The sequence below is a fragment of the Salvelinus sp. IW2-2015 genome, linkage group LG12 (genome assembly GCF_002910315.2).
Source record: "Salvelinus sp. IW2-2015 linkage group LG12, ASM291031v2, whole genome shotgun sequence".
Classification (NCBI taxonomy): Eukaryota; Metazoa; Chordata; class Actinopteri; order Salmoniformes; family Salmonidae; genus Salvelinus; species Salvelinus sp. IW2-2015.
This window is the reverse complement of record NC_036852.1, coordinates 7,770,455-7,833,227: the sequence shown is the minus strand read 5'-3', so window position 1 is coordinate 7,833,227 and position 62,773 is coordinate 7,770,455. Positions and strand designations below refer to the sequence as shown.

Below are 62,773 nucleotides of genomic sequence, written 5' to 3'. Positions count from 1 at the left end.
TAAAGATGTACTTCTTCTTCACTCCTCACATACATACACACCACCTCACCAGATACAGTACACTTGTGTCCCTCTCACATCTCTCTGTATCGCACAACACACGCACGCACGCACACACACATACATACACACTCGCACACAGACAAACACACATACACACACACAGACAAACACACATACACACACATACACAGACACATACACACACACAGACAAACACACATACACACACATACACAGACACTATAGACAAACACACATACACACACTACACAGACACATAAAACACACATACAAACACACATACACACACATACACAGACACATACACACACACAGACAAACACACATACACAGACACAGACACATACACACACACATACAAACACACATACACACACTACACAGACACATACACACACCAGACAAACACACATACACACACACAGACACATACACACACACACACAGACAAACACACATACACAGACACATACACAGACACATACACACCACACAGACAACAACATACACAGACACAGACACATACACAACACATACAAACCACACATACACACACATACACAGACAACATACACCACACACAGACAAACACACATACAACACACAACACATACACACACACACAGACAAACACACATACACAGACACATACACAGACACATACACACACACAAACAAACACACATACACAGACACAGACACATACACACACACATACAAACACACATACACAGACACACACACACACACAGACAAACACACATACACAGACACATACACAGACACATACACATGCCTCTATGTTTCCTCTACACAATGTAAAGCTCTATAGAAAGCCAATCAATTATAATAAGGTAAAGTGAGGGAAAAATGTATTTGATCCCCTGCTGATTTTGTACGTTTGCCCACTGACAAAGAAATGATCAGTCTATAATTTTAATGGTAGGTTTATTTGAACAGTGAGAGACAGAATAACAACAAAAAAATCCAGAAAAAAGCATGTAAAAAAATGTATAAATTGATTTGCATTTTAATAAGAGAAATAAGTATTTGACCCCTCTGCAAAACATGACTTAGTACTTGGAGGCAAACCCTTGTTGGCAATCAAAGAGGTCAGACGTTTCTTATCGTTGGCCACCAAGTTTGCACACATCTCAGGAGGGATTTTGTCCCACTCCTCTTTGCAGATCTTCTCCAAGTCATTAAGGTTTCGAGGCTGACGTTTGGCAACTCGAACCTTCAGCTCCTCCACAGATTTTCTATGGGATTAAGGTCTGGAGACTGGCTAGGCCACTCCAGGACCTTAATGTGCTTCTTCTTGAGCCACTCCTTTGTTGCCTTGGCCGTGTGTTTTGGGTTATTGTCATGCTGGAATACCCATCCACGACCCATTTTCAATGCCCTGGCTGAAGGCAGGAGGTTCTCACCCAAGATTTGACGGTACATGGCCCCGTCCATCGTCCCTTTGATGCGGTGAAGTTGTCCTGTCCCCTTAGCAGAAAAACACCCCCAAAGGATAATGTTTCCACCTCCATGTTTGACGATGGGGATGATGTTCTTGGGGTCATAGACAACATTCCTCCTCCTCCAAACACGGTGAGTTGAGTTGATGCCAAATTAGCTCCATTTTGGTCTCATCTGACCACAACACTTTCACCCAGTTGTCCTCTGAATCATTCAGATGTTCATTGGCAAACTTCAGACGGGCATGTATATGTGCTTTCTTGAGCAGGGGGACCTTGCGGGCGCTGCAGGATTTCAGTCCTTCACGGCGTAGTGTGTTACCAATTGTTTTCTTGGTGACTATGGTCCCAGCTGCCTTGAGATCATTGACAAGATCCTCCCGTGTAGTATTGGGCTGATTACTCACCGTTCTCATCATCATTGGAACTCCACGAGGTGAGATCTTACATGGAGCCCCAGGCCGAGGGAGATTGACAGTTCTTTTGTGTTTCTTCCATTTGCGAATAATCGCACCAACTGTTGTCACCTTCTCACCAAGCTGTTTGGTGATGGTCTTGTAGCCCATTCCAGCCTTGTGTAGGTCTACAATCTTGTCCCTGACATCCTTGGAGAGCTCTTTGGTCTTGGCCATGGTGGACTGTTTGGAATCTGATTGATTGATTGCTTCTGTGGACAGGTGTCTTTTATACAGGTAACAAACTGAGATTAGGAGCACTRCCTTTAATTAAGAGTGTGCTCCTAATCTCAGCTCATTACCTGTATAAAAGACACCTGGGAGCCAGAAATCTTTCTGATTGAGAGGGGGTCAAATACTTATTTCCCTCATTAAAATGCATTTTGTGGTTATTCTGTCTCTCACTGTTCAAATAAACCTACCATTAAAATTATAGACTGATCATTTCTTTGTCAGTGGGCAAATGTACAAAATAGGCAGGGGATCAAATACTTTCCCCCCTCACTGTAGGTAGCACACAGGAGGACATTTTCCCCCCTCACTGTAGGTAGCACACAGGAGGACATTTTACTCTGTTGAGATCATTTCCTTTTGAATGTCTAGCCAAATGTAAAATGTTCCTGTTTATTAATTTAATAGAGTGAGTTAGGTCTGCTCTATACTAAATTAGCATACCCCCTGAGTGCCTTCCGTGTTTCACACCTGGTAGTTTGGTTGATGGGACTACCAGCTCTCTGTAACCTAGAGGGCAACCAGTGGGTCCATCTCCTCCATACCATGTTTCTTGTAGGATGACAATGTCTGTATTTCTGATATCTTTTATGAAATACAGATTCCTGCTCTGAGCATCTGGTACATGCCATTGGCTTGGGCTAGTGTAAGATTGGGGGTTGGGCCTGTTTGCCTGCTCATGGCCTGGGCGTATGTGTGACTTCCATGTTGAGGCCCTCTTTGCGGGAGGCGGGTCATGGGGTGGGCAGTAGGGGCCTAGGTCTGATCTGAGGGTGCCTAAATGGGGTGTGGGCATGGTTGACTTGGGTGTGTGTTGATTGGTTGGGGTGTGGGTGTGATTGTGGCTGGTGGTGCTGTGGTCTGGATGTGGGTCCTCTATGTGTGGGTTCGGGGGGGGGGTGGGATTGAACTGGGGATTTTGTGATGTCATAAAGATATAAGGTGTGTGTGGAATTCACTCACTCTCTCTATCTATCTCTCTGTTTCTCTCACTCTCTCTCTATCTCTCTGTTTCTCACTCTCTCTCTCTCTCTCTCTCTATCTATTTATCTGTTTCTCTCTCTCTCTATCTATCTCTCCGTTTCTCTCTCTATCTATCTCTCTGTTTCTCACTCTCTCTATCTATATCTCTGTCTCTCACTCTCACTCTATCTATCTATCTATCTATCTATCTACTATCTATCTATCTATCTATCTATCTCTATCTATCTATTCATCTATCTAATCTATCTATCTATCTATCTACTATCTATCTATCTATCTATCTAATCTACTATCTATCTATCATAATCTATCTCTCTATCTCTCTATTCTCTATCTCTCTACTGCTATCTATCTATCTCTATTCTATCTATTCTATCTATCTATCTATCTATCTATCTATCTATCTATCATCTATCTAATCTATCTATCTATCTATTCTATCTATCTATCTTCTATCTATCTATCTATCTATTATCTATCTATCTATCTATCTATCATCATCTATCTATCATCTCTCTCTCTCTCTCTCTCTGTCTTCTATCTATCTCTCTCTCTGTCTGTCTGTCGTCTGTCTTTGTCTGTCTGTCTGTCTGTTGTCTGTCTGTGTCTGGTGTCTGTCTGTCTGTTCTGTCTGTTCTGTCTGTCTGTCTGTCTGTCTGTCTGTCTGTCTGTCTGTCTGGTCTGTCTGTCTGTCTGTCTGTTCTGTCTGTCTGTCTGTCTGTCTGTCTGTCTGTCTGTCTGTCTGTCTGTCTGTCTGTCTGTCTGTCTGTCTGTGTCTGTCTGTCTCTCTCTCGCTCTATCTATCTCTCTGTCTCTCTGTCTCTCTCTATTTATCTCTTTGTCTCCCTCTCTCTATCTATTCTCTGTCTATCTATCTCTCTGTCGCTATGTCTGTCTCTCTCACTCTCTCTCTATCTATCAATTCAATTCAATCAATTCAAGGGGCTATTGGCATGGGAACGTTTAACATTGCCAAAGCAAGTGAGGTAGATAATTACACAAAAGTGAAATACAATCAAATTAAACCAGTAAACATTACACATACAGAAGTTCAAAACAAGAAAGACATTACAAATGTATATTTATATAATACAGTGTTGTAACAATGTACAAATGGTTAAGCACACAAGTCAAAATAATAAGCATAAATAATGGGTTGTATTTACAGATGTGTTTGTTCTTCACTGGTGCCCTTTTCTTTTGGCAACAGGTCACAAATCTTGCTGCTGTGATGGCACACTGTGGAATTTCACCCAGTAGATATGGGAGTTATCAAAATTGGATTTGGTTTCAATTCTTTGTGGATCTGTGTAATCTGAGGGAATATGTCTCTCTAATATGGTCATACATTGGGCAGGAGTTTAGGAAGTGCAGCTCAGTTTCCACCTCATTTTGTGGGCAGTGAGCACATAGCCTGTCTTCCTTGAGAGCCCATGTTGCCTACGGCGGCCTTTCTCAATAGCAAGGCTATGCTCACTGGTCTGTACATAGTCAAAGCTTTCCTTAAGTTTGGGTCAGTCACAGTGGTCAGGTATTCTGCCACTGTGTACTCTCTGTTTAGGGCAAATAGCATTCTAGTTTGCTCTGTTTTTTTGTTAATTCTTTCCAATGTGTCAAGTAATTATCTTTTGTTTCTCAATGATTTGTTGGGTCTAATTGTGCTGTGTCCTTGGGCTCTGTGGGGTGTGTTTGTGTTTGTGAACAGAAGCCCTAGGACCAGCTTGCTTAGGGAACTCTTCTCCAGGTTCATCTCTCTGTAGGGATGCTTTGTTATGGAAGGTTTGGGAATCGCTTCCTTTAGGTGGTTGTAGAATTTAACGGCTCTTTCTGGATTTTGATATAGTGGGTATCGGCCTAATTCTGCTCTGCATGCATTATTTGGTGTCTACGTTGTACACGGAGGATATTTTTGCAGAATTCTGCATGCAGAGTCTCATTTGGTGTTTGTCCCATTTTGTGATCTTGGTGGTGAGCGACCCCAGACCTCACAACCATAAAAGGGCAATGGGCTCTATGACTGAGTCAAGTATTTTTAGCCAGATCCTATTGGTATGTTGAAATTTATGTTCCTTTTGATGGCATAGAATGCCCTTCTTGCCTTGTCTCTCAGATCGTTCACAGCTCTGTGGAAGCTACCTTGGTGCTGATGTTTAGGCCGAGGTATGTATAGTTTTTTGTTGTCTCTAGGGCAACGGTGTCTAGATGGATTTGTGGTTCCTGGCGACTGGACCTTTTTTGGAACACCATTATTTTGGTCTTACTGAGATTTACTGTCAGGGCCCAGGTCTGACAGAATCTGTTGAGAAGATCTAGGTGCTGTGTAGGCCTCCTTGGTTGGTGACAGAAGCACCAGATCATCAGCAAAAGTAGACATTTGACTTCGATTCTAGTAGGTGAGACCGGGCTGCAGACTGTTCTAGTGCCCGCGCCAATCGTTGATATATATTGAAGAGGGGGGCTTAAGCTGCATCCCTGGCTCACCCCACGACCTGTAGAAGAATGGCTGTGTGTTTTTGCCATTTTAACCGCACATTGTTGTTTGTACATGGATTTGTATAAGTCGTATGTTTTACCCCCAACACCCTTTCCATCCAATTGTTAGCAGGACCCTCATCAAATATGAGTCGAAGGCTTTTTTGAATCAACCAAAGCATGAGAAGACTTTGCCTTTGGTTGGTTTTGTATTGGTTGTCAATTAGGGGTGTAGTGAATACATGGCTTTTGTACGGGTAATTTGGTAAAAGCCAATTTGGACAATTGCTTCAAGTACATTGTTTTTCATTGAGGGAAGATGTACGATCTGCTGTTAATGATAATGGCAGAGTTTTTCCCAAGGTTACTGTTGGACGCATATTCCACTATTTATTGGGTCAAATTTGTTCTCCACTTTTTGTGGATTGGGGTGATCAGTCCTTGGTTCCAAATATTGTGGAAGATGCCAGAGCTAAGGACGATTGTTAAAGAGTTTAATTAGGCAATGGGAATTTGTTGTCTGTATATTTGATCATTTCATTAAGATACCTTCAACACACAGGCCTTTTTGGGTTTGGAGGGTTTTTATTTTGTCCGTACTCATTCAAGGTAATTGGAGAGTCCAGTGGGTTCTGGTAGTCTTTAATAGTTATTCTAGGATTTTATTATCATGTATATGTTTTTCTTTTATTCTTCTGTATATAGGAGCACAAAAGATTGGAAAGTGGCTTTACCAACATCTCCATTTTGGATAGATAATTCTATCGTGTTGTTGTTTGTTTAGGTTTTCAATTTTCCCAGAAATTGGTTAGAGTCTATGGATTTTTCAATTAATTGAGCTGATTTCTGACGTGCTTTCTTCTTTTCCGTTAGTGTATTTCTGTATTGTTTTAGTGATGTCACCATTACGTGAAGGCGTAGGACTCCAGGTTTTCCGGTTCTATGTTTTTGTTGGAACAGTTTCTCAAATTTCTTTCTTAGATTTTGCATTCTTATCCAACCATTTTGTCATTTGTTCATTTTCTTCGGTTTTCTATTTGAGATATTTTTAGATTTGATAGGAAGCTGAGGGTCAAATATACTGTTTTAAGATTTTCTACTGCCAAGTTTAACACCTTCACTATTTGCAGTGAACGTTTTACCCAGAATTGTCTAAAAGGGATTGAATTTACTGTTGCCTAATTTTTTTTTTTGGTAGTTTCCAAACTGCATTCCTTCCATCTATAGATTTCTAATGTTACTCAGTTTTGGCTTTTGAGTTGCCGCGATGATTGAGGTTTGCTTTTTCAAGTAGACTGTGATTTTGCTGTGGTCTGATAGGGTGTCAGTGGCTACTGTGAACGCTCTGAGAGACTCTGGGTTGAGTGTTCATGAATAAAGTAGCTTACAGTGCTATGCCAAGAGATGAGCTATAGTGTACCTACCAATAGGAGTCCCCTCGAAGCTACCAGTTGACTAGTACATACCCAGCTGCGACAGAGCCTGCAGGGTTGTGACCGTTTTGTTGTTATGTTGTCATAGCTTGTGCTAGGTGGGCAAATGGGGGAGGGAATGCTGTCACCTCAGGTACGTGTTGTCCCCCGTCGTGACTGAGGTTCAGGTTTCCTTGTCCAGTTCTGCATTAGGTCGCACAGATAATACCATGTCCCTGGCCTGGAAGATGATTGATTTCCCCCTCCAGGTGGAGAACTGTCGTCATTAAAGTATGGGATTCTAGTGGGGGATATAATCTCTCTNCTTTGAACAGCTTTCCCTTTGAAGGTTATATTGTTTGATTATAACACACCCATGCACAGGCACACACACACACACAGACACACACACACAAATGAGAAAATAGTCTCTTAGTAGACCTTGAACAGGCCCTGTCTTTCTCTTCTCAGGAGCTGTGTTTCTGAAGCAGCCTGTCCCTGCGTTACTGTCTATGTCATTCGGTCTCAGCTCTGAGGAAGATGCCTGGTCCCATTAGCTATGTCATCAGTCTCTATCCCAGTGTTAGATCAAAGGAGAGCAGGCCATCTGCAGGGGCTCTGTTTCTGTACCTGTCAGGACCTGTCTAACAGCACTCTGCAACAGAGGAGCCTGTCTTCACATGTCTCTGTGTCCCTGCAGAGAGACTGTAACCCTCCTTCTTCCTCCCACCCTTCATCCCCTCCATCTTCCTCTCCCTCCCGCCATCCCAACCCTCACTCTCCCTCTATCTCTCTCCCTTTCTCCTTCCCTCCCTGCATCCCACCCCTGACACTAACGTGTTGTGACAGCCTTTTGGGGCTTCACAGTGTCAGTGATGCTGTCTGCAGTAGACTACAGTACAGCAGCTCCCCCTCAATCCCCCGTGTGCCTGGAACTACCCTCTCAAACAGCTGGAGTACAATAATGAATACCGTCTGTCAACCACAGTGGATAAAAAGGGAACACTTTATACTGTTTTATCTTTTGTCTCTACCTCTATCTCTTTCTCTCCGTCTTTCTCTCTGTCTCTCTGTCTCTCTCTCACTCTCTTTCCCTCTCCCCCCTACCCCCAGTCAACCAGCCCCCCAACCTGCACCAGCCTCAGGGGGGCCTCAGCACATTCGCGGGGGAGAACTTTGTGTTCCAGTTCACGGCGGCGGACCCCGAGGGCTCGGCGCTCCTCTTCCTCCTGGAGCAGGGCCCTCCCGACTCCACGCTCTCCCCCGCCGGCCTCCTCATCTGGAAAGTCCATCCGGTGGAGATGCAGGGGAATACTCGGCAGAGCTTCGAGTTCACGCTGTCTGACGAGTGCAATGCCCAGAGCAGCTACACCGTCGAGGTGAGAGAGGGGGGGGGGTGACAGTTTATTCCTACCTCCCTCATTCCCTCCCTCCCTCACTTGGTGGGTGGCGCACCACAGTTTAGCCCCCAACGCCTGAAAACAGACCTCAAACAGACCTCAAACAGACCTCAGTCAACATATGCATTCATTACGGATGTGTTTCTCTCCACACCGTAGCTCCATCGGTGTGGAGAGAAACACATCCGTATCCTCTGTTGACGAGATGTCTGTCTGCTTAGAGCTGGAGAGGACACTGGCTACCATGGGATGTGTGTGACAAGTTGACAACCCAAGGTTTTCACATTCCCAGGCCCATGCCCATAGTTGGTTATGTGGTAATAAAACAGTTTACCCCAAAGCTGTGAGACAACTAAAGTATCTGCACCTTACCCTGTGAGCCCAAGTCTGGCTTGGTACGGACAGCAATAAAGAAGACGTTGATATGATGCTGATAATCACCCTCAACTCTCATGGTATAAAACAGTAATTCAAAGATCTCTGGAAGCAGATGGTGGTTTTCTGTCTGAGGGCATTGTTGAGTCAGAGTGGGTATTTATCTCTTTATTAGCGTTGAGAGGAGTTGAGGATCTAGGGAAAGTGAAAACAGCCATACGCTGTGATTAAGCAGACCATATGAAGCTATTCTGTTCCTGTAACAGGCTGAGTGTGATGACATTCAATTGGCTATGTGGAAAGCGATGTGTGTAACAGCTGTTTGTCTGTCCTTCCGTCTATCCGTCCGTCTGTCTCTTCTCTTCAGGTGGCTGTGAAGCCTTGTGGGTGCTTGAACGGCGGGACGTGTGTGACCAACGTGGCCTTCCCGGCGGGCAGCGGAGAGTACCTGTGTGTGTGTCCCCAGGGGATAGGAGGGGGCCTGTGTCAGGAGGACATTGACGCGTGTCTGTCGGCTCCGTGCGGTGCCCGGGGTGTGTGCTGATACCGTKGATGGCTTCCTCTGTGAATGCCCTGCAGGCCTGAGAGGTAAGGCCACAGGAACACACGCGCGCATGAACACACACAAAGACAGAGAAACCCAGAAGTGTGTATTGACACTGTCAGAGATCTGATACGTTTCCCCCTCCCCGTTCACCACTAGCAGAAACAAAGAGCCCAGAGTCTTAGTGGTGTTTGCACTGTATTCATAACCCCTGCTGAAAACACAGATCTGTGCTCCCGTGGGTTAACAAACAGGGGCGGGCTAGATCCAAACATCCTGATCACTCCCTCTAGGCTGTGTGTGTAGCGAGTAAGTGTTGAAAGGTCAGGGGTGAGGCGAGGTGAGGTGGGGGTCGGGAGTAGCTAAGGGCTGAAAACAGGGACGTGCGTTGAGGTCTGACGGCGTGCAGGCACTTTCTATTGAGCCCCCCTGGTCCCCGTCACTCACTCACACATGCACGCGCACTCATAAAGCGGATTTCTGCTACAGTGTTTATCGGGGTGGCACGATCACAAAGATAACCATTAAACAGCCACCATCAAACAGCGTCAGGTAGGCGGCTTAACCATTAGACACACATTCACAGGCCCGAATAGGTTGTGCCCCTCTCAGCTACTTCACTGCACGAACAGGCGACTTTCAGCACCACGGACAGCAACCCAAATGCCAGCGATAAGGCCTACTTGTGACAACGCTACAAACACAACAGGCCTAGTAGTCAGTGCTACTGATTGAGAGATATACTGTACTTACACAGTAGACATGTAATGTAATCATAGTAGACGACGCTGCTGTAAATAAACACTTGCACTTGTATTCAAAGTCCATCCGTCTATCCTTCCGGGTAAAGACGTCAGTGACTGAGCTGTAACACTCGTCCCTGTTGGACGTCAGTTTTAAAAGTCGTTCTCTGTAAAATGGAGATGATGGCAAGGGATGAGAGTCGTCCTGGATCGGTTCGGTTTCGACTGTATGTCTTTATCCGTTTCGGCGTAGAAAATGGCCTCCAACGGCTGCTGTTGTGGCTGGTATAGTGAGGAACAGCTGCAGTAACTTTGTCGCCTCGGGGACGGTCTGTTTCAGGTCATGCTGGACGAAAAAGCTGAGGAGCTGTCCAGGGGATTTGTCTCGTGGCATTGTTTCCAATTTTTTGCTGACCACTAAGCCAAGGAAATGAAGTTCAGCAAAGTGGTCAAACCTGGTGTAGCAGACATGAGTCGATCACTGTGATGTGATGAGGGAACCCTGCCTGCGAACTTCAAAACCAGTGTCTACCCTCAGGCCAGTAGGGACTATCCTATTGGTCTAATGGTCTCCGTGGGAGACCTGGGTTTGTATCCCGCGTGTTACACTAGCTCTCATCTGAACATTGATATTGTCCATTATGTTATAGTAGATTAGCCCCCTCTCTGCTCTGATCGATTGTTTACTATGAGTTTCGCTTTCGGCCAGGCCCAGTTCATTGCATCTCTGCTTGAGTCGCTCCTAGAAACTATCATAGGTTTGTCGCTGCCTTTCCAGTGTTTTCATTGTGATTCTGATACTGGTGAAGCAGAAACCCATATCCGTCACTTTGTTCTGCAGAACGCGGGAGAATTTTACATCGAAAATTCCATCATAGGCTATGAGTAAAAAGCGAACAGTTTGGCGGTCTCTAAATGGGTTGCTAACTGTTTAATCGTTCCACATAGTTGTCCCGGGGCCTGTTTGATGAGCTGGCTCTCTCATCGTTGCCACGGAATGCCAACTCCTACCTAGGTAGCATGACGTGGCATTATTTAGCTAGGTCTTTCAAAATCTCTCGGTTCTCTTTTTGGGCGTCCTGATGTTCAATCTCCATTGTTCATTCATTGCCAAATGGTTTAAGAACTAACTGGCTTTGGATATGAGACGCTCGCGATTTATCATGCTTGTTGAGTGCTATATGCAAGTTTTTTGCAGTAACCGGCTCTTGTCTAGTAGACAAGAAGTAGTAGAGTCGGCTGTTAGGAGCGCAGACACAGAGACAGTCTGTTTCTGTTTCTGTTGATTCCACTCATATTGAAATGATTGTGTTCTTTTCTGTCCCTTCCTTTGATGTAAGTCCCTAAGCTTAGGTATTGGTCTTCCATCCCGTATCACCTGCTGTTTCGCTAGAAAGTCCAACTTTGAATACTAGCCATCCTGATCAGCTTACTTTATCTAGCTGTAAAACGAACGGAACTGGCAGATGACGTGTGACGTCCATAGGCGGGAGCTGGCTGTCCTCCTGCCTATCCCATAAAAAAATTTCACACCAMTATGCATGGGCATGTATTATTTGAGTGCATGGAAAATGAATGGGACATATTGACACTTGAAAGGCAGTGAAGCTCTCTGCCTGCCTTTTGGCATCCATTAGCTGGCAGTATAAGTATAAACATGCATGCACAAGTCATGTCAATGACTGTTTGGAGTTTGAGAGGCAGGAGAAAGGCGCAGGGCGAGGCTGCCTTTCCCCTGGCCTCCTTGTGCATTTTCTACCAGATCACTGCAAATTTGGAAAGTGCGAGTTCAGAAATAGATTTTTATCGTGCAGAAAAAACATGAGGATGACAAAATGATTATTGATCAAGTGTATATTTATTCTTCATTGCAGTTCTTTTTTCATTCATTGTGCCTACCCAGACTGGCTGAAAATACATGAACTCTCTGTTTGTTGTTGTAATGGGCTTCCTTGGCTCTATGTCTCTTTGTCTGTGAGCTTGGCTCAGACCTTGTCTTTCTGTCTGTGTGTCTGTGAGCTTGGCTCAGACCTTGTCTTTCTGTCTGTGTGTCTGTGAGCTTGGNACCTTGTCTTTCTGTCTGTGTGTCTGTGAGCTTGGCTCAGACCTTGTCTTTCTGTCTGTGTGTCTGTGAGCTTGGCTCAGACCTTGTCTTTCTGTATGTGTGTCTGTGAGCTTGGCTCAGACCTTGTCTTTCTGTCTGTGTGTCTGTGAGCTTGGCTCATACCTTGGCGTTCTGTCTTTTTGGGGTGTAAGGGCTACCTGTTGTAGTAATGGACTTTGGCTGTCTGTCTTTGTGTTGTCTGTTATAATAATGTCTGTCTGTCTCTGGGACTCTGTGTAGGCGCTACCTGTCAGGAAGATGTGAATGAGTGTGAGAGGACGCCTTGCATGCCTGGAGTCCAGTGTTTCAACATCTTCGGCTCCTACAGGTGTGGAGGCTGCCCCCACGGCATGCTGAGAGATGGGACCACCTGCACAGGTAGGCATGGTCAATCAATCAAATGTATTTATCAACACTTTTTACATCAAAAGGTAGGCATGGTCAGTCAATCAAATGTATTTCAAATGTACAATTCTTCCTTTGGCCGCCTCTCCTTCCAGTTCTCTGCTGCCAATGACTGGAACAAACTGCAAAAATCACTAAAGCTAGAGACTCTCACCTCCCTCACTAGCTTTAAGCAAAAGCTGTCAGAGCAACTCACAGATCACTGCACCTGTACATAGCCCATCTGTAAATAACCCATCCAATCTACCTCATCCCCATACTGTTTTTATTTATTTATCTTGCTCCTTTGCACCCCAGTATCTCTACTTGCACATTCATCTTCTGCACATTCTACCATTCCAGTGTTTAATTGCTATATTGTAATTACTTCGCCACCATGGCCTATTTATTACCTTACCTCCCTTATCCTACCTCATTTGCACATGCTGTATATAGACATTTCTACTGTATTATTGATTGTATGTTTGTTTATTCCATGTGTAACCCTGTGTTGTTGTATGTGTGGAACTGCTTTATCTTGGCCAGGTCGCAGTTGCAAATGAGAACTTGTTCTCAACTAGCCTACCTGGTTAAATAAAGGTGAAATTTAAAAAAATGGCTTGACCCTCCTCTCCGCTCTCCCCATAAATTATTTCTTTGCGTGTTTTCTTTTCTTCATTTTTTGAGGTTTTACAGGGGGGTGTTGAGCTGAGTTAATTGGTGAAGCACTTCCCCTCTGAGGGAGAGCAGAGCAGAGTGTATCCTGCCACCTGGCCCCAGACTCAGAGTGCTGCCGCAGCACCTCAGGTGTGCCTCTCTCTGTTGACAGCTAACTGACAAAGGCCATTAGAGGTGAAGTGTGGGAACCTGGAAGGGTGCAGAGGAGGGAGCAGAGAGTAGGGCTGGGAGGAAGGAGCATGGCTGAATACAGTGATGAGGTAAGGGGCCTGGCTAGCAGCAGGGAGATGGAAGAGGAGCATGACCTGGTGGAATACAGAGTGATCTATCGCCTGGGCCACAGAGCTGAGGTGAGGCAAGGTGATGTAAGGTGAGGTGAGGTCTTGGGCCTGGGTGAGAAGGGAGCACAGAGCATGGCCTGGTTGAATACAGAGCGATCAACAGTATTGCCCGCGCCTAAAGCTGAGGTGAGGAGAAGTGAGGAGCGGTGAGGGGGGAGACCATGGAAGGAGAACGGTCTAGTTGAATACAGAGTGACCTACCGCCTGGGCCACAGGGCGAGAGGAACAGAGCTAGGGTAAGCAGGGGCTAAGCTGGAGCACCATCCATAAAACACACATATAACTGCACCTAGAGGGAAATGCAATTTTCATTCAGCAGACGTTTGTTTCTGTAGTCCAGGGTAAACCACTTGAATTCTGCAGGAGTGCAGGCAAACTTGCACATATACAGCGTTTCTTCCTTTAAAAGTGTTGAGCTTTATGCCGCAATCGTTTGAGGTAGATTGTGGCAGATTGTGGTAAATTGCGTCATTCTGGAAACTATGGCTGACACTTAAATGACCCCGCAAGCTGTGCTGCAGTACGCTACAACTTTTAAAGGAAGAACCACTGTACACACACACACACACACACACACTTAGTCACCATTTTGCTCCTAAAAAGCCATGCCATGTTTCCACCAACCTCCCCGCTTTTCTATTCCAAGCATCTTAGCCTTTCTCTCTCTCTAATCTTTTTCTCCCTCTGAGCAATGAGTTTCGGCTGAGTGGTCCTCTGCTTTGTTTATTATAGTGCCATGCTGCCTCGGCAGGAGTTACACTGCCAGGTTTATTTCACTTGCCATCGCTCCGCTCCGCCATCATCAATCACACCGTCTCTTTCTCTCTCTCCTCCTGCTCTGCTTGCCTTTCTACTTTATTTTTTATTTTTTACGATTCTGCTGCTCACAGATCTACTGAGGAGCTGTGATTTCTAGCTGTGTAGGTGTGGGATGAAAAGTGTTGTAAAAAAAAAAAGAAAAAAAGAGCTGATATACTGTGGACCAACATTCTTGAATAGAGTTTGAGAACTCAAGATTCTATGAAATGTATCATAAAAACAGTATTGGTTGTGTGACACCATAAGACAAACTTCCGGCTCTGAACCTGAGGTGTCTATCTATCTCTCTCCCAGCATCATACAAGCACTGAGGTGTCATGAAGCCCACCTCTTACTCTCACCTTGTGTCCTCTGTCTCTACACAACAGCACCTGTACGATCGATCCTCAATGTCCCCAGCATTGGACCCACCACTGTCCCTACCACCACTACCACCACCACTACCACCTCTAAGACCTCACCCAAKAACAGACCAGACCAACACAATCAACCCAGGATGGACTCTGGCAGACCTGGAATCCCACCGACCAATAAGCCTGGACTCACAAAACCAACATGCCTGGACTTCCAGAGACCAACAGGGCAGCTGCCAAGGCCCCAGCAAAAACTGGCAAGTACTCTGAGTATACCAAACATTAGGAACACCTTCCTAATATTGAGTTGCACCTTTCCCCCCCCTTTTTCCGCAGAACAGTGTCAATTCGTCAGGACATGGACTCTACAAGATGTCGAAAGCGTTCCACAGGGATGCTGGCCCATGTTGACTCCAATGCCTTCCCACGTTTGTCAAGTTGGATGGAAGTTTTTGGGGTGGTGGATCATCCTTGATGCACACGGGAAACAGTTGAGCGTGAAAAAGCCAGCAGCATTGCAGTTCTTGACACAAACCGGTGCGCCTGGCACGTACTACCATACCCCGTATTTCCCAAAGCCTCTGTCTAATCCTCTTCAGATCGCCTACAAAAGGCTGTTTAACACCAGGGCTCCTATAATAGTCCATCAGGGGTGTCACATTACTCCGCGACTGAGTACCTCATTGGCATTGGCAGCTATAGCCAGCCCAGTTAGCGGCCTTGCAAAATTGCCTGTCATCATCATCACACTAAAGGGCTGGAGATGGGATTGAAAGGCACACAGCAAAATATGTCATCTCCCGTCGGCCCCGCAGTTCCGATAAAACCACCCATTGTCTGAGTGGATTCTGCTGCCCTAGTCGAAAATGAGACAAAATTCACAGGCGATAAGCCTTAATATGTGGAGTCATAACGCTGATGAATCACTTCTTAATAAAAGACAGATGGTCCATTCTTTCTCCTCTTTTGTCACCGCGAAGACGAAACGCTTTATTAGCGAGAGAGAGGAGAAGAATCGCTGTGTGGCACGCAAAAAAGGAAAAAGAGAAGGGTTGCCAGTGTCACGTTTCAAAGCTTCTAACTGCACTACAATGACAGTCATTCGGTCTCAGGCTGCTCTCTTCCATAGATCCATCATAGAATAGAGATATGCTGATAAATGTACAATACCAATATAATACAGCATAGTCTAGCCATAATACACTTTTGATGATGTGGTGGTTTGATGTGGCGCCTGTGCAAGGTGAGAAACAAAGGACAAACTTATGGGACAAACTTAAAAGAATCCATCTAAAAAGTGCCAATGATACCAGCAGTTTTAGTTCTAAAGGACATATCTTTGTTTAAGACTAATAGGGCAATTGGTATTTTCATCACTCTTCTTTGTGGGTGGGGGTTAGAGGGGAGCCCAGGAGGGGAGTGAAGGCCTATGGGTAAAGAGAAGCTGATGCAGCTGGATTGGGGGTGAGGGCGGGTCTGGAGGTGAAGACGGGACACAGTCGGGGTCTCACACACACATCTCTCTCTCTCTCGCTCCAAGGGGTTTCTGACCTTGGTAGCGTATCAATCAATTGCTCAGAGACTTTCATCCTGAAGCACCGTAATGAGCCGCCTGCCATCAAAACACAAAATGCCAACTAAGAGTTTCTCCACAGCCCTAATTTAGTTATAAAGTGCCTTTATATAATTGGTCTTCCAAGACTTTGCATTTTAATCAAAGACATTTGAGCAATTAGCAACTGTAGCAGCTTTGGATTTAACTGCGGGTCCTGCCACATAAAATTTGTCAGGCAGTGTTGAATATATCACCCCGGTAYGCAGTGGTATTTGTGAGCTGTTTGCATCTACGGGGCTGTGTTTATTTGAATTATGACTAATCATGAAATATGCAGATGAAGACGGCATGGTGTTGTCGATGCAGAGGCATTGACAACTGATTACAGCATCCCYCTGAGCATAAACAAAGGGTGATCATCGCTGTTCATGTGAAGGCTTCGGGGAAAGGAATTAATTGATAAATATGTACATGTCCTGGGGCTGATAACAGTGATTATGTGTTCCAGGCCTAGAGCTATCATCCCATGCAGGGAACAACAACAATGTGACAGATGCGTGTGCCAGCCGACCGTGCTTCCTGGGGGTCCAGTGCATCGACCGACGTCCACGCTACGCGGGCTACGTCTGCGGGCGCTGCCCACCGCCCCTCAATGGCAACGGACGCACCTGCATCAAAACCGCTCGAGGTAAGACTTCGGCTTGAAGTGTTATACCACCTCCCTGGCCGTAGTTACTAGCCTGGTCCCAGATCTGTTTGTGCTGTACAGCCAACACCTGTTGCTACCTATGCCAAGGACCATAGGAATCGGCAAGACAAAAAACTGATCCGGCACCAGGCTATCTAAATACGTTAGTACATGCACCACACATTGGCTTTTTAGTAGTTATTCTACTGTCACTGTTGGAAAACTATTTGAAAACAATCTGACGTGGTGTGAATGGTCCTGAAGTGCCTCTGTGCTGTTACCTCCCTATTCWACCTGGTCTCKGGGCAATTCGTAAGATTTGGTATGCAAACATGATCCCTGCATTTAGTGTGGTATATTTAATTATATTAGGTTACATTGTGAATGGAATAGCGGTTATACAAGAGCGGACGAATTAGGGGACGTATAGCATCAAACGTCTTACCCAGTCGTACAATAGCATACGAATTGGATGAGTTATCATACTTCTTGATGGACGTATAGTATTACACGTATTTTTCTGAGACCAGGTTGCTCGTTGCATCCTAGCAACCAAGGAGAATTAGGAAATTTGTATTAACCCCCCCCAATTCAGAGGACACAAATATATATTTTAGTTTTTACAGCTTTTTTGCTACATGTACATACATTTTACAGATCACACTTTACATATACATATTTACATTGTGGGTTAGGAGAACAAACGAAAAAGGTTAGGGTAATTTAAGTAAAATGTGAACTAAAACAGGTTAGGAGAACTTAGGTTAGGGGAAGGGTTAGCTAAAATGCTACAGTTGTCCCTGACACGACTCAAACACGCAACCTTTGGATTGCTAGACGGTCGCGGTATATACCCACCCGTCTTCCCCGACCAAGCTCCCTACTTTAGTTTCTGTCTAAAGTAACTAGAACAGGGATCATCAACTAGATTAGGCCGCAGGACGATTTTTCCTTGAGCGGATGGTTGGGGGGCCGGAACGTAGACTGCAAATTGACCACAAGAATTCCAAACAAATATTTAACTTCAAGCCTTGCTTATATTTGTATACGATTACGTCTCTCGTCTSTCTCTATTATCAGAAAAATCTGATGAAGATCATCAAAGGTTAGTGATTAATTTTATCTCTATTTGTGCTTTTTGTGACTCCTATATTTGACTGGAAAAATGACTGTGCTTATTGTGGTTTGGTGTGACCTAACATAATCGTTTGTAGTGCTTTCGGTGAAAAGCATATTTGAAATCGGACACTTTGGTGGGATWAACAACAAGATTACCTTTAAAATGGTATAAGACACAATGTATGTCTGAGGAATTTTAATTATGAGATTTCTGTTTTTTGAATTTGGCGCCCTGCACTTTCACTGGCTGTTGTCATATCGATCCCGTTACCGGGATCTCAGCCCTAAGTTAAGCCATTTTTCCATGACTTTGGAAGTATGCTTGGGGTCATTGTCCACTTGGAAGACKCATTTGCGACCAAGCTTTAACTTCCTGACTGATGTCTTGAGATGTTGCTTCAATATATACACAACATTTTACATTCCTCATGATGCCATCTATTTTGTGAAGTGCACCAGTCCCTCCTGCAGCAAAGCACCCCCACAACATGATTCTGCCACCCCCATGCTTCACGGTTGGGATGGTGTTCTTCGGCTTGCAAGCCRCCCCCTTTTTCCTCCAAATATAACGATGGTCATTATGTCCAAACAGTTATATTTTTCTTTCATCAGACCAGAGGACATTTCTCCAAAAAGTACGATCTTTGTCCCCATGTGCAGTGGCAAACCATTGTCTGGCTTTTTTATGGCGGTTTTGGAGCAGTGGCTTCTTCCTTGCTGAGGGCCTTTCAGGTTATGTCGATATAGGACTTGTTTTACTGTGAATATAGATACTTCTGTACCTATTTCCTCCAGCAGCTTCACGAGGTCCTTTGCTGTTGATTTGCACTTTTTGCACCAAAGTCCGTTCATCTCTAGGAGACGGAACGCGTCTCCTTCCTGAGCGGTATGACAGCTACGTGGACCCATGTTGTTTATACTTGCATACTGTTGTTTGTCCAGATGAACGTGGTACCTTCAGGCATTTGGAAAATACTCCCAAGGATGAACCAGACTTGTGGAGGTCTACAATTTTTTTTCTGAGGTCTTGGCTCATTTCTTTTGATTTTCCCATGATGTCAAGCAAAGAGGCACTGAGTTTGAAGGTAGGCCTTGAAATACATCCACAGGTACACCTCCAATTGACTCAAATGATGTCAATTAGCCTATCAGAAGCTTCTAAAACCATGACATAATCTTCTGAAATTTTCCAAGCTGTTTAAAGGCACAGTCAACTTAGTATATGTAAACTTCTGACCCACTGMAATTGTGGTACAGTGAATTATAAGTGAAATAATCTGTCTGTAAACAATTGTTGGAAAAATTACTTGTGTCATGCACAAAGTAGATGTCCTAACCGACTTGCCTAAACTATAGTTTGTTAACAAGAAATTTGTGGAGTGGTTGAAAAACAAGTTTTAATGACTCCAACCTAAGTGTATGTCAACTTCTGACTTCAACTGTATGTCCAGCAATAAAAATGTAAATAAAGTGTAACTTTATAATTTTTTTCTCAGAAAACTTGGGGGGCCAAATAAAACCACCCGCTGGCCAAATTCGGCTGGATTCGGCCCGCGGGCCGCCAGTTGGGGAACCCTGAACTTGACCATTAGATCATATCATACGTCTTGGAGGTCCATAAAAATACAAATAGTATGCTTCGTATGGCTCTGAGGCCTGGCTGCCCTATTAATAAGCTTAATATGCTAATCATCCCGTTTTTTTTGTAGATCAGTGAAATGTGGAATGCTTTGCACTCCATCTTCTCCTCTCAGTTTAGTTCTGATTTATATCCCCCGTATTTGTCCCTTCTTCTTTGGACTCTCTGTCCCTGTGTGTCTACTGTCCAAGTCAACAGCAGGCACTTCCAGATGATCAATTCATGACAGTGGAATATGCTTTTCTCATGCATTCATCTTTCATGAGGATGTGAAAAAAGAAAACCTATTTATTCTGAGTGAGAGTTAAAGTATTTCCCATCGTTAGTCAGTCCTACTATTGAGTGGACGGGACCCATGCCGGGTTGTTTTGAAGAGCACAGACTAGTTTACAGTGTTTCGAATATTTTTGGGCAATGTTTATGTATTTTGTTTCTTTACCCTGCCAGTGTGATGGCATTTTTCTTAATTGTACTAGATAAATCATTTTAGTGCATCTCCTAATTTGTGCAGCCCCCGTTCTAAATCACATACTGTAAGTGTTTAATACCCAACCCTGTTGTTTTCTACACAGTCAGTTCCCTTTCAGTCCAGCTGCTTCAGTGTGTGTGTGTGTGTGTGTGTGCGTGTGCATGCGTTCGTGTGTGGTTTATAATTCCCTCACTGTGTATCAGATTCCTCTATGAAGTGATTTGGGCATCTTTTGTGAGGTTTCAATACAGGTGATGTTTCCAGTCAGTCTCAGTAGGGGACAATAAATCAATGATGTGTTGGGTGGCGTCTCTCAATATGTGTAACGGGTGTCGTCGGAAGGAAGAGACCAAGGCGCAGCGTTCTTAGAGTTCCACATAATTTAATCACGAAGTGAAACTAAAACAGGACAAAACAATAACGAATACAACGACCGAACAGCTTCGATGTGCAAACTCTCTGCACACAAACAAAGAACAAGATCCCACACAGAAAGAGGGAAAAGGGCAGCCTAAGTATGATCCCCAATCAGAGACAACGATAGACAGCTGCCTCTYATTGGGAACCACACTCGGCCAGAAACAAAGAAATACAAAACCTAGAAATACAGAACATAGAATGCCCACCCAAATCACACCCTGACCAAACCAAAATAGAGACATAAAAAGGATCGTAACACTTTTATTTAATTTCAATTCGAATTTGAATAACTTTATTGTTCCCATGAGCCGCCCAATGGTGGTCTTGATTCTGTTCCAACCACGTTCTGTGTCAGCATCAGTGTTTATAGCAGCTGTTCATTAGAACAGATCGTCATCTTTGTTTTGTTTCGCACTCTGTAATACTTTTATTTGGAGAGTCCAGCTTGTCTACATTCCACTTCAATCCTAACCCTCAACCACAACCCTAACCCTACACTCTTAAAAAAAGGGCTATCTAGAACCTAATAGGGTTCTTCAGCTTTCCCCAAAGGAGAACCCATTGAAGGACCAGGTAGAACCCATTTGGTTCCATGTAGAACCCTTTCTGCAGAGGGTTCTACATGGAACCCAAAAGAGTTCTACCTGGAACCAAAYGGGGTTATCCTATGGGGACAGGCAAAGAACCCTTTGGAATCCTTTTTTCTAAGAGTGTAACCTTATACAGTAGGTATAGAGTTTTTTTGTGTCACATCATTATCTCTCCTCAGGTAACCCTCACCTGACCCAGCAGCAGCTGACACTAGCCAAGAGCAGKAAACCCTACCACCACAGCAACAGTAAAGTGTCCCAACTCCACCTTCCCACCTTGCCCCCCAGGCACACAATGAAACGTCTCTCCTCCCTCTCCTCGCCAGTCTCCAGGGGAGCCTATCAGAGCCCCCCGCACCCTCCCCTCTCACCCGCCCGAGGGCCAATCACTGGGTGGAGAGAGGCGGCCACGCCCCAATTTCCTAGACACACCCCTATGTCACCTGAAGGTTCCCACAGCCTTACCACAGGCAGTCATCATTCCATCAGTGCCTTCACTAGGACTCGTGCCAAAACAGGTACCAATGCCAGCGCTACCACACTCAAGGTGACAACCAGAGAGTCTGCAGCTGTCGTGCGGAGTGCCACCACTTCCAAGGTGACTCCTCCATACTCCAAGGTTACACCAACCCAATCCAAGGMGACTCCACCCCATTCTTCAGCCAACACAGAGTCCAGGCAGACAAGCCAGGGGAAGCTCATAGATGTGGTAGTGGTGCCCACCTGGACCAAGCCCTGGACCCTCCCTAAAGCTGTGGCCCRGCTGACCGCAGCCCTATCCTCCCTTACCTACTCCCTTTCCGAGTCCGAGTTCTCCGCCGACGGAGCACTGACGGGGCCTGGCTRGAACCCCTCTGACCTACCTGACCACCACCAGGAACCCCTGCTCTCCCTCACCCTCACCACCTCTGTCCGAAAGTACCACCACACCCCCCTTACTCCCCCCTCCACAGGGCCACGTCTCCCCACTTCCACCGTGGGACCAGGATCAGTGATAGTGTGGCAGTGGAGCGGGAGTGGCCTCTGACCTGAGCTGACATGCCCTGTTTCCCAGGGGTCCCCTGTGAACCCACCAGGGACGGGGGTTTCCACTGTGGAAGGTGTCCCCTGGGATACACCGGAGACAGACAAACATGCAGAGGTATTTTTATTGTATTTATTTATTTAAAAACTAAAGATTACGGAACAATGTGATTATAAGACAAAAAGGTACATGAGAGGTGCAAAAAATTAAGAGGCTTGTTAAGTAGGCTCAAGGTTGATCCTTCTTCTTGAGAAAGAGCTACTGTGTTGAGAAACACTATCTGGTACCACTGTATCACTGTTGAGAAAGAGCTACTGCTTTGAGAAACACTAWTATCTATTATCTATTAACACTGGTCCATTACAGAGGCCCCTTACTATTGCCATTTACCGGCTGTATTGAATACCACCTGTGCATCAATCCTTTTCTATGAATGAAAGTGATGCCTTTCTCTAGCCTCTCCAAAAGGCCTCCTAATGATGGTCGTTTTTCCAAGCTGACTAGCTGAGTGCTCTCTGTACCAGAGCAGCGTGGGTTGGGTTGAGTTGACAGATGTGTCTGGTACAAGAAATGCGTAAGGGAGGTTGGAGTTGGATATGATGGAAGCAGCTTGTATTGGCCTATGGTGCTGCCTCTGTGTGTGTTTGTGTGTGTTGTCGCCTGCCTGCCTGTTATCTATAGCTGTGTGCAGGCATGCGTGTGGCAGGAACATGGAGTGTGCCGCTCCCAACACATGCCGCTGTAAACCAGGCTTCGCCGGACACTGTCAAACAGGTAAACTATCTTTCTCTCTCTCTCTCTATCCTCTCTCTCTCTCTCGTCTCCTTTCTCCCTCCTTCTTCTCCCTCTCACTCTTTCTCTCTCTCTCCTCTCTCTATTGCTCTCTTCTCTCTCTCTCCCTCTCTCTCTCTCTCTCTCTCTCTCTCTCTCCTCTCTCTCTCTCTCTCTCTCGCTCTTCCTTCTCTTAGTCTCTCAAAATACCACATCATCATTCTGATATTGTTGTTTTTGATTCCCATGCATTGCTTAACCTGACAGGCCTTCCATATCGTTTGACGTCTTTACAATCTTCTCCTCAGCGATCTGTAAACCTGAGTGTAGGAACGGAGGCCTGTGCGTCGCCCCGGGGGCGTGTGAGTGCCTTAAAGGCTACCACGGGGTGACGTGTGAGACAGGTAATTATACGTCTGCGTCCCAAATGGCACATTTGCCCACAGGGATCTGGTCAAAATTAGTGCGTAACGTAGGGAATAGGGTGACATATGGGCCGCGGCTTATCTGTTCTTGTTAGGGGCCAATCAGAACTGTCTCTGTGTCAGACTATAGACAGGAGCTTGTCGTCACACAGAGAAAGCAAGCTCATCACTCAAAGACGGGACGGCACTGCTGAGGGAAGTCCGGTCCATGTCCGGTACTGTACATTTGGGTGTGTGCGTGCGAGCGAGTGCAGATCTAATGAAGCAGTTGTGGGCATTTGATAAGCCCTCCCTATTTGAGCTGGTTTGAGACATTACTGACAGAGGCTTGAAACACTACTGCCACCTACAGCTCAGAATCAGAGTCCACCCCACCAATGCAATGGAGATGAGGTTAAACCAAGCTGTAGTGAGACACTGGTTCCTAGTCCTAGCTGACAGATGTAGAAATGTGAGGGCAAAGCCTGACTGATTATTTTCCTGATTATTTTCCCATGAACACTTTATTTGAAGGGTACCTACATAAGAACTGCATAACACATTCATAACATCCCCACCCACAGCTCTGTGCAGTCTGCCCTGTGAGCACGGAGGAATGTGCGTGGGACCCAGCACCTGCTCCTGTCCCTACGGCTTTGTGGGTCCCAGATGTGAGACTAGTGAGTTCAACACACATCATCACAAATCATTCATCATGCAAATTGAATATGCCATCACTCACAAATGAAGTATGACACACACACCTGACTGCTCCACCACATACAGAGGGTAGTGCGTACAGCCCAGTACATCACTGGGGCCAAGCTTCCTGCCATCCAYGACCTATATACTAGGCAGTGTCAGAGGAAGGCCCCAAAAATGTGTAAAAGACTCCAGTCACCCAAGTCATAGATTGTTCCCTCTGCTACTGCACGGCAGGCGGTACTYTCTAGATCCAAAAGGCTCCTTAACAGCTTCTACCCCCAAGCCATAAGACTGCTGAACAATTAATCAAATGGCCACCCGGACTATTTTATTTACAGCCCCCCCTTTGTTTTTTACACTGCTGCTACTCGCTGTTTATCTCACGCTAGCAGTGGATTCATTTATTTCGTCTCCTAAGTGTACAATACGCTGTCGACTTAACCTGTAGCCCCCGCCACATTGACCTCCGTCGAGGCCGAGTACCCCCCGTGCTATGTGTGATGCTCTCCATGAGCTAACTCCGTAACCAGCCCGCACGCAGGTGAGCTGGCCGTGACCGTGTCTTACGCGCCTGTAGTTAATAGCCCCTGACTAACCTGTACCCGTGCACATTTAGAACTCATTGCAGGGGACCCCCTTATATATTGCCTGACTACGCCGTTTACCGCCTGCACATTGGACTCTGTTACCGCGCGGTACCCCCTGTGTTATGTAGCCGCTTGACTAACGCTGCTACCCCGGACCATTGACTCTGGCGTACCGGTACCGCCCTGGTATATAGCCGTGACGTAACCTTCCCACTAGGAGTCTTGACTCCTGTACCGGTTTACCCCACCTGGCTATATAGCCTTGACTAACGCGTTATACCCCGTGCACATTGACTCACTTGTGACGCGTACCCCGTTACTCATAGCGTCGAGCTCACCTGGTACCCCTGCACATGAGCTTTGGTACCGGTCGCCCCTTTGAATATACCTGACTACACGGTACCCGCTGCACATGATCTGTACCGGTCCGCCCTGTTATTTTAGCGAGCTGACTACCTGTAACCCTGCACATATGACGCGGATACCGGTCCCCCTGTATATAGCCTGACTAACGCCTGTACCCCGCACATTGACTCGTAGCCGGTACCCCGTGATAATAGCCTGGATAACCTGTACCCCGCCACCTTGTTACGGTACCGGTTACCCCCTGTATATAGCCTGGATAAGCCTTCCCCGCCGCACCACTTGACTGCGATATCTCCGCCCCGGTTATATGCCTGAACTAACTGTCCGCGGCGCATTGACTCGTACCGGTGATACCCCTGTTAGTAGTCCGCGCTCGATACCGTGTTCCCTCGGCACATTGACTCTGTGAGGTACCGGGTATCTGCCTTTCATAATAGCCGACTAATATACCCCTGGCAGCATTGACTCGGAGAGCAGGGTACCCCCTTGTAGTAAATGCTTGAACTACATGTACACCTGCACAGTGGCTCTCCTAGGTACCCGATGTATATAAGCGCTGACTAACCGTGCCTACCCCGGACACTTGACGCGCATAGCGGTACCCCCTGTAGTATAGCCTGACTTAACCTGTGCCTGCACAATTGATGGTGTTACCGTACCCCTGTGGATTGAGCACTGACGAACCGCTGTACCGCCGCCACATTGACTCGATACCGGTACCCCCGTATATTAGCTGACCTAACTGTACCTGGCAACATTGACTCACTACCGTTACCCCCATGTATATATGCCGACTAACCATCTGTACCCTGCACATGTGACTCGGTACCGGTACCCCCGATGTTCATATCAGCCTGACTTAACCGTTAACCCCTGCAATTGACTCTGGTCAGTACCCTGTATATAGGCATGACTAACCTTGTACCCACACTTGTCGGTACGTCCCCTGTATATAGCCTGTAACCTTACCGTCACACTTGTCGTACCGGTCACCCCTGTATAAGTATAGCTGACTAACCTGTTACCCCCGCACATTGACTCAGGCGTACCAGGTACCCCTGTATATATAAGCCTGACTCACCCGTGTACCCCGCACATTAGACTCTGTTTACCGGTTACCCCCTGTATTAGCCTGACTTACGCTGCACCCCTGCACATTGACTCTGTACCGGTACCCCCTGTATAAAGCCTGACTAACCTGTTCCCCCGACATTGACTCGGTACCGGTACCCCGTGTTATATAGCCTGACTAGCCCGACCCCCACACAGTGACTAATCGGCAGAGTGGGTCGGTTGGTCGGTGTCGAGGGGGGTTGGTTGTTTTTGGGAGGCGCAATAGTGGGGATATTCCGGGTTGTTGGGTTAGGCCCACCGGTGGAGGGGAGGTGTCGCTGGTACCGGGTACCGCGCCTGTATATTAGCGGACTGACCTTATCGCCCGGTCATCAGTGACGGCCTGCTTGGGGTTCCGGGTCACCCCGTACAGAACCTCATTATTCTTATTTTATTGTGTTACTTTTCTATTAAWTTTTMTACTTTKATTTATTTTGTAAATATTTTCTTAACTCTTTCTTGAACTACATTGTTGGTTAAGGGCTTGTAAGTAAGCATTTCACGGTAAGGTCTACACCTGTTGTATTCGGKGCACGTGACAAATAACATTTGATTTGATTTGCAACCCTTAATTAGTCTTTTATTCCAAGATGGATCTTTGTCAGGTTACTCACATTGAAATTGGATTGGACTTGGCAAACCAATGGTGTTAACYTCAAGGCTGTGTCCCTCCTCCTTGAGGTATACTATATAGGTGGAGAACATTGTCCAGAACAATGCTACGTCAAAAAATCCAGGTACAACCTTACAATTATATGGTATCTCTGTGTTGCTCACTCTATCCCATCTCTCTGTTCTGCAGTGGTGTGTAACCGCCTCTGTCACAGCGGAGGAGAGTGTGTGTCTCCTGATGAGTGTGCCTGTCTGTCTGCCTGTCTGGACCGGACCCCCCTTTTATGACAGGTACAGCTCTGGTCCTTTGCACTTTCTTTCAGTTTATTAGGAACCCCATTAGCTGTTGCGCATGCAGCAAGCTACCCTTCCTGGTGTGTTCTTCTGTCCTTCTGCTTGCTCTTTGGGGTCTAGGTCAGGCTACTGTAAAGCACTGTGTGACAACTGTCGATGTATGAAGGGCTTTATAAACACATTTGATTGATTGAATGGTCAGTTGATTTAATGGTTGATTGGTTGATTGTTCTGAGTGTCTGTCCTCCAGCTGTGTGCTCCCGTGTGTCTGAACGGAGGGACTTGTCTTCGTCTGAACACCTGTGGCTGTCCCCGGGGCTTCTACGGCGCCCAGTGTCAAAACGGTAAATTACACTCTTCATTTAATTGTCGCACTTAGGAGACACTTTTATCCAACGTGACTTACAGTAAAGTGGCTGCATACATTTTTTGTGTGTGGTCTCCACGACCTTGGCATTGCAAGCATCACACTCTTACCAGCTGAGCCACACACACACCATTCCGTCTGCCCATGTCCTTGTCCACATACTGTCCTGACAACACACATGGGCCTGCTGTGGGAGTTTTGACTTGTGTATTTACTTGTTGAATGAAAGGAAAACTAATACAATAGATTGACAGAGGTTTAGGTGCATCTCTTTCTCTCCCACCGGCTCTCTCTCTCTCTCTCTCTCTCTCTCTCTCACCTCCATCGCTCCCCGCCTCTCTTTCTCCATCTCTCCCCTGTCTTTCTATCTCTTGCTGTTTCCCAGCTGTCTGCAGCCCTGCCTGTAAGAACGGGGGCGTATGCATGAGAAACAGCGTCTGCTCCTGCGCCGAGGGATACACCGGATGGCGCTGTGAAAYAAGGGAGTAAAGCCACTCTACCTCCTCCTCCATGGCCCGCGCCTCCACCTGCTCCTCATCCACCTCCTCTTCCTCCACCTCCTCCTCTTCCATGGCCCGCCCCTCCACCTGCTCCTCRTCCARSSCCCSCCCCRCCACCTCCACCTCTTCCTCCACCTCCTCCTCTTCCATGGCCCGCCCCTCCACCTCCTCTTCCTCCACCCTCTCCTCTCTTCGTCCTCTATCCCTCCTCCTCCTCCTCATCATCTCTTACCCACCACCATATGTGTGTCAGTGTGACAAAGTGCCCTCAACACAGTGGAGCCAGTTAATTCCAGAGCCTTGTTAATGTACAGCATATTGGCGGGTAAATTGAGCCATATGGATGAGGGAAGCATTTGATGGATGCACCCAGTAAGAGGCACCCGCCCAAGGGAGCAGGAACCAACATTTCAGAGCTTCATGTGGAGACTGGGTATAGTCAAATTGATYCTATGGAGTGCTATTGACTAAGAGTAGTGATGCATGCAGGGGGTTTTACGTGAAGGTTTTAATTTAGCTATACATTACCAACCTGCTACTAATGGGTAATTAGTGCCGTGATAGCTTCAGCAATGTGCTCATGGTAGAACTGYCTGTCCTCTCCACTGCGTTGATCGGGGCGGCAGCGTAGCCTAGTGGTTAGAGTGTTGGATTAGTAACCGAAAGGTTGCAAGTTCGAATCCCCGAGTTGACAAGGTAAAAATCTGTCGTTCTGCCCCTGACCAAGGCAGTTAACCCACTGTTCCTAGGCTGTCATTGAAAATTAGAATTTGTTCTTAACTGACTTGCCTAGTAAAATAAATAAAAATATTACGGCTATCAGGTACAGTACATAGGTCAGTTGAAGTACATGGGTCAGTTGAAAATCTCTCTCTGCTGTGTGAGATACTGTGGATAGTTATTCTGGTTAATATGTATGAGCTGAGATGGTAAGTTCTAGTCTCTCCATCCCTCCCTCCCTTATGCAGGTGTATGTGAGCCCATGTGTATGAACGGCGGGCGGTGCGTGGTATGTGTGTGACTGTCCATCTGGATGGAGAGGAAAGCGGTGCGATAAACGTCAGTGGGCTCACGTAGGACTTCCACAGTTGCACCGCTACCTGTAAACAGACGCCTCCACGCTAGCTGCGTACGGGAACAATTAATCATGGCGTTTGGGATGTGTAGTGGTTCACCGACTGCAGGCTGTGTCATGKCCTCACAAACAAGCATTTAATAGCAGCAGGTAGTCACATAGAATGTTAACAGCTTGTAAAGCGCTATAGGCAAGCCTGTTTAGAGCACAATATGGACACAATTATAACATACCAAAATATTTTCTGGTAAGGACATAAGGACTTCATAACACATTCATAACAATACATTTAGAACGTTCATAAGCCATACATAACTCTTTCATAAGCTACTCGTAACTCATTCATAAGCCATAGTTAACTCATTCATCAGCAGTGGTTTGTGAATTGATTGATGTTGTGTTGTCTCTCCCCAGCCACTTGTCTACAGAAGTGTCTGAATGGAGGACAGTGTGTTGGCCATAACACTTGCCACTGTCCTCCAGGCTGGCAGGGCATGCTATGCCAAGTCCGTAAGTACGCCTACATATGCGAGCCTGCTTGTACACACACACACACACTTACTTCCTCTCTGAAGAGAATGGTGTGTTTAGGTTAACTATCTGAAATTGTCTGTTAATTGCCTCCCACCACCCTAGTTCTCCTGTGGAGAGTGGAACTGTCTCTGTGATCAATGTTCTGTCTCCTTCCCCTGTTATGTGTGTCTAGCATAGGCCAGGTCTCTACTACAATTACATTGTTAGGTGTAGACCAGAGGAGGCTGGTGGGGGGTGTAGACCAGAGGAGGCTGCAGTGACACCACAGTCTGAATAWTGATATTGGTCATTCCTATGTTGAAGTCTTTACATGTGTTCTATTATGTGTTTGATACTGTTCCATTCAATCCATTCCAGCCATTACAATGAGCCCGTCCTCCTATAGCTCCCACCAGCCTCCTCTGGTGTTGACTCCTGAGACCAGCTCTACACAGTCCTGGGCTGGTTTATGATACCACTGAGATACCGATTTAGACAGTGGTTATTCCCCCAGAGTTACCGCTGATAAACCTCTTTATTTATTTTCTAAAGGGGTAGATCAGSTTTAATAATGCAGATAGATTGTGGCTTCCATCAATGTAATTGTCTACATAATTTCCAATCACCCATATATTTTGGGGGGAATATATACAGTGGGGAGAACAAGTATTTGATACACTGCCYATTTTGCAGTTTTTCCTACTTACAAAGCATGTATATATATATATTTTCCTTTATTATGTTCCCCTAACCCTACCACCCCTCCCCTAATTGATGTAAACTAGTGGACAACAACCCTTAGGCTTCTACTTTCAGCTTATACATACTATATACATTTTTATGGACACAGTATATTTTACAATAGTTCTCTTTTATTGACGTTTATTGCCAGTTTCATATGTCTCTAAAACATCCCTCGTCAGCTCACTCTCACCACCACCATGCTTAACAAGCTCTCCGTTAACAACTTTTATCATCTGGTCACAGCAGCAGCAGCAACAACAAGAGCCCCAACCACGTTAACAATCCGCTGTGTCTTTGTTGCACACACAAACACTAACAGCTACATCTCATCAGAGTATCACTAGTAGTTCCTGCAGGAGCTCGTTCAGCATCCCAGCATTAACCAGCCAATACATGACTTTGAAGAATGACTCGGGAGTCATGAGAGGAACGGAAGTACTTAACTCCCTTTATAGTGAAGTCACCATCCGTAAAGATGATTCATCATTTCTGTTTATCTGTTTACACTGCCTCAGCCCTATTTATTTCTTTCTATCAAACCACTAATAGCTGTAAGTAAATCTCCCAAGTATACGGCGTAGTAAAATCTATAAAATTCAGTCCACACAGTATTCAAGTGTATAATAAAGTCATTCCTGCCTTAAATTCAAAGGCAGACTCAGTCCCAGTGTTCACATTTAGTTATGCATGGTAATGATTCAGAGGTTTGATGGGATGATTATGGTAACTGTGTTGTCATGGCTCCATTTTGGCCCCTCTCTGGGACTTACCCAGAATCCTCAGGGTGGTAATATGAGTAGAGAGAGATTAGTGTCAGCTCTGTCGTTATGACGATGTCATTATTAGGATGCTAGGCTGATTTAGGACTTGTCCCTCACCTGCTGCCTCTCTCTCTCTCTCTCTTCTCTGCATTGTGATTTTCATTTTCAAATTTGTCATTTCTACATTGTGATTTCTGACATTTCTATAGCACTCTGTGAACAGAAGTGTCTTTACGGGAGCCGTTGTATCCGCCCTAATGTCTGTGTCTGCAGGAAAGGATATTCAGGGGTCCTGTGTTCCCATAAGGTAAGTAGATACATCACCTCAACACCTACTGTGACTGGAATCAAGAGAGGAATTGGGAGTATAATTTGAAAGCTGAGCATCAAGCTCACGCCTGAAAGTCAGAAATCTTTTATTGATGAGGYCTTTTCAACTCTTTTGCATTGGCTGGTCCATTTCAAGACTGTATGAATGCACGGTGGAATGAGTGTGGCCAAAATATGTGTGGTGTTTTTCATCTCCCAATTCCACGAGGCTGATGGAGGTCTGTGAACTATGTAGCGAAGATGCTGGGCTGAAACAAGACAATGCAACTCCTAATGGAGCCACCACACTGAATATCAGGATGCTCAATACCCACTGTTAATGTTTCTTCAAAATAATCACAATTCCAATTCACACAGTCACAATTCCAAAGATTATGAGCTGTACATAATATATGTATTTATTTTTTTATTTTTTTTATTTTTTTATTTAACCTTTATTTAACCAGGTAGGCAAATTGAGAACACGTTCTCATTTACAATTGCGACCTGGCCAAGATAAAGCAAAGCAGTTCGACACATACAACAACACATAGTTACACATGGAGTAAAACAAACATATAGTCAATGATACAGTGAAAAAAAAATAAGTCTATATACAATGTGAGCAAGTGAGGTGAGATAAGGGAGGTGAAGGCAAACAAATATATGTATAAATAAATACAAATATAAAAAGGCCATGGTGGCGAAGTAAATACAACCCTGCAAGTAAAATAAAAACTAAAAACACTGGAATGGTTGGTTTGCAGTGGAAGAAAGCGCAAAGTAGAGACAGAAAATAATGGGGTGCAAAGGAGCAAAATAAATAAATAAATACAGTAGGTAAAGAGGTAGTTGTTTGGGCTAAATTATAGATGGGCTATGTACAGGTGCAGTAATCTATGAGCTGCTCTGACAGCTGGTGCTTAAAGCTAGTGATGGAATTAAGTGTTTCCAGTTTCAGAGATTTTTAGTTTGTTCCAGTCATTGCAGCAGAGAACTGGAAGGAGAGGCGGCCAAAGGAAGAATTGGTTTTGGGGTGACCAGAGAGATAAACCTGCTGGAGCGCGTGCTACAGTAGGTGTTGCTATGGTGACCAGCGAGCTGAGATAAGGGGGACTTCCTAGCAGGGTCTTGTAGATGACCTGGAACCATGGGTTTGGCGACGAGTATGAAGCGAGGGCCAGCCAACGAGAGTGTACGGTCGCAGTGGTGGGTATTATATGGGCTTTGGTGACAAAACGGATGGCTGTGATAGACTGCATCCATTATTGAGTAGGTTTTGGAGGCTATTTTGTAATGACATCACCGAAGTCGAGGATTGGTAGGATGGTCAGTTTTACAAGGGTATGTTTGGCAGCATGAATGAAGGATGCTTTGTTGCGGAATAAGGAAGCCAATTCTAGATTTAACTTTGGATTGGAGATGTTAATGTGAGTCTGGAAGGAGAGTTTACAGTCTAACCGAACACTAGTATTTGTAGTTGTCCACATATTCTAAGTCAGAGCCGTCCAGAAGTAGTGATGTTGGACAGGCGGCAGGTGCAGGCAGCGATCGGATGAAGAGCATGCATTTAGTTTTACTTGTATTTAAGAGCAATTGGAGGCAACGAAGGAGAGTTTGTATGGCATTGAAGCTCGCCTGGAGGGTTGTTAACACAGTGTCAAAGAAGGGCCAGAAGTATACGAATAGTGTCGTCTGCGTAGAGGTGGATCAGAGAATCACCAGCAGCAAGAGCGACATCATTGATGTATACAGAGAAGAGAGTCGGTCCAAGAATTGAACCCTGTGGCACCCCCATGGAGACTGCCAGAGGCCCGGACAACAGACCTCCGATTGACACACTGAACTCGATCAGAGAAGTAGTTGGTGAACCAGGCGAGGCAATCATTAGAGAAACCAAGGCTGTCGAGTCTGCCGATGAGGATGTGGTGATTGACAGAGTCAAAAGCCTTGCCAGGTCAATGAATAGGCTGCACAGTATGTTTCCTATCGATGGCGGTTAAGAATCGTTTTGACCTTGACGTGGCTGAGTGCACCCATGACCAGCTCTGAACCAGATTGAATAGCGGAGAAGGTATGGTGGGATTCGAAATGGTCGGTATAATCTTTGTTGACTTGGCTTTCGAAGACCTTAGAAAGGCAGGGTAGGATAGATATAGGTCTGTAGCTTTGTAGGTCAAGAGTGTCCCCCTTTGAAAGGGGGATAACCGCAGCTGCTTTCCAATCTTTGGGCATCTCAGACGACACGAAAGAGAGGTTGAAAAGGCTAGTAATAGGGTGGCAACAATTCAGCAGATAGTTTTAGAAAGAAGGGTCCAGATTATAGCCCGCTGATTTGTAAGGGTCCGATTTTGCAGCTCTTTTAGAACATCAGCTGACTGTATTTGGAGAAAGAGAAATGGGAAGGTTGGGCGAGTAGCAGAGGGGAGGGCAGTGCTGTTGTCCGGTAGGGGTAGCCAGGTGGAAAGCGGCCAGCCGTAGAAAAATGCTTATGAAATTCTCAATTATAGTGGATTTGTCGGTGGTGACGTGTTTCCTATCTTCAGAGCAGTTGGAAGCTGGGAGGAGTGTTCTTATCTCCACATGGACTTTACAGTGTCCCAGAACTTTTTTGAATTTGTGTTGCAGGAAGCAAATTTCTGCTTGAAAAAGCTAGCCTTGGCTTTTCTAACTGCCTGTGTATACTGGTTTCTAGCTTCCCTGAAAAGTTGCATATCACGGGGCTGTTCGATGCTAATGCAGAACGCCATAGGATGTTTTTCTGTTGGTTAGGGCAGTCAGGTCAGAGAACCAAGGGCTATATCTGTTCCTGGTTCTAATTTCTTGAATGGGCATGCTTATTCAAGATGGTGAGGAAGGCATTTAAAAAAAATGTCCAGCATCCTCTACTGACGATGAGATCAATATCCTTCCAGAGATACCTCGGCCAGGTCGATTAGAAAGGCCTGCTCGCTGAAGTGTTTCAGGGAGCGTTTGACAGTGATGAGTGGAGGTCGTTTGACCGCTGACCCATTACGGATGCAGGCAATGAGGCAGTGATCGCTGAGATCTTGTTGAAAACAGCAAGGTGTATTTGAGGGCAAGTTTGTTTGGATGATATCTATAGGGTACCGTGTTGGAATTGGGGGGACCTGGTAGGTTCATGATAATTTGTGTGAGATTGAGGCATCAAGCTTAGATGTAGGGTGGCTGGGTGTTAAGCATGTTAAAATTAAGGTGCCTAGCAGCACGAGCTCTGAAGATAGATGGGGGCAATCAGTTCACATATAGTGTCCAGAGCACAGCTGGGGGAGAGGGTGGTCTATAGCAGCGGCAACGGTGAGAGCTTGTTTTTAGAGAGGGGATTTTTAAAAGTAGAAGTTCAAATTGTTTGGGAACAGACCTGGATAGTAAACCAGAACTCTGCAGCGACTTTGCAATAGATTGCAACACCGCCCCTTTGGCCGTTCTATCTTGTCTGAAAATCTTTAGTTGGGATGAAAATGTCAGAATTTTTGGTGGTCTTTCTAAGCCGGCATTCAGACACGGCTAAACATAGGGGTTGGCAGAGTGTGCTAAAGCAGTGAACAAACAAACTTAGGAGGAGGCTTCTTAATGTTAACATGCATGAAGCCAAGGCTATTACGGTTACAGAAGTCTACAAAAGAGAGCGCCTGGGAATAGGAATGGAGCTAGGTACTGCAGGGCCTGGATTCACCTCTACATCACCAGAGGAACAGAGGAGGAGTAGGATAAGGGTCGGCTAAAAGCTATGAGAATTGGTGTCTAGAACTTCTAGAGCAGAGAGTAAAAGGATTTTCTGGGGCGATAAAATAGCTTAAAGGAATAATGTACAGACAAAGGTATGGTAGGATGTGAATACAGTGGAGGTAAACCTAGTATTGAGTGATGATGAAGAGAGATATTGTCTCTAGAAACATCATTGAAACCAGGTGATGTCATCGCATATGTGGGTGGTGGAACTGTGAGGTTGGATATGGATAGTGAGCAGGGCTAGAGGCTCTACAGTGAAATAAGCCAATAAACACTAACCAGAACAGCATATGGACAAGGCATATTTACATTAAGGAGAGGCATGCTTAATCGAATGATCAATAAGGGTCCAGTGAGTAGAGGTTGGTTGGGGTCACGGCGATCCAGACAGCTGGCCGGGTAGATGGCTATCGGTAGCAAGATAGCATAGTATGGAAGTCTATTTGTAGATACCTCGTGCGTTTCCGTCGGTAGGTTAGGTGGGTTCCGTTGTGGTAGAGGGCAATCCAAATTGGCAAAATAGATATAGTGACCCAAGAAAAAATAAAAATAATATAATAATAATAATTGTCCGATATCACTTATCAGATAGCAGCCGATAAGACAGCTAACGGTTAGCGGGCCCCAGATGAGCGTTCAGGTAACGTCGGGACGGAGGTGCCAGTTGGATAACTCCTCTGGCCAGATAACGTCGGCAGTCAGTCGTGAAGGCCGGTGGGGCTCCGTATCTGCAAAACAACAAAAACAAAAAAAAACAAAAAAAGGGTCGGATAGGTGACTGTAGCCCAGGAATGGCTGATGGAACTCCTCAGCTGGCTAGCTCCGGAATGATTTGAGTTTGCTCCGGGATCGACGTAAGCCAATAGTCACACGTTTGCAGCTAGCTAGCTGCAAATGTCCAGAGCCTGCGGCTGAAATCCGGGGAAACTGAGAGAAAAAAAGTCCCGGAATGCTCCGGTCCGAGTCGCGTTGCACAAAAGTGCGGTAGATTATCGAGCTAAGGAATATGCTGATGACACAAAAACGTGGGCAGCTGAAACACCAACGCTAGCCAGCAGACCGGCTAATTTCTTGGTGCAGCTAACAGATTACTTCTGCTTAGCTGGATCTTCTGGTTAGCTTTCTGGCTAGCTTCTGAATTAGCCCCTGGCTAGCTTCCACGGTGGATTTTCAGATTTGAGGTAAATAATACTTTTTTGTAATTGGTGAAGCGGGTTGCAGGAAAGCTTTTGCAGGAAAGCTTTTGTAGTTGAGTTCTTGGATAATAAAATATATAAAAGATATGCGAAGAAAGGTGTAAATATATATATATACAGGACACGACAATACGAAACAGAAATGACGTCTGAACTGCTAAGCCATCTTGGAAGTATAATATTTGTATAATACTTTTTCTTAGAACCAATAATACTGTATTTTATCTTTTGAAGTCTGGCTTTTTTTATACGATTAAAACAAAGCACAAAACAGTCCTGTGTACTGTGGAACAAACTCACCAAGTTTGTTCCACAGACAAACTAAAAACTCACCACAGACGAACTAAAAACTCACTTGGAATTGTTATTTATTTGGTTGTCTGATGTTTTATAATTTTATACTGTTGTACATATCATCAAATAGGTTTTGTATTAATCACAAATCAAACCCAGGCAATGTATGATATTAAAGTCCATTTGTTATGTACAATACATAGTCTTGATTCTCATTCTGCATACAATCATTTCTTAAAATGTGAGAAGAAATGTGCTTTGTGTAAAACAGGTCACCATAGAGATCAGGGTCTCTTTCGCAAAGGAGCCCTTGCGCATACAATCTGCACATACAATTCATAGACCAAATCAAATGAAAATCAGTAAAACAAACTAAAATACAGCGCAACAAACAATCAAGAAAACAGCAAATAGTTCCCCAATCAATATTTACATTTTCCCTATTTTCCCTTCAGAGCATCCAATCCCAGTGTATTTTGCAGTTGGTTCCAGTAATGAGGTGCATTAAAACTAAAAGCTGATTTACCTAATTCAGTGGAGACCTGAGCAATCTCAAGAGTTAACCAACCATGGTTTGGTCTCTCATGGTTTAAAAAAAATACTTTAACAACAAAGTTAAGTAAGTTGAAAGCTTGTGTAGTAGGGCTGTGTGAACAAATAGGGAGTAATGAATTGATCTATGGGACTTTAATGAGGACCAGCCAACCTTTTGATACAGGATGCAGTGATGAGTATTAAAACTGTCGCCCTGTGATAAAACATATGTCCCTATGGTAGACGGCATCCAAAGGAGAGTAGAGTAGTGACTGCTGTAATCTGGGAAACGGTGTCACCATAATCAAGAACTAGCAAGAAGGTTGACTGTACAACCTGCTTCCTGCTATTTAGGGAGAGGCAAGATCTAAAGTTGAAGTCGGAAGTTTACATACACCTTAGCCAAATACATTTAAACTCAGTTTTCACAATCCCTGATATTTATATCCTAGTAACTATTCCCTGTCTTAGGTCAGTTAGGATCACCACTTTATTTTAAGAATGTGAAATGTCAGAATAATAGTAGAGAGAATGATTTATTTCAGCATTTATTTCTTTCATCACACTCCCAGTGGAACAAAAGTTTACAAACACTCAATTAGTATTTGGTACCATTGCCTTTAAATTGCTAACTTGGGTCAAACATTTCGGGTAGCCTTCCAAAAGCTTCCCACAATAAGTTGGGTGAATTTTGGCCCATTCCTCCTGACAGAGCTMGTGTAACTGAGTCAGGTTTGTAGGCCTCCATGCTCACACACACTTTTTCAGTTCTGCCCACACATTTTTTATATGATTGAGGTCAGGGCTTTGTGATGGCCACTTCAATACCTTGGCTTTGTTGTCCTTAAGCCATTTTCCACAACTTTGGAAGTATGCTTGGGGTCATTGTCCATTTGGAAGACACATTTGCGATCAAGCTTTAACTTCCTGACTGATGTCTTGAGATGTTGCTTCAATATATCCACATAATTTTCCTGCCTCATGATGCCATCTATTTTGTGAAATGCACCAGTACCTCCTGCAGCAAAGCACCCCCACAACATGATGCTGCCACCCCCGTGCTTCACAGTTGGGATGGTGTTCTTTGGCTTGCAATTCTCCCCCTTTTTCCTCCAAATATAACGATGGTCATTATGGCCACATTTTTGTTTCATCAGACCAGAGGGCAACTCTCCAAAAAGTACGGTCTTTGTACAGTGCATAACCGTAGTCTGGATTTTTATGGCGGATTTGGAGCAGTGGCTTCTTCCTTGCTGAGCGGCCTTTTAGGTTATGTCGACATAGGACTCGTTTTTACTGTGGATATAGATACTTTGTACCTGTTTCCTCCAGCATCTTCACACGGTCCTTTGCCGTTGTTCTGGGATTGACTTGCACTTTTCGCACCAAAGTACGTTCATCTCTAGGAGACAGAACGTGTTCTCCTTCTGAGCAGTAGATGACGGAACGTGGTCCCATGGTGTTTATACTTGCGTACTATTGTTTGTACAGATGAATGTGGTACCTTCAGGCATTTGGAAATTTCTCCCAAGGATGAACCAGACTTGTGGAGGTCTGCAATTTTTTTCTCGTGGGTTCTTGGCTGATTTCTTTTGATTTTCCCATGATGTCAAGCTAAGAGGCACTGAGTTTGAAGGTAGGCTTTGAAATACGATCAGCACTAAGGGTGACAATCTCGCAATTTACTCAAATGATGTCAATTAGCCTATCAGAAGCTTCTAAAGCCATGATATAATTTTCTGGAATTTTCCAAGCTTTTTAAAGGCACAGTCAACCTAGTGTATGTAAACTTCTGACCCACTGGAATTGTGATACAGTGAATTATAAGTGAAATAATCTGTCTGTAAACAATTGTTGGAAAAATTACTTGTGTCATGCACAAAGTAGATGTACTAACCGACTTGCCAAAACTATAGTTTGTTAACAAGAAATTTGTGGTGGTTGAAAAACAAGTTTTAATGACTCCAACCTAAGTGTATGTAAGCTTCCGACTTAAACTGTATTTATAAAAAAAGGAGCCTTAGCTTTTTAACTAGCTCATCCGTATGTTTTTTAAGCATTAAGTCTTTGTCCAATGAATAAATATGTAGTCCAGCTGAAACATTCTTGTGAGAACTAGAGAACAACATATATTTAGTCCTTCCTGCAATAAGCCAACCAAGGCTTTCTGTAAGGTAACAAGGTCAGATTGCAGCTCTAACACACAAAAGGTGTGATGGGTCCGCACTCAAAACTATGTCCCATAAAGCTTACTTTTATACATTAAGTAAGCTTTAAGCAACATCTTTTTGAGTGCGGACCCATCACACCTTTTGTTTGTCTGAATTCACAGGTTTTACACACCAGCCACGCTTCTGGAAGAGCGCGATGGTCCCCTTTTGCTTTGTGCAGCTCTAACAAAGCCTGGTCAACAGTTGGGGCAATGACGTACATGGCAGTGTTGTTCGCATACAGATGAATAATACAAGTTAACAGATATACCATTATTATTTACATAAATAGTAAAGAGAACAGGTCCCAGTACTGACCTCTGTGGTACACCTTTTGTAATATCCATGAACAATTTATGTTCAAATCTGTGCATACCAAACCATTTATAAATGAGGCCCCTGGTAATGATGCAGTGAGGAAGTTAGGGGGACAGGGGTTAGAGGGATGCCTCACCTAGCCCAGGGGCCACAGACATTCACTATGTGAGTCACTGGAGGTGGAGGATGAGGAGGAAATGGGGATTAAACAGATAAAACCACTACCAAACTGCATCAACTCTGAGCCAATTACGACAGGCTATTCTGCTCCAGCAGCCTTTTGTGGTTGGTTTTCAAATCTCATTTAAATGAGTCTTAGTTGCCCTGTTTGAGATCAGGAGGATTAGTCTTTTTGCAAGTCAGTTGATGTTTGCGTATCTTTGTTCTAATCCCCCGTACTCTGCATACTGGCAGATAATTCTAGTTGAACCCAAACAAGCAGCCTCTGCTTTTGAAATAGTGTTCAGAATAATTCTGTGGCAACCTCACCAACTCCTGGATGGTAAATATCACGGGAAAACCTGAGATCCACCCTCAGCGATTGTCTCTCACGGTTAAAACTTTGAGAAGCGAAACAAACTTTGTGATGGAAATTACTGTTGTATTCTCTGCTGTTTATCCCTCACAAGATGCTGAAAGATATTAGTTTATGGAAATGGATTTCTTTTGGAATAACAGAATTGCTTGCATGAAATGAAAACGCTGTTCATTTTGTCACAGAAATGACAATGGATCTTCCTCTCCAACAAATTTAGAACTTCCCTTTCTGTGTCTGTCTGACTGTCTCTGTCTGATTATGTCTGTCTGTCTCTGTCTGACTGTCTCTGTCAGATCCTCAACAGTTCTACAGCTGCCCCAGAGAGCATCTTGACTGGCTGCATCACTGGGGCCGAGCTCCCTGCCATCCAGGACCTCTACGCCAGGTGGTGTCAGAGGAAGGCCCCCAAAAATTGTCAAAGACTCCAGCCATAGAGTGTTCTCTCTGCAACTGCACGGCAAGCAATATCAGTGCACCAAGTCTGGAACCAACAGCACCGTGAACAGCTTCTTCCCCCAAGCCATAAGACTGCTAAACAAGACTGCTAATCAAATCGCTACCTGGACTATCTGCATTGACCCTTTTTCGCACTAACTCTGTTGCACTGACTCTATGCACACAAACTGGACTACCCACACACTCACACATACGTACACTGAAACCCCAACACACACATACACACACACACTTAACATGCGCACACATGCATACTCACACCACACTCACTCACACACAAACACACACTTTCACACGCTGCTGCTACTGTCTGTTATCCATCCTGTTGCCTAGTCACTTTCCCCCTACCTATATATACATAGCTACCTCAATTACCTCTTACCCCTGCACATCGACTCGGTACTGGTACTGCCTGTAAATYGCCATGTTATTTTTACTCGTTATTGTTATTTGTTATTCGCTGTGTATTTATTCCTTATGTCACGACTTCTATTTTTTATGTTTAACTCTGCATTGTTGGAAAATGATCCGTAAACTAGAATTTCACTGTTAATCTACACATGTTGTTTACGACGCATGTGACAAATACAAAATGTATTTTTATTTTATTCTCTCTCGGTCTGTCTGTCTGTCTCTCTCTCTTTTCACTCTGTCCTCTGTTAGTCCCCAGTCTCACTGTCTGATCTCTCTAAACCATTCATATTTACCAATAAAGTGTGCCTGTACACGTCTATGGGTGGCAATCAAAGTGATTTGGGAGGTGCAAAGTTTCCTAGTGTTGCATAATGGTCCAGAAGCAAAGGGGAGAAGCAGCTGCTGCTAATGACTAACAGAAAGAAAAGGCTGAACCACACCTCTCTTTTAGCACAGACAGACAAGCATGTAGGCCTGCACCTCGCTCCTTGAATCTCTCAGCCCCCTCCTCTCCTCTCCCTCTCTTTCTCCTCTCTCGCTCCCCTCTCTCTCCCACCTCCTGTCGTTCTCTCCCCTATCCCCCTCTCTCAGGAGCAGTTTGCCTCTGAGCTCTCCCTCTGTCAACAGTGTTAGTGACAGAGCTGCTGCGTCAAACATGTCACGCACTTGTCACTAGTAAGTCAACCAATGCGCTGTCACACACACACAGCCCACACACGACTGACACAGCACCATTCCTGCGCATGTATGCCCGTGCCCACCTACACAAATAAAGGCTGTCAAAGTGGCTCATTGTAGTTCCACACCAGTGCTATATTGCCATCTAGTGATGACATGCAGTCTATTGCTATATAACCCATAGTGTAGACCTGAAATACCAAAACAACAACTTGACAATGCACATACAAATTAACTCCCCTAATTTTTCACATTTTCATTTCCACAATTTATGGTTGCATTGATTAGCTCAGTTGGCCCTTTGAAATCACTCAAACCTATTGATATGAAATTGCTGTGATTAGAATTCCCTTTTCACACAACTTGCATTGCTCTCGGGAACACAAACTATTGTTGGTATCATGACGAAGATCTTGGTGTGATGATCTTAAAGTTTACTGAAGTAACACTATATAAGTGACTTGTGCATTTACAGATATTTATATCAAGGCTAAAGATGGCACAGGTTATGGGGAGACTGCCACGGGGTGGAGGAACAGCTGGCGGGTGACCGGTACACCTGGACTATTCACTCACGGTCCTGGTCGGGGGGCGTTAAAGCTGGTGTCATGACTCGAAGACCAAGGAGTAATTCCTTCACTGGGGTTTGAACTGAGTTTGAATTTGAGTTCTGAGAGTTGTTGACATGCTGTAACGAAGTAGCACTTCCCCCGAAACGCTTCACCAAATCATACTGACAGGATTTCTAGGAACACACATCCTAACGTGAAACTGTGCAACGTGTTTTAAATAGCAGTCATTTGACTGACACAGTGGTCTAACGTAAACCGGATGAATGTTTTCACTATGTCCAGATTTGCATTATCATCATTATGTGACCTTTGCACCTTTGCGTGCAATAGAAGTTTGTGCGACTGTGTGTATGTTGTTGAGGCTTCCGGTAGTTAGACCGGCGTTTGAGTCAGCGGGAGAAGATGAAAGACTTCCAGGAAACAGGAGACGAGAAAATGAAGGTTTGTGATGAAGGAGGGAGTCACAGCATGACCATGTCTTTACCTGGGCTGAGAGTCGGAGAAGGTTAATGTAGTGCATCTGCACTGTCACACTGTCTGTCACACCCTGACCCCTCAATGTGTGCAGATCTGAAGGGGCTGGAGAAGTATAAATCAAATATATTTATATAGCCCTTCTTACATCAGCTGATATCTCAAAGTGCTGTACAGAAACCCAGCCTAAAACCCCAAACAGCAAGCAATGCAGGTGTAGAAGCACGGTGGCTAGGAAAKACTCCCTAGAAAGGCCAAAAGCTAGGAAGAAACCTAGAGAGGAACCAGGCTATGAGGGGTGGTCAGTCCTCTTCTGGCTGTGCCGGGTGGAGATTACACAGAACATGGCCAAGAATGTTCAAATGTTCATAAATGACCAGCATGGTCAAATAAAAAATCACAGTATTGTCAAGGGCTGCAGCAAAGTCAGCACATCAGGATAGTCGGTTGGCTTTCATAGCGATCAATAAGTACTTCTACGCTCTCTTGCTGTCTCTAGAGAGTTAAAAACGCAGGTCTGGACAGGACAACGTCCGTGAACAGGTCAGGGTTCCATAGCCGCAGGCAGAACAGTTGCAAACTGGAGCAGCAGCACGGCCAGGTGGACTGGGGACAACAAGGAGTCATCATGCCAGGTAGTCCTGAGCATGGTCCAAGGGCCAGGTCCTCTGAGAGAGAGAGAGAGAAAGAAAGAAAAGAGAAAGAGAGAACATACTTAAATCACACAGGACACCGGATAAGACAGGAGAAGTACTCTCCAGATATAACAAACTGACCCTAGCCCCCCGACACATTAAATACTGGAGGCTGAGACAGGAGGGGTCAGGAGACACTGTGGCCCCATCCGATGATACCCCCGGACAGGGCCAAACAGGAGGATATAACCCCACCCACTTTGCCAAAGCACAGCCCCCAACACCACTAGAGGGTATCTTCAACAACAACACTTACCATCCAGAGACAAGGCCGAGTATAGCCCACAAAGATCTCCGCCACGGAAAACCCAAGGGGGGCGCCAACCCAACAGGAAGATCACGTCATGACTCAACCACTCAAGTGACGCACCCCTCCTAGGACGCATGAAAGAGCACCAGTAAGCCAGTGACTCAGCCCTGTAATAGGTTAGAGAGCAGAGAATCCCAGTGGAAGAAGGGGAACCGGCCAGCAGAGACAGCAACGGCGGTTTGTTGCTCCAGGCCTTTCCATTCACCTTCACACTCCTGGCCAGACTACTCTCAATCATATGACCCACTGAAGAGATGAGTCTTCAGTAAAGACTTAAAGGTTGAGACCGAGTCTGCGTCTCTCACATGGGTAGGCAGACCATTCCAATAAAAAATTGAGCTCTATAGGAGAAACCCTGCCTCCAGCTGTTTGCTTAGAAATTCTAGGGACAATTAGGAGGCCTGCTCTTGTGACCGTAGCGTACGTGTAGATATGTACGGCAGGACCAAATCGGAAAATAGTAGGAGCAAGCCCATGTAATGCTTGTTAGGTTAGCAGTAAAACCTTGAAATCAGCCTTTCCTTAACAGAAGCCAGTGTAGGAGGCTAGCACTGGGGTAATATAATCAAATATTTGGTTCTAGTCAGGATTCTAGCAGCGTATTTAGCACTAACTGAAGTTATTTAGGCTTTATCCGGGTAGCCGGAAGGTAGAGCATTGCAGTAGTCTAACCTAGAAGTACAAATGCATGGAAAAATTTTTCTGCATCATTTTTGGACAGAAAGTTCCTGATTTTGCCAATGTTACGTAGATGGAAAAAACTGTCCTGAAACAGTCCTTGATATGTCGTCAAAGAGAGATCAGGGTCAAGGTAACGCGCGAGGTCCTTCACAGTTTAATTTGAGACGACTTTACAACCATCAAGATTAATTGTCAGATTCAACAGAAGATCTCTTTGTTTCTTGGGACCTAGAAACACAGATCTCCTCTTTGTCCGAGTTTAAAAGTAGAAAGTTGGCAGCCATCCACTTCCTTACGTCTGAAACACAGGCTTCTAGCGAGGGCAATTTTGGGGCTTCACCATGTTTCATAAATGTACAGCTGTGGTATCCGCATAGCAGTGAAAGATAACATTATGTTTTTCGAATGACATCCCAAGAGGTAAAATATATAGTGAAAAACAATAGTGGTCCTAAAACGGAACCTGAGGAACACCGAAATTTACAGTTGATTTGTCAGAGGTCAAACCATTCACAGAGACAAACTGATATCTTTCCAACAGATAAGATCTAAACCAGGCCAGAACTTGTCCGTGTAGACCAATTTGGGTTCCAATCTCTCCAAAAGAATGTGGTGATCGATGATATCAAAGGCAGCACTAATCTAGGAGCACGAGGACAGATGCCAGAGCCTCGGTCTGACGCCATTAAAAGGTCATTTACCACCTTCACAAGTGCAGTCTACCGTGCTATGATGGGTCTAAAACCAGACTGAAGCATTTCGTATACATTGTTTGCTTCAGGAAGCAGTGAGTTGCTGCACAACAGCTTTTTCTAAAATTTTGAGAGGAATGGAAAGATTCGATATAGGCCGATAGTTTTTAGATTTTCGGGTCAAGGGTTGGCTTTTTCAAGAGAGCTTTATTACTGCCACTTTTAGTGAGTTTGGTACACATCCGGTGATAGAGAGCCGTTTATTATGTTCATCATAGGAGGGCCAAGCACAGGAAGCAGTCTTTCAGTAGTTTAGTTGGAATAGGGTCCAGTATGCAGCTTGAAGGTTTAGAGCCATGATTATTTCATCATGTGTCAAGAGATATACTAAAACACTTAAGTGTCTCTCTTGATCCTAGGTCCTGGCAGAGTTGTGCAGACTCAGGACAACTGAGCTTTGGAGGAATAAGCAGATTTAAAGAGAATAATTTGCGTAATTGCTTTCTAATGATATGACCTTTTCCTCAAAGAAGTTCATGAATTATTATGCTGAAGTGAAAGCCATCCTCACTTGGGGAATGCTGTTTTAGTTAGCTTTGCGATAGTATCAAAAATAAATTTCGGATTGTTCTTATTCCTCAATTAAGTTGGAAAATAGGATGATCGAGCCAGTCTGAGGGCTCTTCGATACTGCACGGTACTGTCTTCCAAGCTAGTCGGAAGACTTCCAGTTTTGGTGTGGCGCCATTTCCGTTCCAGTTTTCTGGAAGCTTGCTTCAGAGCCGGTGTATTTTCTGTATACCAGGGAGCTAGTTTCTTATGACAAATGTTTTTTTTTTAGGGGTGCAACTGCATCTAGGGTATTGCGCAAGGTTAAATTCAGTTCCTCAGTTAGGTGGTAACTGATTTTTGTCCTCTGACGTCCTGGGGTAGGCAGAGGGAGTCTGGAAGTGCATCAAGGAATCTTTGTGTTGTCTGAGAATTTATAGCACGACTTTTGATGCTCCTTGGTTGGGTCTGAGCAGATTATTTGTTGCGATTGCAAACGATAAAAATGGGGTGTTCCGATAGTCCAGGATTAGGAGGAAAAACATTAAAGATCCACAACATTTATTCCATGGGACAAAACTAGGTCCAGAGTATGACTGTGACAGTGAGTAGGTCCAGAGACATGTTGGACAAAACGTACTGAGTCGATGATGGCTCCGAAAGCCTTTTGGAGTGGGTCTGTGGACTTTTCCATGTGAATATTAAAATCACKKAAAATTTGAATATTATCTGCTATGACTACAAGGTCCGATAGGAATTCKGGGAACTCAGTGAGGAACGCTGTATATGGCCCAGGAGGCCTGTAAACAGTAGCTATAAAAAGTGATTGAGTAGGCTGCATAGATTTCATGACTAGCAGCTCAAAAAAAGAAAACGTCATATTTTCTGCTATCGTAAATGTTTGCAACACCTCCGCCTTTGCAGGATGCACAGGGGATATGGTCACTAGTGTAACCAGGAGGTGAGGCCTCATTTAACACAGTAAATTCATCAGGCTTAAGCCATGTTTCAGTCAGGCCAATCACATCAAGATTATGATCAGTGATTAGTTCATTAACTATAACTGCCTTTGAAGTGAGGGATCTAACATTAAGTAGCCCTATTTTGAGATGTGAGGTATCACGATCTCTTTCAATAATGGCAGAAATGGAGGAGGTATTTATCCTAGTGAGATTGCTAAGGCGAACACCGCCATGTTAAGTTTTGCCCAACCTAGGTCGAGGCACAGACACGTCTCAATGGGGAAAGCTGAGCTGACTACACTGACTGTGCTAGTGGCAGACTCCACTAAGCTGGCAGGCTGGCTAACAGCCTGCTGCCTGGCCTGCACCCTATTTCATTGTGGAGCWAGAGGAGTTAGAGCCCTGTCTATGTTGGTAGATAAGATGAGAGCACCCCTCCAGCTAGGATGGAGTCCGTCACTCCTCAGCAGGCCAGGCTTGGTCCTGTTTGTGGGTGAGTCCCAGAAAGAGGGCCAATTATCTACAAATTCTATCTTTTGGGAGGGGCAGAAAACAGTTTTCAACCAGCGATTGAGTTGTGAGACTCTGCTGTAGAGCTCATAACTCCCCCTAACTGGGAGGAGGCCAGAGACAATTACTCGATGCCGACACATCTTTCTAGCTGATTTACATGCTGAAGCTATGTTGCGCTTGGTGACCTCTGACTGTTTCATCCTAACATCTTTGGTGCCGACGTGGATAACAATATCTCTTATACTCGCCAGTTTTAGCTTTAACCAGCACCATCTTCAGATTAGCTTTAACGTCGGTATCCCTGCCCCCGGTAAACCGTGTATGATCGCTGGATGATTCGTTTTAAGTCTAATACTGCGGGTAATGAAGTCGCCAATGACTACGGTTTTCAATTTGTCAGAGCTAATGGTGGGAAGCTTCGGCGTCCCAGACCCCGTAACGGGAGGAGTAGAGACAAGAGAAGGCTCGGCCTCAGARTCCGACTCGCTGCTTAATGGGGYAAACCGGTTGAAAGTTTCTGTCGGCTGAATGAGCGACACCGGTTGAGCATTCCWACAGCATTTCCCTCCAGAAGCCATGAGAAAGATGTCCGGCTGCGGGGACCGTGCGAGGGGATTTATACTAACGTTACTATATGTACTTACTGGTGGCACAGACGCTGTTTCATCCTTTCCTACACTGAAATTACCCTTGCCTAACGATTGCGTCTGAAGCTGGGCTTGCAGCACAGCTATCCTCGCCGTAAGGCGATCGTTCTCCTGTATATTATGTGTACAGCGACTGCAATTAGAAGGCATCATGTTAATGTTACTACTTAGCTCCGGCTGTTGYAGGTSCTGARGAACCATGTCCAGATAAAGCGTCCGGAGTGAAAAAGTTGAATGAAAAAAAGTTAAGTGAGGGAAAAACAATAAATATAAACGGTAATTAAAAAGTAAACACCGTAAAGTTGTCAGGTAGCAAAGTAAGGTTGGCAACAAAACGCACTGCAACACGTAAACAAGTCTGCAAATTGTAAGCAGTGTAATGGTCAAGCTTCCACCATATAGCTTCCACTTTACAGATCTGCAAACATGGAAGGGTTAGGGGTCAAGGGGCAGGGGTTAGGAGCAAAGTGGGAGTGTGCTGGCTCTCCGTGGGGGGGGGGGTTATATATATAAACCTCTAGCACCCAAGAACCACGACAGGTGGCCTCTACTCTCTAGCCTCCACCTGTCTTTCCTTTTCCAGAGGCCGCATGCATGGTGACCGGGCCCAGAACGGATCCGTTATTCAAGAAATGGCATGCTGCTCTGCCAAGGGAATGGCGTGAGCCCAGTTAACGCAGGATCCCCCACCCCCAGTCACCGGATCACACGGCGGCAGCTGGTCCCAGGTGCTATTTTCACTCTGCTTTTATAAAGTGGTTGGCAGCAGTCGGCTGCACCATGAAACAGACACAGTTGCAGAGCCCGTCCCAGATCCCAGCTCAGTCCCCCGCCTTAGACACCCAGCCAGGTCCACCATGAAGTCCACAGGGAGCGAACAGGGTGCCACGCCGGACGGTTTCCCCTCCGACCTGGACGAGCTGGATAGTGGAAGCGAGGAGAGCTCCGACAACAAGTCGACGAGCGGTGGCTGTAGCCCCCAGGGAGAGTGCCGGGAGGGAGCCAGGCAGAGGGAGGGGGGGTACAGCAGCCGTCTGCCGGGCGTTAGCAAACAGAGACAGGCAGCCAACGCGCGGGAACGGGACAGGACCCACAGCGTGAACACGGCGTTCACCYCGCTGCGCACCCTCATCCCCACAGAACCGGCAGACAGGAAACTGTCCAAGATCGAGACGCTGCGCCTGGCGTCCAGCTACATCTCCCACCTTGCCAACGTGCTGCTGCTGGGGGACGAGTGTTTGGACGGGCAGCCCTGTCTCAGGTACCACAGCATCTTGCAGAGCAGCACCAACATCAACAGCAGCAGCCCCCCCCTCAGGCCCATATGCACTTTCTGTCTCAGTAACCAGAGGAAAACGGTGAGTCCTCAAAATAAATCAGTATATATTGGTTGACAGACTGTGGGCTATCATGGAAGGCTGCACGTAATCTCCACAAGAAAAAATGGATGGGATTTGGCTACATTTAGATAACGGGCCAGTACTTTATTTAACATTGGAGCAATTCCATAACAGCGTCACAATCAATAGTATTTCAACGGTTTTATTTCAATGTAAACTACTACAATTTCTCTACCCTCACAGCTCAGAGATGGAGAAAAGCACACAGCCATCTGACATGGTCACAACAAGGATGCATACCAAGTCGCACGGATGTTTACATGTACCTACGAGTGAAAAAAAAGATATAACTTTTTACATATTTTTGCTAAATCTTAGGACAAACCCCCCCCCCCCACTGAAATGCACTTTCCGTTCTCACATGTGCGTCTTATCCACTGTGTTTTGGTCAAATTGTAACTCGAGCACAATGTGTAAGGTTCCACCTGACAGTGGGCTATTTCGGTATCAGAAATAGTAAGCCCTAGTGTCGCGCTCCTAAAAACACAGTCTCGCCTCCCCCATGCAGCCAGTCACATGGTTGTAACCCAAACCTAGGCCATGCAGCGGTTGCTGTCAGTAGAGTAGTGGACTGGTTGGCTTGTCTCCTGACTGACTCATCTTTTGCCAACTGAGTAGAGGGTGCCTTGCTTGATTATTATGAATTCAAACTCGATAGCCCCAAATATACTTTGGTAGCTGTAAAATTGTATTTCATTTTAACCAGGATAGTGCACTTATTAGTAAATGAGTATAAGCCACTGCTTTCATGGGAGTCTTGAAATCTAAAATGTGCTTGAATCCAAATATGATGAATTAGTGTTATATAGGCCCAGCCCACTAGTACAGCAGAAGCAACCACACTTGGTGTTTACAAACTTTACCACAACATCAAATCATATTCCATGTCAAATGTAGCATGGTGTGGAACAGAAGAAAACATAACATATGTAAACACTGCTTTTGGGAGCTCAATGTTATACCGTATGTTGAGAAATGTTTACTTGCATGTATTGCACAAGCCTTTTCACAATTCACAAACACACAATAGTTCTGCATGTGTGTCTGTGCAGTATTGGTTGCACCTTRGAAGGCCCAATGGAGCTGTTTTTATATCACCATTAAATKATTTATACTTAAAAGTACCTTACTGTAATAGATTTCCATTAGAATTGGAAGAAATTGCTTTTTAGCACAAATTTCTCAAGCAAGAATTTTGCTAGGACTGTCTGGGAGTGGTCTGAGTTGGAAGGGTAAACTGAAAACTGGCCATTACTGGCAGAGAAGTTTGGAACTCTTATAGGTCATGGTGTATTAACCGCATGGTGATGTCAAAACATCTGATCACCAATTCAACTGTTCATTACAGGTTTGTCCAAAAGGCCAAGGTAAGGATAGGGCTACCGGTAAATCCTTTGGCGAGAAGGCAATGACTTGTCATTTTAGGGTGCCTTTAAGTCACACGGCCAGAAGGTCCWGTGTAGATTGTATTTTCAACCAGCAACTATCAGGAAATAACACTGATCAAATGTTTTCATACTTTTACAGTGTTAAGTTTCATCAGCACAATATAAGTTAAAAGACCGGGACAGAATTGACTGCACTGGACCTTCAACACCTTTAAGCTTAACACAATATTTTTGTATTTTATGCATCGACTTGGGTATATATATCAAATTACTTCAAAATCATGCAAGATAAAAATACAATCTTATTTTTGTGAATTATCCAAAACACAACTTGTTGCACACAGATTGCAATACACTTTTACCTCAATGAAGACCTCTGAATGTATTAACCTAATAGAATTATAGGCCTACCGCCAAGTCTATTGTAATGTGTATCATTGTTGTAAACATACTTGAATTTCTCCTAACTTATGGAAGACAATTGTCCTCTGCACATAGTGAGAAGCTGTTTAAGAAAAATGTATTTTTGTACAATAAGTTAAAAATATATATTAGTTGACTTGTAAACACAATCATTAAACTACTTTCAAAAAAAATATTGGACTGATGACTTGAATGTGCATGTAAAAAGACCTTTAGGCCAAGTTTACACAGGTAGTCCAATTCTGATTTTCCCCCACTAACTTGACCAATCAGATCAGCTCTTTTGTCAATAATTGGCCAAAAGATCAGAATTGTGCTGCCTGCGTTAACACAGCCTTAAAATATATATATATTTTTTACATCACTCAAGACCATTTACTGTGGATACCCAGTAATAACATTAAGCTGTGTGTGAATTTGGGACCTCAGGTGGAGATGTATTAGTACAGCAGGCAGCCATGTTAAAGTATAGTAATTGATTGCATTGCTACACAAACATACAATGTATACCATAAATAATCAAAACAATATGAATGTCATCTTTATTTCTTTAAAAAAGRCAATTGGTTTAATCAGATTAAAGTAGTAACCAATATTAATTACTTAGCTGGCAATTCATCTTCCAGAGAGGATGTCAGTCAGGTCAAAAGATGTTTCTACCAAGATGACAGTCACTGCACAACGTTCATCTGATCACCAATTCAACTGTTCATTACAGGTTTGTCCAAAAGGCCAAGGTAAGGAAAGGAGCTAACATGAGGATAGGGCTACCGGTAAATCCTTTGGCGAGAAGGCAATGACTTGTCATTTTAGGGTGCCTTTAAGTCACACGGCAAGAAGGCGCACTACTGCAATATTAACAGTTTCCGGGATATCATGGTTTATCAGACTTTAGACTGGATGCAGCAACATCAARAGAGTATCTTAATCTTCAAGTAGAATGAAATACTAATAAAAAAAGGGAGTTCATTTCGGCATCTTTCCAAACAAATCAACACTTAATTTGTTCATTTTATGATTGAGGTTTTAATTCACAATATATGTGAACTATTAAGGGTAAGTTTCAAATAAAATCTAATAAGGAGTGTACTGTTGACATCACAGCTCTTGAATTAAATGTAAATGTTGAAGTTGGAGAGGGGTGAAAGAAACCAGAAGGTAAAATAGAAAAACAGGACTGGGAGAGACTAGCACTTCAGTAACATTCTACTGCTCCTACTGTGCTGTTTAAAATGCACATCCGGAGGGTCGAGTTCTCAGTTCTCTTCCTCCTCCTCGGACTCAGACTCTGGAAGACAGAAAAGAGTCGACTCAAATCAGAACATTACAATTTACATCAACATGAATATTCAGAGAACTTTGGTGTTTTTCGAATATTCTTTTTTTTTTTTTTACCTTCCTCTGCATGCTTCAGCCACTCAACAAATTTCTTCATCTGCTCGAGGAAAACACTCTTTCCTTTAGCAACGTGGGCCTCTGTGTACCACTTAAGAATGGCCTCTTCACTCAAAACATCCGCTGTGTTGGGAGAGNGACAAGGAACATAAGAATGTTAGGTCAAAGGTCATGAAAGCCAGGGGACCAGGGTTCATTAGGGCACACCATAAAGCCTCAATGGAAAACCAAATTGAATGTTTCTTATTAGAGAAGTCTGTACCCGTTTCAGTCCATTTTATTCCATTTGGTACCTAATGAACGTACCAAAATGACATGTCACATGAGACACCCCCCACACACAGTCTGTCCCAAATGGCACCCTATTCCCTTTATAGTGCACTACTTTCAACCAGGGCCCACACCTTTGTAGAGGAGCACCACAATCTTCTGGAAGGCCTTCATGAAGTGGATGTTGTCATAGCAGTACTCCTGGATCTTCACCAGCAGGATAATCTCAGAGGCTCCCTGGGAGGTGAATGCCTTCAGGAGAGGACTGTATTGCTGTGGAGAAGAGAGAAAGACACATGGTTAGGGTAGAGACTAGATGATCTCAGCGCCTCCTTTGGAGGTGAACAACTTCAGGGGGACTAATGCTGTGGTGGAGAGAGGACCAATTAGTTTCCTTGTATCCAATCTTTGATTTACTAAATAGGCAAGTCAATTAAGAACAGATTCTTAGTTTCAATGACAAGATGTCAGGGGCAAGCACAGCAGCAATATAAGCACCTACATTTACATTTTAGTCATTAAACCGATGCTCTTATCCAGAGCAATTAGGGTTAAGTGCCTTGCTTAAGGGCACATTGACAGTATTTTCACCTAGTCGGCTTGTGGATTTGAACCGGCAACATTTTGGTTACTTACCCAACACTCTTAACCGCTATATGGGGGGGGGGCACAAGGTGGTCGACTGAACTAAAACCTAAATCACACTCCAATCTGGCCCATATTAGTACCACCCCACCCTCTTCCAATAATATACAGTTCCACAAAACACTAATCTGAATTTAGCAGCAACTAATTTAACCTTCATCTAGGTCTGTCTCATTGTGCAATCTTTGGCAAGAGACCTGTTCAAGAACACAGGAGTCTACAGTTACAAAGCATTTACCTTCAAGTGTTTGATAGATTGTTCACAGACCAGTTCTTCCTTCTTGTTCCACTCCACACAGCTCATGACACTGGACCACACGATGCCGATCATCAGTTGTTCAGAGATGCTGGTCTTCTTCATCTCCTCCCTGACGTAGGCAATTATCTAAACAAAGCAGGGAACATGTCAATGAACAATGCCCAGCTATCAAGTGTATGTATGCATGTATATAACACACTGAACAAAAATATAAATGCAACATGTAAAGTGTTGGTCCAATGTTTCATGAGTGGGAAAAAAATACAAAAAATCTCCATACCGTATGCACAAAAAGTGTATTTTAATTCGTTTACTTCCCTGCAAGTGAGCATTTCTCCTTTGCAAACAATCCATCTACCCAACAGGTGTGGCATATCAAGAAGTTGATTAAACAGCATGCTTATTACACAGGTGCACCTTGTGCTGAGGACAAAAGGCCACAAATGTGCAGTTGTCACAACACAATGTCACAGATGTCTCAAGTTGAGGGTGCATGCAATTCCTCTGCTGACTAGAGGAATGTCCATCAGAGCTGTTGCCAGAGAATTGAGCATTCATTTCCCTACCATAAGCCATTTTAGAGAATTTTGCAGTACTTCTAGCCTCAGAACCGCAGACCATGTGTAACAACGCAAGCCCAGAACCTCCACCAGGTTCATCGCCTGCGGGATCGGTAGAAACCAGCCACCCGGAACACTGATGAAACTGACGAGTGTTTGTGTCTATAATAAAGTCCTTTTGTGGAAGCAAACTCATTCTGATAGMCTGGGTCTGGCTCCCAAGTGGCTGGGCTGATGCCCTCCCAGGGCCATGCACCTGGTCATGTGAAATCCATAGAAAAGCCTCAAATGTATTTCAATTGACTGATTTCCTTATATGAACTGTACAGCGCATTCGGACCCCTTGACTTTTCCACTTTGTTACATTACAGCTTTACTCTAAAATGGATTTAAAATTATTTCCCCCCCTCAATCTACACACAACATCCCATAATGACAAAGCAAAAACTTTAAATCCTTTACTCAGTACTTTGTTGAAGCACCTTTGGTAGCGATTACAGCCTCTAGGCTTCTTGAGTATTACGCTACAATCGTTGCGTGCTAGGAATATGGGACCAAATACTAAATTGTTGACTACTTTAAAACAAATTAATTTGTCCCAATACTTTTAGTCCTCCTAAAAAAGAAAAAGCGGGGACTATGTACAAAAAGTGGTGTAATTTCTAAGTAGTTCACCCGATCGATGAAAATCCCCTCGAATGCTGAGTCTGCACTTTAACCGGTCATTGTATCATTTCAAATACCAAGTTCTGTATGCAGTTGAGACCCCCAAAAAATTGGGGTCACTGTCCCAATACTTTGAGCCCACCGTATAAGAATAATAGAGAAGCCGGGCCTCACATCTTTGAAGTTGTCKCCGCGGGCCATCATCTCCTGGAGCTCTTTCTGCAGCTCCTTACGGGACCCGATGGCCTCCTGGTTCCTGGCAAAGTCTGACAGCTCCTTCAGTCCCGCGTCAGTGAAGTACTTAGAAAAATGTTCACAGCTCCGCTTGTTGGCAGGAAAGAGTTCCTATGACAGATATTGATACAAGTAATTAGTTCCCATTCAATATTTATTTTGTTTTAAATCTATAGGCCTATATAAAAACTCTTAGGTTTTGTTCAACAGACAATCTCAATTGAACATGCTTTTTAGACTACGACTAGTCTTGAAGGGATAGTTCACCCAAATTACAAAATTATACTTGCTTCCTTACTCCTATGGATAAGGTACGACAGAAATCCATGCTTTGGTTTAGTATCCCTCGCACAATTTCAACATGCTAACGTTTCAGCATATATGAACAAATCCCATTAAAGTCATGGGACCAATTAGCATTTTCCACACATGTCCAAATCATCCAAAAGTATCTKAAATTGATTGTGAAGCTCAACAAAGTCACTCAGAGGATTTGAAAGTGGTGTGAAATGTTAATATCGGTCCCATGACTTTAATGGGATTTGTTCATAAATGCTGAAACGTTAGCATGTTGAAATTGTGCCACAAATGCTAAAATGTTAACATACGGAAACAGTGCCAGGGATACTAACCCAAAGCATGGATTGCTGTCATGCCTTGTCCATAGACTGCTTACAGCAGGTGTATCAAACTATTTCCATGGAGGGCCTAGTGCCTGCTAGTTTTTCCCTTTCAATTAAGACCTAGACAAGCAGGTGGGGGGAGTGCCTTACTAATTAGTGACCTTGAGTCAAACAAGTACAAGGGACGAGCGAAAACCCGCAGACACTCAGCCTTCCGTAGAATTAGTATGACACAGGGCTTACAGGGTAAACAAATCAAGACTTATTTGTCACATGCGCCYAATACAACAGGTGAAATGTTTAKTTTACAAGCCCTTAAACCAACAATATACAGTTCAGAAAATAACCTTTTAAAAAGTAAGAAATAACTAAAGAGCAGCAGTAAAATAACAATACCGAGGCTATATACAGGGGGGTACAGGTACAGAGTCAATGTGTGGGGGCACCTGTTAGTCGAGGTAATATGTACATGTAGGTAGAGTTAAAGTGACTATGCATAGATGAGAGTAGCAGCAGCGTAAGGGGGGGGACGACACAATGCAAATAGTCTGGGTAGTCATTTGATTAGATGTTCAAGAGTCTTATGGCTTGGGGGTAGAAGCTGTTTAAAAGCCTGGGTCGTACGCACTTGCCTCTGTAGTGCCTTGCAGTCGGAGGCCGGGCAGTTGCCATACCAGGAAGTGATGCAAGCGTCAGGATGCTCTCGATGGTGCAGCTGTAGAACCTTTTGAGGATATGAAGACCCATGCCAAATCTTTTCAGTCTCCTGAGGGGGAATAGGTTTTGTCGTGCCCTCTAAACGACTGTCTTGGTGTGTTTGGACCATGTTCGTTTGTTGGTGATATGGACACCAAGGAACTTGAAGCTCTCAACCTGCTCTACTATAGCCCTGTCAATGAGAATGGGGGTGTGCGCAGTCCTCCTTTTCCTGTCGTCCACAATCATCTCCTTAGTCTTGATCACGCTGAGGGAGAGGTTGTCCTTGCACCACACGGGCAGGTCTCTGACCTCCCTATAGGCTGTCTCGTCYTTTTTCAGGCCTACCACTGTTGTGTCAATGGCAAACTTAATGGTGTTGGAGTCGTGCAATCATGAGTGAACAGGGAGTACAGGAGGGGACTGAGTACGCACCCCTGAGGGGTCCCCGTGTTGAGGATTATTGTGGAGGATGTGTTGTTACCTACCCTTACCACCTGGGGCAACCCGTCAGGAAGTCTAGGATCCAGTTGCAGAGGGAGGTGTTTAGTTCCAGGGTCCTTAGCTTAGTGATGAGCTTTGAGGGCACTATGGTGTTGAACGCTGAGCTGTAGTCAATGATTTGCTTTCTCACATAGGTGTTCCTGTTGTCCAGGTGTGAAAGGGCAGTGTGGAGTGCAATAGAGATTGCATCATCTGTGGATCTGTTGGGGCAGTATGCAAATTTGAGTGGGTCTAGGGTTTCTGGGATAATGGTGTTGATGTAAGCCATGACCAGTCTTTCAAAGCACTTCATGGCTACAGATGTGAGTGCTACGGGTCTCTAGTCACTTAGGAAAGTTAACTTGGTGTTCTRGGGCACAGGGACAATGGTGGTCTGCTTGAAACATGTTGGTACTACAGACTCAAGACAGGGAGAGGTTGAAAATGTCAGTGAAGATACTTGCCAGTAGGTCAGTGCATGCTCAGAGTGCACGTCCTGGTAATCCGTCTGGCCCTGCGGCCTTGTGAATGTTGACCTGTTTAAAAGTCACAACAGCTGCAGAGAGCGTGATCACACAGTCCGCAACAGCTGATGCTCTCATGCGTGTTTCAGTGTTACTTGCCTCGAAGCGAGCATAGAAGTCATTTAGCTCATCTGATAGCTGCCCAGTGACACGAGCCTCTCAGCTGTGCTTGCCTTTGTAGTCTAATAGTTTGCAAGCCCTGCCCCCATCCAACGAGCGTCAGAGCCGGTGTAGTACGATTTGATCTTAGTCCTATATTGACGCTTCGCCTGTTTGATGGTTCGGAGGGCATAGCGGGATTTCTTATAAGCTTCCGGGTTAGAGTKCCACTCCTTGAWAGTGGTAGCTCTACCCTTTAACCAGGTGCGGATGTTGCCTGTAATCCATGGCTTCTGGTTGAGGTATGTACGTACAGTCACTGTGGGGATGACGTCATTGATGCACTTATTGATGAAGCCAGTGACTGATGTGGTGTACTCCTCAATGCCATCGAAAGAATCCCGGAACACATTCCAGTCTGTGCTAGCAAAACAGTCCTGTAGTTTAGCATCTGCGTCATCTGACCACTTTTTTATTGACCGAGTCACTGGTGCTTCCTGCTATAATTTTTGCTTGTAAGCAGGAATCAGGAAAGAATGTCAGATTTGCTAAATGGAAGGCGAGGGAGAGCTTTGTACATGTCTCTGTGTGGAATAACGGTGGTCTAGAGTCCCCCCCCCCTCTCTGGTTGCACATTTAATATGCTGATAGAAATGAGGTACAACTGATTTAAGTTTCCCATGCATTAAAGTTCCCGGCCACTAGGAGCGCCACCTCTGGATGAGCGTTTTCCTGTTTGCTTATGGTGGTATACAGCTTATTGAGTGCGGTCTTAGTGCAGCGTCGGTCTGTGGTGGTATGTAGACAGCTATGAAAAATACACATAAACTCTAGGTAGATTGTGTGGTCTACAGCTTATCATGAAATACTCTACCTCAGGCGAACAAAACCTTGAGACTTCCTTCCTACAAATATACATAGACCGCTACCCCTTGTCTTACCAGAGACTGCTGTTCTATCCTGCCAATAGAGTGTATAACCCGCCAGCTGTATGTTATTCATGTCGTCGTTCAGCCACGATGTCTCAGTGAAAAATAAGATTACAGTTAATGTCCCGTTGGTAGGATATAAATGCTTTTAGTTCGTCCCATTTATTTTCCAGCGATTGTACGTTGGCTAACAGTACGGATGGCAAAGGCAGATTAGTCACTCATCGCCTAATACTCACAAGACACCCACAATCTCCCGCAAAATCTTTGTCTCTTTCTCCTGCTGTGAACGACAGGGATMAGGGCCTGTTCGGGTGTCTGGAGTAAATCCCCCTTGTCCAACTCATTAAAGAAAAAGTCTTTGTACAGTTCAAGATGAGTAATCGCTGTTCTGATGTCCAGAAGCTCATTTCGGTCACATTTCGGTAGCTGTAACATTATGTACAAAATAAGTTACAAACGCAAAAATAAAAAAATAGCACGGTTGGTTAAGAGCCAATAAAACAGTAGCCATCCTCTCCGGCGCCATTAAATGTTGTAAGGAAACGCATGTAATTTTGGAGAACCATCCTTTTAATCTGTGTTGAGGAAAGCACCACATACTCTATATGTATTGGTATACTTGGAGGGACAAAAAAAAAGTAGTAAGGATTTGTAGCTTTACCATCAGCCTGTTGTCCATGCCGACTTTGCGGAGAGCGACAGCAACAGCGTTTATGTCCCTTTCATAGATCCAGGACTTGAACAGTTTCACAGCAAAGGCCGCAGATACTCCTGCAAACAGTCATAAAGCAACAGTCAAAGCAGCAGGTACCCTGCAATGAACAGCACTCAAATCACTATTTTGTATGAACTAAAAACATTCATTTCAGAGACATTGGATTCACAAAAAATAAGTTGTTTGACTGAATTCTGTGTCCATTTCAGAGACCATTCAACAAAAAGGTGGGTATCCAGTGAAGAGGGTCATGTTCATTAGGGCCCACCGTAACCAAACATTTGTGAAAATGAAAACAAGCAGCTCTTATTGGACAGGTCCAGGTAAAGATAGTGGTGGGATGGCAGACACTCACCCTCTTTGACCACGTTCTCGTTGAAGAGACTTCCAATGACGGCGGCTGATATGTTTCCATTGGCCAACAGAATGCCAGTGAGCATGGCCAGCTTGTTGCGTTCTGATTCGGTGAACCCTTTTAAAAAGAGCAGCAACTGTGGAGTAGATAGAATAATGAGCACGCTGGGTAAATGMTTTAGTTGTGAAAATAAAATATCCCATTCAAACAGCTCATGCAGGTTCCATCAGTGCCAACTGCCAAGCAGGAGTTCAAACCAACTGTCTCACCTTCTTGATCTCCTCCTCAAACCCTTTCTCCAGGTACTTGTAACGCCGGATCAGCTTGTTAAAAACCTACAGGTTCAAAAACAAAGTAAGATGTGACATTATGGTAAATGTGTTGATTAGCATTGATTAGCTGGATAGAGCTTCTTGACASATGTATATCTATAGTGGGATATAGATACTTCGCCCTAATAAATTATTTCCACATCCTCTTACCTGAGCATATGCTTGCATTGTCTCAAGGTCCTCTTGTGCCGTGAAGAGGCAGAACTCTGTGCGGGTCAGGTCGTCAGATATACTACCTCCTGGGGCTGCCGACAGGTGAAGGGGGAGAAAGAGAAAGTGTCAGTGTGCTGATCTGGACTTTAGTGGCTTTCCAAATGGTATGGAAACTGACTTCCAACACTACACTTCCTCTAAAACTTTCCACGAATCCTCTTTCCTTCTCAAAAAACACATTGTAGAAGGTCAGATGTGTGGGACTTTGGGAGGAGGCAAGGGATCCCTGAAAGTTACTGACTTTAAACACTACTTAAAGATCTGTACTCACCAAGCATTCCGCCAGCCACCAGGATGTCAAAGAGTGTCTCTGCATACCTGCGGTAGTCAAGCTTGGCGCCAGAGGCATCAAGGAATTTTGCAACAGCTTCCAAATCAGAGCCAGTTTGATTTAAGCCTTGTACGATACTTTCTTGAAACTGAGTAGGGTCAAATCTCTCCTTTTCATCTGTTGAAAAAACATGCCAGAATTTCACCMCCGGTAGCATTTTGACATAGCTAGGTGAAACCAAAAAAAAGTAGTGGTCAATTTGGTCYACAATGAAGATGCCCAACTTACCTCTTTTCCTCGTTTTGAAACGCTGGCCGGTTAGCGTTGGCTTTTGCTGCTTTTGATTATTCATAAAAGACACTCTGGATGAGAGAAGTTTCATATTAACGTCTGTGATTGAGCACTGTCAAGATAYCCTGATAATGTTTACTAGTTTTGTATAGCTAGTTGGAAACGTGCTCTGCCCAACAGGATTTATGTAACGTTAGGCCAATAAGAGCCAGTCAGAGCTATGTTATGGCTTGTTTTGGATATCTTTTGGCAAGCCACACCTGGTAATTTGGATAACTGGTAAAGTTGACATTGTTTTATATTCATCGTGACAAACCTATGTTGCAATCAAAATCTAGTTAGGMGAAGTTAGCGAGCTAGCCTGCTTAGTTACCATCCAAGATGGTAGGCTTTAATGTGAGCACKGGGACCTTCCCCCAGGCGCCTGTTCAGCCAGGCCTTGCTTGTTCGTGTGGCACCAGCGAAACTCCGATAGCAGCTACCGTTAGCATTACAGGAAATGGTGGCTTGTTAGCTAACAAAACTTGGACCAAAGGACGTCGATATGGCAACTAGGTGTCTCTACAGTGGGTAGTTACTTATACATGCGTTTCAACGTGCCATATCTAACAAAGTCAGTTCTTCCGACATGATAGCTAACGTTGTTAGCCATTTAGTTCGCTAGGTAACGTTAGCCAAGTTGTGCTTGCTAGCGAACAATGCCTGAAAAAGAACTCTAGGTAGCCAATGTTAGTTTAAACAGACACGTGTAGATTAAATTGTCTACCGAATGTGCAAAGTATGCAGGTCACCTACCGAAATTTATGCAGATAAAAAACGGTTAGAGTAAGAACAAATTCAAACACCCGATTTCAGTTCTATCGACCTAACAAAAATACCCTTTCCGGAACCAACCAGTGACCGGTTTTCGCAAGTACGCATGCGTGTTTAAATATGGCTCTATAGTGTATTTGTAATGTTTCTTTGTCATGATATAACTTTCTTGATAATGTGTGTAAATGATTGTCAWGCTCAAGCCATGTGACATTGGTCAATTCCAAAGGTATTTCAACTGCCACAAATGATAGTTCAGAGTTTCAGATTGCTGCTTTTGAGTAAACATCAATGATGTCATCCCACCAAGTTGCCGTGAATTGATTTTCGATGTCATATCAAATCAAACTTTATTTGTCARATGCGCCGAATACAAGTGTAGACTTTACCGTGAAATGCTTACTTACAAGCCCTTAACCAACAGTGCAGTTCAAGAAGAGTTAAGAAAATATTCACCAAGTATTCTAAAATTAAGAGTAATAATAAAAACACAATAAGAATAACGAGGCTATTGTAATGAAACAGGCAGGGAGCAGGTCTCGAACCCTCGACCTCCTAGCCCGAGGTCCGGCGCGCTATCGACTGTGCCACAAAAGCATGCTCGTGCGGCAGAGTCGATTTCCGCACTTATAAACCCAGGGTCGTTACACTATATACAGGGGGCACCGGTACCGAGATAGTGTGTGGGGTTAGTTGCGGTAATTTGTACATGTAGTTGGTGGTGAAGTGACTATGCATAGATAATAAACAGCAAGTAGCAGGGAGGGGGGTCAATGTAAATTGTCCGGTGGCGATTTTATTAATTGTTCAACACTCTTATGGCTTGGGGACTAAGTACACACCCCTGAAAGGCCCCAGTGTTAAGGATCAGCGTGACAGCCGTGTTGTTGCCTACTCTTACAACCTGGGGACGGCCCGTCAGGAAGTCCAGGATCCAGTTGCAGAGGGAGGTGTTTAGTCCCAGAGTCCTTAGCTTAGTGATGAGCTTCGTGGGCACTATGGTGTTGAACGCTGAGCTGTAGTCYATGAACAGCATTCTCTAATAGGTGTTGGTTTTGTCCAGGTGAGAAAGGGCAGTGTGGAGTGCGATTGAGATTGCGTCATCTGTGGATCTGCTGGGGCGGTATGCGAATTGGAGTGGGTCTAGGGTGTCCGGGAGGATGCTGTTGATGTGAGACATGACCAGCCTTTCAAAGCACTTCATGGCTACTGACGTGAGTGCCACGGGGCGGTAATCATTTAGGCAGGTTAKCTTCGCTTCTTTGGGCACAGGGACTATGGTGGTCTGCTTGG

The 62,773-nt window shown here is 44.7% G+C and overlaps 4 protein-coding genes and 2 long non-coding RNA genes across 8 annotated transcripts; 5 read left to right on the top strand and 1 right to left on the bottom strand.

Moving 5' to 3' along the window:
* Positions 1 to 7,927: 7,927 nt before the first annotated feature.
* Positions 7,928 to 15,025, top strand: LOC111971097 (von Willebrand factor D and EGF domain-containing protein-like). Its single transcript, XM_023997892.2, has 4 exons — positions 7,928 to 8,420; positions 9,184 to 9,404; positions 12,448 to 12,585; positions 14,798 to 15,025. Exons 1-2 carry the CDS (start codon positions 8,343 to 8,345, stop codon positions 9,358 to 9,360), a joined length of 255 nt encoding a protein of 84 aa, XP_023853660.2. The 5' UTR covers positions 7,928 to 8,342; the 3' UTR covers positions 9,361 to 9,404; positions 12,448 to 12,585; positions 14,798 to 15,025.
* LOC111971095 (mucin-6-like) lies at positions 10,792 to 23,046 on the top strand. The gene is made up of 6 exons (XM_023997891.1): positions 10,792 to 10,861; positions 12,448 to 12,585; positions 14,798 to 15,043; positions 16,846 to 17,025; positions 21,442 to 22,403; positions 22,968 to 23,046. The coding sequence occupies exons 1-5, from the start codon at positions 10,792 to 10,794 to the stop codon at positions 22,287 to 22,289; spliced, it is 1,482 nt and encodes a 493-aa protein (XP_023853659.1). The 3' UTR covers positions 22,290 to 22,403; positions 22,968 to 23,046.
* A 322-nt stretch (positions 23,047 to 23,368) lies between these two features.
* LOC111970990 (uncharacterized) lies at positions 23,369 to 27,119 on the top strand. The gene is made up of 3 exons (XR_002878198.2): positions 23,369 to 23,461; positions 24,046 to 24,141; positions 27,035 to 27,119. It is a non-coding gene; the product is annotated as an uncharacterized lncRNA (long non-coding RNA).
* Positions 27,120 to 27,391: 272 nt separating this feature from the next.
* On the top strand, positions 27,392 to 41,437 carry LOC111970989 (uncharacterized). 2 transcript variants are annotated; one of them, XR_002878197.2, is made up of 5 exons: positions 27,392 to 27,482; positions 27,891 to 29,230; positions 29,495 to 29,590; positions 31,308 to 31,405; positions 40,544 to 41,437. It is a non-coding gene; the product is annotated as an uncharacterized lncRNA (long non-coding RNA). The 2 variants fall into 2 exon arrangements; XR_002878194.2 differs by having other exon boundaries at positions 27,891 to 29,590.
* Positions 41,438 to 48,657: 7,220 nt separating this feature from the next.
* LOC111970987 (basic helix-loop-helix transcription factor scleraxis-like) lies at positions 48,658 to 49,628 on the top strand. Its single transcript, XM_023997778.2, has 2 exons — positions 48,658 to 49,251; positions 49,477 to 49,628. The coding sequence occupies exons 1-2, from the start codon at positions 48,751 to 48,753 to the stop codon at positions 49,507 to 49,509; spliced, it is 534 nt and encodes a 177-aa protein (XP_023853546.1). The 5' UTR covers positions 48,658 to 48,750; the 3' UTR covers positions 49,510 to 49,628.
* Positions 49,629 to 51,874: 2,246 nt separating this feature from the next.
* Positions 51,875 to 61,569, bottom strand: LOC111970985 (eIF5-mimic protein 2-A). Of its 2 annotated transcripts, XM_023997776.2 has the most exons (12): positions 61,463 to 61,569; positions 60,665 to 60,738; positions 60,377 to 60,553; positions 60,043 to 60,137; positions 59,830 to 59,895; positions 59,561 to 59,696; positions 59,152 to 59,261; positions 55,074 to 55,244; positions 53,653 to 53,799; positions 52,904 to 53,042; positions 52,500 to 52,622; positions 51,875 to 52,392 (listed from the first exon to the last, which is right to left on the bottom strand). In XM_023997776.2, exons 2-12 carry the CDS (start codon positions 60,726 to 60,728, stop codon positions 52,361 to 52,363), a joined length of 1,260 nt encoding a protein of 419 aa, XP_023853544.1. In that variant the 5' UTR covers positions 60,729 to 60,738; positions 61,463 to 61,569; the 3' UTR covers positions 51,875 to 52,360. The 2 variants fall into 2 exon arrangements, with proteins under 2 accessions (XP_023853544.1, XP_023853545.1); XM_023997777.2 differs by lacking the exons at positions 60,043 to 60,137; positions 60,665 to 60,738; positions 61,463 to 61,569 and having other exon boundaries at positions 60,377 to 60,547.
* Between the last annotated feature and the right edge of the window lie 1,204 nt (positions 61,570 to 62,773).

Excerpts from the sequence above, each read along its gene's own strand:
- LOC111971097 (XM_023997892.2), top strand. The coding sequence starts at position 8,343 with ATGCAGGGGAATACTCGGCAGAGCTTCGAGTTCACGCTGTCTGACGAG. Across the intron at positions 8,421-9,183 it reads AGAGCAGCTACACCGTCGAG|GTGGCTGTGAAGCCTTGTGG; the intron begins GTGAGAGAGGGG and ends TCTTCTCTTCAG.